Below are 60948 nucleotides of genomic sequence, written 5' to 3'. Positions count from 1 at the left end.
CGCGCTCAGAAATTTGAGTCTGTTTAGGCGGGACTCGACGAGGATAAAGAAAGAGCGGAAGAGAGGAGAGAGAGGAGAGGGAGGAGAGGGAGGAGAGGGAGGAGAGAGAGAAGAGAGAGGAGAGAGAGGAGAAGAGAGGAGAAGAGAGGAGAAGAGAGGTGAAGAGAGAGGAGAGAGAGGAGAGGGAGGAGAGGGAGGAGAGAGAGGAGGGAGGAAGAGGAGAGAGAGGAGAAGAGAGAGGAGAGAGAGGAGAGAGAGGAGAAGAGAGAGGAGAGAGAGGAGAGAGAGGAGAAGAGAGAGGAGAGAGAGGAGAGAGAGGAGAAGAGAGACGAGAGAGGAGAGGAGAGAGGAGAAGATAGAGGAGAGAGAGGAGAAGAGAGAGGAGAGAGGAGAAGAGAGAGGAGAGAGAGGAGAGATAGGAGAAGATAGAGGAGAGAGAGGAGAGAGGAGAAGAGAGAGGATAGAGAGGAGAAGAGAGAGGAGAGAGAGAGGAGAAGAAAGGGAGGAGAGGGAGGAGAGGGAGGAGAGGGAGGAGAGAGAGGTGAGAGGAGAAAGAGGAGAGAGAGGAGAGAGAGGAGAGAGGAGAAAGAGCAGAGAGAGAGGAGAGAGGAGAGAGAGGAGAAAGAGCAGAGAGAGGAGAAAGAGGAGAGTGAGGAGAAAGAGTAGAGAGAGGAGAAAGAGTAGAGAGAGGAGAAGAGAGAGGAGAGAGCAGAAGAAAGAAGAGAGAAAGGAGAGAGGAGAGAGTAGAAGAGAGGGAGAGGCAGAGAGAGAAAGAGAGGGAGATAGAAAAGAAAGACAGAAGAGAGAGAAGAGAGGGGAGAGACCAGAAGTAAGAGAGAAGAGAGAAAGGAGAGGAGAGAGCAGAAGTAAGAGAGAAGAGAGAAAGAGAGGGAGATAGAAAAGAAAGACAGAAGAGAGGGGAGAGACCAGAAGTAAGAGAGAAGAGAGAAAGGAGAGAGGAGAGAGCAGAAGTAAGAGAGAAGAGAGAAAGAGAGGGAGATAGAAAAGAAAGACAAAAGAGAGAGAAGAGCGGGGAGAGAGAGGAGAGAGAGAGGAGAGCAGAAGAAAGACTGAAAGAGCAGAGAGAGGAGAGAGAGAAGAGAGCAGAAGAAAGACTGAAAGAGCAGAGAGAGGAGAGAGAAAAGAGAGCAGAAGAAAGACTGAAAGAGCAGAGAGAGGAGAGAGAGAAGAGAGCAGAAGAAAGAGAGAAGAGAGAGGAGAGAGCAGAAGAGAGCAGAAGAAAGAGAGAAGAGAGAGGAGAGAGAGAAGAGAGCAGAAGAAAGAGAGAAGAGAGAGGAGAGAGAGAAGAGAGCAGAAGAAAGAGAGAAGAGAGAGGAGAGAGAGAAGAGAGCAGAAGAAAGGGAGAAGAGACAAGAGAGAGAAAGAGAGGCGCACACATATATATATAGAGAGAGAAGCATGGGGAGAGAGAGAGTGTGTCGCCGTACTTGGTTTGGACTGGAGATGGGAGGAGGCGAGGCGGGTTTCGCGGCGCGGTTGCTGGAGAAGGTGGGAGTGGATAAACCCTGGCTGGCCCCGAAGACCTGGGAGTCCATTCCCTCCCACGGCGGCAAGCCCCCGCCTCTCGCCCGCGCTTCTCCATCCCCCGAATTCATGGCTCCCATCTCCGATCCCTTGATCGTCTCGGTGAGTGTTTCCTTGCGCCGATGCAAATCTAGCACGAGTTTTTTTTCTTCTTTTTTCTGCCGATTGGAAGCATCGTTTCTGTCATTTTGAATAATTTTCTGTCAGTGATCGTTTCTTTCATTTTGAAAAATCTTCTGTGAATGATCGCTTCTATCGTTGGATGCAAATCCTGCATGAGTTTGAAAAATCTTCTGTGAATGATCGTCTCTGTCATTTGAAAAATCTTCTGTGAATGATCGTTTCTATCATTTTGAAAAATCTTGTATGAATTATCGCTCCTATCGTTGGATGCAAATTGAGCATGAGTTTGAAAAATCTTCTGTGAATGATCGTTTCGGTCATTTGAAAAATCTTCTGTGAATGATCGTTTCTATCATTTTGAAAAATCTTCTGTGAGTTATCGCTCCTATCGTTGGATGCAAATTGAGCATGAGTTTGAAAAATCTTCTGTGAATGATCGTTTCGGTCATTTGAAAAATCTTCTGTGAATGATCGTTTCTATCATTTTGAAAAATCATCTGTGAATTATCGCTTCTATCGTTGGATGCAAATCCAGCATGAGTTTGAAAAATCTTCTGTGAATGATCGTTTCTGTCATTTGAAAAATCCTCTGTGAGTGATCGTTTCTATCATTTTGAAAAATCTTCTGTGAATTATCGCTCCTATCGTTGGATGCAAATTGAGCATGAGTTTGAAAAATCTTCTGTGAATGATCGTTTCGGTCATTTGAAAAATCTTCTGTGAGTGATCGTTTCTATCATTTTGAAAAATCTTCTGTGAATTATCGCTCCTATCGTTGGATGCAAATTGAGCATGAGTTTGAAAAATCTTCTGTGAATGATCGTTTCGGTCATTTGAAAAATCTTCTGTGAGTGATCGTTTCTATCATTTTGAAAAATCTTCTGTGAATTATCGCTCCTATCGTTGGATGCAAATTGAGCATGAGTTTGAAAAATCTTCTGTGAATGATCGTTTCGGTCATTTGAAAAATCTTCTGTGAATGATCGTTTCTATCATTTTGAAAAATCTTCTGTGAGTTATCGCTCCTATCGTTGGATGCAAATTGAGCATGAGTTTGAAAAATCTTCTGTGAATGATCGTTTCTGTCATTTGAAAAATCTTCTGTGAATGATCGTTTCTATCATTTTGAAAAATCTTCTGTGAGTTATCGCTCGTATCGTTGGATGCAAATTGAGCATGAGTTTGAAAAATCTTCTGTGAATGATCGTTTCGGTCATTTGAAAAATCTTCTGTGAATGATCGTTTCTATCATTTTGAAAAATCATCTGTGAATTATCGCTTCTATCGTTGGATGCAAATCCAGCATGAGTTTGAAAAATCTTCTGTGAATGATCGTTTCGGTCATTTGAAAAATCTTCTGTGAGTGATCGTTTCTATCATTTTGAAAAATCATCTGTGAATTATCGCTTCTATCGTTGGATGCAAATCCAGCATGAGTTTGAAAAATCTTCTGTGAATGATCGTTTCTGTCATTTGAAAAATCTTCTGTGAGTGATCGTTTCTATCATTTTGAAAAATCTTCTGTGAATTATCGCTCCTATCGTTGGATGCAAATTGAGCATGAGTTTGAAAAATCTTCTGTGAATGATCGTTTCGGTCATTTGAAAAATCTTCTGTGAATGATCGTTTCTATCATTTTGAAAAATCTTCTGTGAGTTATCGCTCCTATCGTTGGATGCAAATTGAGCATGAGTTTGAAAAATCTTCTGTGAATGATCGTTTCTGTCATTTGAAAAATCTTCTGTGAGTGATCGTTTCTATCATTTTGAAAAATCTTCTGTGAGTTATCGCTCCTATCGTTGGATGCAAATTGAGCATGAGTTTGAAAAATCTTCTGTGAATGATCGTTTCGGTCATTTGAAAAATCTTCTGTGACTGATCGTTTCTATCATTTTGAAAAATCTTCTGTGAGTTATCGCTCCTATCGTTGGATGCAAATTGAGCATGAGTTTGAAAAATCTTCTGTGAATGATCGTTTCGGTCATTTGAAAAATCTTCTGTGACTGATCGTTTCTATCATTTTGAAAAATCATCTGTGAATTATCGCTCCTATCGTTGGATGCAAATTGAGCATGAGTTTGAAAAATCTTCTGTGAATGATCGTTTCGGTCATTTGAAAAATCTTCTGTGAATGATCGTTTCTATCATTTTGAAAAATCTTCTGTGAGTTATCGCTCCTATCGTTGGATGCAAATTGAGCATGAGTTTGAAAAATCTTCTGTGAATGATCGTTTCGGTCATTTGAAAAATCTTCTGTGAATGATCGTTTCTATCATTTTGAAAAATCATCTGTGAATTATCGCTTCTATCGTTGGATGCAAATCCAGCATGAGTTTGAAAAATCTTCTGTGAATGATCGTTTCGGTCATTTGAAAAATCTTCTGTGAGTGATCGTTTCTATCATTTTGAAAAATCTTCTGTGAATTATCGCTCCTATCGTTGGATGCAAATTGAGCATGAGTTTGAAAAATCTTCTGTGAATGATCGTTTCGGTCATTTGAAAAATCTTCTGTGAATGATCGTTTCTATCATTTTGAAAAATCATCTGTGAGTTATCGCTTCTATCGTTGGATGCAAATCCAGCATGAGTTTGAAAAATCTTCTGTGAATGATCGTTTCTGTCATTTGAAAAATCTTCTGTGAGTGATCGTTTCTATCATTTTGAAAAATCATCTGTGAATTATCGCTTCTATCGTTGGATGCAAATCCAGCATGAGTTTGAAAAATCTTCTGTGAATGATCGTTTCTGTCATTTGAAAAATCTTCTGTGAGTGATCGTTTCTATCATTTTGAAAAATCTTCTGTGAATTATCGCTCCTATCGTTGGATGCAAATCGAGCATGAGTTTCTTTTTTCTGCCGATTTGAAGCATTGTTTCTGTCATTTTGAAAGAGCTTATGTCAATGATAGTGTTACTTGGTTTGGTTTTTTTTGTTGTCACTTTCCAGGAGACGGCGCTTGTGAGACTAGTTCTAAATGCCCTACAAGGAGTAAAATCGGCCATTGATGAGTTACAGAAAGCTTCATCCGTATTTTCTCAAAGTCTAGCTGATAGGAACATTCACAGGAACCCCAAATTCTGGCATCGATCGTCCAGCATGTCTTCCCTTGGAAGTTTACTGGAATCTATTGCACATTCTGGTCTCGTCTTCTTTCTCCTCCGCAAATTTGTAAATTACTTCCTCGGCATGGAATCAAGAGAACGTCATCCTGAGAAAGATCAAGATGGAAAAATAGACTGGAAAAGATCATCAACAAAGCATTTTCGGGATTCTGAGAAGGATGAATGTTCAGATTACCCTCCCTTTACTCTTGTTAACCAGGCATTTGCGGTTGCATTGAGGAAAATTTTGGAGGGGTATATTTGTGCATTGAACACGGTATTTGCCTCAATAGAAGTCCGGCGCTCATCGAAGATTGATTCTCAAAATTCAGGAGGCTTTCCTAATAATATTTCGGAAATCACTCTCTTGGAGGTTTATTTGCATACAAGAGAACTCAGAACACGTATCGAAGTTCTTGGACACTTATGTGGTATTTTAAAAGATAATCTCGAATTCTCTAAGCTTTCAGCCGAGGAATTTTCTTCTGTTATGGACTCAGTCTACAGTTCCTTCCCAAGAGGTGCAGATCTGTTAACATATTTGTACGTTCAAACCCGAGTAAGCTTGATCCAACTGTAATCCAAAGAATCTTATTTCACTATAAAATTTGCCATTTTTTAGTCCCGAGCATCTTACTGAGTTATTGAGTTCAGTCGTTTCTTGTTATATGTCTTGTGCATCATTGACTTTTGTAGTGGTGGTTTGAGGCATCAAAGAAATTGTCCTTAGTTTGTGGTCTTTTTGTCTTGGCTACCACTTCATGGAATTTAAAGATGTAGACTAATTTCCTGTACCAAAAGAAATCTTCAGAGGATGTACCTCTGTGGAATAGTTGAGGGAAGTAGGTAGTGGGGTATAAAGATCATTTTTTTGAAAGAAAGGTAGGGGAGATCACACAAAGTCAGTGACCCCCCCCCCCCCCCGATGAGATAAAAATGTACTATTGATAAGTAGATGAAGGACCTAAAAGGCCAGTTCCCCGGGCTTTTATACCATGCAGCGGTAAAACCCACAGCTGTTTGTACCACAACATCCGTTGATGCTTCCCGTTTGTCAAAAATGACTTTGTTGCTGTGCGGCCATAGTGCCCATAGCAATGCAAAAGGTCAAACTCGTCTCTCTCGCCCCCTGAGTGCTTCAGTCTTTATAGAGTCCCAAAAGCCTCCTTTGATGAGACATTCATCCCCGTGATTGGCTCACAGGTCTAGACCACTCTGGCAAAGGAGCAGTCAAAAAAGAGGTCAGAGCAATCCTCATCACCGTTTGCGCACATAGCACAGTGCGGTGAAGCTTCTGGGAGCCATCTCTTCTGGACGACCTTCTCCACTAGCCTTCGCTAGAGGAGCAACCAATAGAAAAATTTCACCGTAAATGGGGAACTTTTGTCGCCATATGATGCGACACAGGTGGAGGATCCTCGGTTCACCTTAAATGGGGAAATTTCACCTTAAATGTTTGCAGCTGAGTTTCGCATGAGCATCTTAGACATAGAAGGATGCGCCTATCCACTTCCACCCACTCTATGTCCCTCCAACGGGGGTAGGTGTATTAGGGTTTGTTGCATCTGTTATGATCCCCTCGAGTGCATCAGATCCAGAATAGTAGATGTAGAATATCGTGCAAGAATTCGTAGAAACTAGCTTGGACGAGTAAAATATTGTCAGAATACAAAGTAAGACAAACTGATGTGAGGGTAGATAGTTCCCCATGCTGGAGCATCAGGATCGGTATTCTCCCCGCTTGCTGAAAAGGATGGAGGTCGGATTGGCTCCACCACGATCAAGAGAATCTCCCTCTGTGTTGCTGATTTAAGAAAAGTTGGGTCCCCATCTATCGCGATTTCCCCCTTATTTATAGCTTGTGTTTCCCGTTTTAATGCGTTTGAACGACCACTTTTCAGTCCTGCCCTTGGCTCGGCCTCACTCCTGCGCCTGTTACTTTGGTAAGTTTGTGGTAGATCCTTAACAGCATCCTCGTATAATTTTCCACTCTTTGGTCAGACAGGGTGTCGCCCAAGCATGGGGTCCATGTGCCATACCAGCACTCTCTAATTGTGGCATGGGGGGTCCTTGCAAGAGCAAACAGTGTGAGAATTCTGTCTTAAATGTGCCTTGGGGGGACCATGCATCTAGCCAAAATCAGAATGATGTGGCATCCCCAGCTTGACTTCGAAGAAATCTCAGACTTGAAGAAACACCTGCATAAGCCCTTGCTAGAATGCGCATACTACTCGAGCTGGATTTCTATGAACTTGCCGGTCCAAGGTCGAGCCATAATATATTTTAAAACCCATGTAGCCATAGCAGTATCGTGTCCCATAAGTCTATACACCCGCTTGGCCAATAAGGTTAGGTTGAGATTTTGCAATTTCAGTACTCCCGGGCCCCCCAAGCAATGTCAATGAACCCCTGTCGATGAGAGACAGATATTTTATGGGGAGCGTACCACTAGTGTCCCCAATGCTTTGGAACAAAAACCTTTCTCTTGCGACATTACAAGGCCAACGAAGGTTGATTTGGTGCGATTAATTTGTAGTTCGGAACAGTCCGCAAAAAGTTCTAGCAAGATAGATAAGTTTTTAGCCTCCTCCTCAACCCCCTTTCTGAAACTGTTATCGTCCGCATATTGCAGAAGAGGAATACCTGCCGGGAAATTAGGGGTCTGAAAACCTTTCAGCAGGTTGTTGGAGCAAGCCTCCATTGTGCTTATGGCAAGGGCATCCAAGGCCAAGACAGAGAGTAACGGGGCTAGAGGGCATCCTTGTCTAACCCCAGGCTGCAGAATTCCAGCCTCCTTCGGAATGTCTGTTCACCAGCACCGCGTAAGAGTAGGATGTAATACAATTTTTTGTCCACCCCACCCATTTGGCCGGAAAACCTTGACTCTGCAAATAAGCCTTTTAGAAGTCCCGATCAAGGCAGTCGTATGCCTTTGCAAAATCCACGTTCCTATCTTTTCAATGTTTTCCACGCGGTCAAGATTTCTGATGCGACGACTGCACCATGAATCAATTGCTGTCTGGGAATAAAGGCAGATTGAAAAGGACCTACCAAGTCACCTATAACTCTCTGAGCTGGTTGGCCAAGACCTTGGCTATGATAAGATATATGGAGGTTGATAGTGCGATAGGCTGAAATCTCCCACTCTAGTGGCTCCTCAACATTTTGGGAGAAGTACCAATTAAGCACGGTTATTTTTTTCCAACCCAAAATTTCCTTATTGAAATTTCGCCACCTAGGCATCACCCCTGTCGTGATTGTCTTCCCAAAGATACTGTAAAAGAAGACAGGGAGGCCATCGGGCCTAGATGCTCCTTCACCATTTAGTCGCTTGATCGCGGCTAGGACTTCTGTCTCTGAGAAAGGACACACCGTTTCTCTCCATTGTTCCTCACTTAGTCTAGTTGCTCCTCTTCTGCTCCACCTCCATTGGTGTCTAGCCCCTCCTCATGAGAAGCACCTTAAGTCATCTGTCAGTGCTCTGCCAACAGTTTTGGCACCCACGTACTCTTGGTTTCCTGTATGTACCCTCAGTATCTGATTTGTTCGCCTCCTATTTGCTATGAGATAAAAGAATCTTGTGTTTGCATCTCTCTCCTTTTGCTATAGTTGTCTTGACCTTTGCTACCAATCGATCTCCACTTTCTTCTCCTCCTATGCTATTGTCCCTCTATTTTTATGGCACTCTCTTGCTTCTTTTTTGTGATAAACATTTGATATCTTCTAGATCATCCAAAACCCTGTTTTTGGCTAAATCTTCGACTCGTCTTCTATGTCGCTTTTCTCTTTTATGTTTTCTCAGTTCCAAGAGGTAGTTGCGTAGGCCTCCAATTTTGTTGGACAAGTTTTCTGTGGCTGAACCCTGTTGTAGACCTTCTATTCACCATCTTGCTATCTCCTCCTTGAAGCCAGGATCTGTCCATTTTAAAATATGTGGATCGCAAGGTTCTCTCTTGTGAATGCCAAATTATCGGAGTGTGGTATGTGCAATCCCCTGGCCCCATTTGACTACCAACTCACCCCCTGCTATTCAGTCATCCATCTCAATGTTTGTCTCCTACATGGGCTTGTTGCCTTTTCGATTCCATGTCTTGAATCTGCCTCCTCTTTATGCCCCATCTCTGCTCCCGTCATACTCCTCTCATTCTGCTCCTTCATGTTTTCCTCATCAGTGGGCTGCTCCACTTGGATTCCCCACTGCTCCAATAATTGACCTGCCTTGCCTGATTCTGCAAAACGAAGACAACCTCCTTTCCCCACTACCAGCCACACCTTCGCAACTGTCTCATTGCGTACAGACCATCGTTTTCTTCTATTTGCCAATGTTAGTGAGAGACTAGCTACTATGGGCTAATGGGCCCTATTCTATAAGCCCATTAGCCCATCTATCCTTCTCTCTCTTAGGGTATACATACCCACCTATGTACTCAGTTATGTGCATGTTATTATCTTCCTCTTTCCTTCCACAACATGGTATCAGAGCTCCAGAGCTCCTCACCTAGGGTTTGACATCGCCCGGACATCGCCGCTGCCGCTCTTGCAGCAGCAGCCGCTGCCGCCGCGCGCACGCGCAGCAGCCCGCAGCCGCCGCGTGCACGCGCAGCAGCCCGCCGCCGCCGCGCGCACGCGCCGCAGCCCGCAGCCGCCAGACGCCGCACGCCCGCGCCGCAGCCGCCAGCTGCCGCGCGCCCGAGCCGCAGCCGCCCGCCGCCGCGCGCACGCGCCGCAGCCCTAGCCGCAGCGCGCGCGCCGCAGCCGCCGCCGCGCGCCACGCGCCGCAGCCCTACCCGCAGCGCGCCTACGCCGCAGCCGCCCGCCGCCGCGCGCACGTGCCGCAGCTCCAGCCGCAGCGCGCCCACGCCGCAGCCGCCAGCCGCCGCGCGACGCCGCCGCAGCCCTAGCCGCAGCCCGCCCGCGCCACAGCCCTAGCCGCAGCGCGCCGCGCCGCAGCCGCCAGCGCTGCAGACGCACGCCGCAGCGCGCCACGCAGCAGCCGCCAGCCGCTGCGCGCACGCGCGCCGCAGCCGCCAGCCGCAGCCAGCCGCCGCTGCATGCCGCCACCGAAACCAACATGCCGCTCACTGAGACTGACTTCGCCGAGAGGCCCTTGTCCTACAAGGTGGCCCATCCGCTCCCATCCGCTCCCATCCGCCTCTCCTACAAGGTGGCCCCGATGCTCTCGCCTCTCCTTCTTGGAAAGCGGCGATGGATGAGGAGATGCAGTCTCTCCTCAAGAACCACACGTGGGACGTCGTTCCACTTCCCCCTGGCAAGAGGGCTGTGGACTGCAAGTGGATCCACGCCAAGAAGCATCATGCGGACGGGACTCTCGAACGCCTCAAGTCTCGGCTTGTGGCTCGGGGGTTCACTCAGTCCTATGGCGTAGACTACTTCGAGACGTTCTCACCAGTGGCGAAGATGGAGACTGTCCGTCTTCTTTTGGCTCTTGCGGCCCATTTCCACTTGACCATCCGCCAGTTCGACGTCAAGAATGCCTTCTTGCATGGCGATCTGACGGAAGAGGTGTACATGCAGCAGCCGCCGGGCTATTCTCTCGGCCTCCCGGTCACGCAGCCGCCTGCGGAAGTCTCTCTATGGACTCAAGCAGTCTCCGCGCATGTGGTTTGGGCGGTTCTCCTCCGTTCTGAAGACCGAAGGGTACACTCAGAGTAATGGAGATGCCTCCCTCTTCTTCCGTCACAGCCCGACCGGGATCTCCATTCTTGCCGTGTACGTCGACAACATCCTCATCACAGGGTCTGATGCTGCTGAAGCTGTCCGCCTGAGCGCCGCCTTGGCTAAGGAGTTTGAGATCAAGGCCCTCGGCCTTCTTCGCTACTTCCTTGGTCTCGAGGTGGCCTACTCTCCTCGTGGGATCTTCGTCTCACAGCAGAAATACACCGTCGACTTACTAGCACTGACTGGGATGACCGATTGTGCGCCGATGAGCACTCCCATTGATCCCAACGTCAAGTTGGGCAAAGGGGAGGATTCACCACTGACGAATTCCCACCGGTATCAGCAACTGGTGGGGAAACTCCTCTACTTGACGCACAATCGGCCTGACATCGCCTTCGCCGTCAACTTGCTCAGTCAGTTTATGCATTCTCCCCGAGAGGTTCACCGTCAGGCCGCCCACCGGGTTCTTGCGTACCTGAAGGGCTGCCCCGGCAAGGGCCTGCTCTTCCCTCGCAGTACTGACCGGACCGTCAAAGTATACACTGATGCTGACTTCGCCGGTTCCGTTGTGGATCATCGGTCTACCACGGGCTACTGCACGTTTGTTTTTGGCAGTCTTGTCAGCTGGAAAAGCAGCAAGCAGGACAAAGTGTCCCGTTCTAGTGCCGAAGCCGAGTACCGCGCACTCGCCGATGTGGCCTCCGAGGGCCAGTGGATCTATGGCATCCTTCACGATCTCCGCGTGGAGTACGCCGGCCCGATTCACTTCTACTGCGACAACAAATCGACGATCGCGTTGGCCAAGAACCCTGGACAACAAGGACGTATCAAGCACATGGAGCGCAACCGCTACTTCTTCAAGGAGCGAGTCGACGAAGGGATCTTTGACCTTGATTTTGTTGCCTCCGCCAACCAGGCAGCGGACGTCCTCACTAAGGGCCTCTCCCGCCCACTTCTTCAACGTGCCGTCTCCAAGCTCGGCATGGAAGATATCCATACTTCTCTTGCGGGGGGGTGTTAGTGAGAGACTAGCTACTATGGGCTAATGGGCCCTATTCTATAAGCCCATTAGCCCATCTATCCTTCTCTCTCTTAGGGTATACATACCCACCTATGTACTCAGTTATGTGCATGTTATTATCTTCCTCTTTCCTTCCACAACAGCCAAAGATATCCCCCTTCATAATCGGCCACCCTATGTGCAATCTTCTCTGTGCTCCGAGCTTGGTTCCTCCTACCATACTTGCTCCCTCATGCTCAGTGCTCCCGGGATGATCCTCTCATCGTGTAAATCTATATTCTTTTGTCTAATCTTCGGCTGGGCGTTTGTCCCACTATCCTTCCGTGGTGTGTTATCTGCTAGTGGGGTTTGTGTTGTCGAAGAAGCCTGAGATGCGATGGTCTTCTGGAGGTCCTCTCTATTAGTGGTCATCGTCCCATTGGATTCTTTGTTTACTTTCTCTTTCATCAATGGAGTCTCCAATAGTTGTCGGATGTCATTAAACTTCACTAATACTTCAGCATGCCCATGCTGTGTCTGGGTTGATAAGATTGTGTTTCTTGGGCATCGCCTTGCCTCTGGCCCTCGCACCTCTGGTGGCGGTGCTGATGGGGGTGGAACACTGACACCTTCACCCTGCATGTACCTTCTGGCAGTCGCCGCATAAGCCAAGGTGGAGGTGAGAGACCCCTATCCATGTCAACTTCTAGTATTGCGACACTCGGGTCTCCATAGTCCTAACCCATTGATAGAATATCACGTAGTCGATCAAAGGGTCTAACCAGGGCTGCTAGTACAGTATGAACCTGATACCCCATTGGCATCCCATGAAGCTCCAAGATGATCTTCTCAGACTCATTGTAGAGAGTCCATCGCAGGGAAGCACTCAACGCCATCTTATCAATCCATTCCCAAAGGCTGGTTTCATCCGCACACCGACACATATGCCGCCATAGACACCTCTTGTAAGAAGAGATCTCTGATGTCCAATCTCCAAAGTTCTGCCTCTCCGAAGTGCGGGAATTTCCTCCAGAGCGCACTCTTGTCCTCTCCATAATCCCTGGGTCGTTTCACCCCTTCGCCAAGTAGACATTCTTGGAAAGACTGTTTGTGTGCATTTGCCCTCCCCTCTAGCTCAGTCTCGTCCTGCGGGGTCCTTACGTCTCTCCCTTGCGCTTTGACTCTTGGAATCTCCTTCCATGAAGCAGCGCGACCCGTCATCAGGCATGAGGACTGTCGGTGTGGAAGTCCTTATCAGTTCCTACATGTCAGTGGATCTTGGGCGTAGTGACCTCTCGAGAGGCAGCAAAAACAGCGTAATTCACACTCTTTGTTTTTGTTTTTGCCTTCTTGAGTTGCTTGGTCAGTCCTTAGTCCTCAGTTCAACCTGGGAAGGGCCAAAAGGAAACTTCTCATGTAGCCAAGAACTGGAGCTCCTGCTTCGGACATGATTCAACGGCTGCCTCTCAGACTCTCAGTTGGTTGGTGTTGCATAGTAATTCATCTCCGCGACTTCTCTTTGTCTACTCCGTCTGGATTTGACTTGGGAGGCCCCCGTTTGTCTGCCCGTTGCAATAAGGGCTTGGTGATCTTGGTTTGGCCATGGGTCGAGGAAGGAAGTCGATTCTGTAGTATATTCATTACATGTCCGAGTTGTTCCTCGCCTCCCACCAGTCCCCGGGAATTGAGTCCTCTCAATTTGGTGAACTTTACGGAGGCACAATAGAGTAACCGAAATGACCTCCCTAAAACCCCCTCTAAATCAGTACCCCGTTGGCGTCTTCACATTGTGAATGACACTATTCATTGATTTCGTCCTCCCCCTAAGCACCACCTGATTAGGGTGCAGCCAGATTGCCCATAGCACTGCGGGAAGCCTTCCTCATTCTTGCTTGCTCCTGTACCTGCCCTCCGTGACGGAGAGCCAAAAGGCTGTGTCAGAAGAGATATCCACCCCTGTGATCTGCTGCGATGTCCATACACCCTGGGTGAACAATCTTCGTCTCTCTTTGCACACATATGGCATTCTGCTGAGGCTGTCAGAACCAGTCTTTTCTCAAAGAATAGTGTCATCAGATGCCGTCTGCTCAGCAGCCAACTGAGGATGTGCACCTTGCAAGGGACTTTCTGCTTCCACAACGAGGCGTATGAAATGCCTCACCACCCCCAACCATCTCGTGACTCGCTTGAAGGGCTGAGTTGTATGAGTGTCTGTTTCATGCCCAACAGTTCTTCAAACCTTGGCTCCAACAAGGCTGCTGCCAATATTGGATTCCATGCTCCATCCCAGCATTTTCTGACTGCGGTCTGCAGTTTACATGTGAGGGCAAAAAGCCTTGGAAACTCCTCCATTAGGATATCTTTATTTGACCAATTATCTGTCCCGGGAGACCAGAGACATCTTCTGTGAGCCTTGGATCCTGCTCCTCCCCTAAAAAACCTTCTCATTGAGCCCTCCAAATGTTTCCTACACCCATGGGCATCTTAAGGATGACGAGGGAAAAATGGATTGCTGAAAGAACCAAGCTGAGTAATTCCAAACAGCCCCCCTTTTTTAATATTCTATTCTGCCCCCTCTCTAATCTCATTTCCAACTTCTCCATCATCAGCTGCCACGCTGCCATCAAGATTAGACTCCCCATCAGTGGTAGACCTAAATAGCGCATAGGAACTTATCGTATGGGTGCTCCTAATGCACTAGCGCAATGTTTTTCCTCCACTGAAGAAAGCCCGAATCTCACAAATGATGATTAGACTCGATTGAGCTGTAGATCTAAGAAGTCTGCAATTAGGTCTAATAATGTCGAGATGTTACGAGCTTCCTCAGATTCTACTATGAAAGTCATATTGTCATATGCATACCAGAGTAAAGAGATACCCTTTGGGTAGCGCGTGGTCTGAAATTCTCTTAGGAGGCCTTGTTCACATGCTTTAAGTGTACATGGCCATAGTGTGCACTGCAAGGACAAATAGCAGTGGTGCTAACAGACAACCCTGCCTGACTTCCCATTGCGAATGGATCCATACCCCCTCTGGACGCCCATTCACCAGGAATGAAAAAGAATGGAACGTGACACAATGCCTCACCTGTGCCACCCATTCATCCGGAAAGCCACATTTGCGCATAACAGATCATTGAAACTTCCATTTGAGGGAATCCTATGTCTTTGCGAAGTTAACTTTCCACTTGAAGCCCTTTGTCCCTTTTCTCTTCCTTGCTTTGAGAATTTCCCCTCCATCTACTGCTAGGTCCACTACTGCCGGGAATGAATGCCGATTGGAAGATCCAACTAGATCTCCAATAAACACCGATTGTAAATCTGTTACTGAGTGACTGATATAGTTCTGCCCAGAACTTATCATAAAATGAAGAGAAACCATCACCAAGCTACACTTGCGACCATCCTAGCACGTGAGGATTCAAATTAGTTACAAGTTGGGAAGACAAGCCTAAAAATAAAGAAATGTGGGTGGGAGAAGGGGGATGGCTTTCTTGATTTCCACACCAGAACGTTGTTTCTTGGGGAAGCAGGGAGATTCTCCGTTACTCACGGGGGAGGGAAGTTGATGAGACCACACCGTTAGGCTAGTCCATGCTCATACCTCATCTCATCTTCACTTCTAGTTTCCATATTGTCAATGGACATCTTGTTGAACAGTATTGCTATATTTGGAAGGTTCTGGGAGCTCCAAAATTGAATAATTTCTGCGGATCTTGGGTCTACATCAATCATAATAGCGACTGAGGTCTGGAGAAGTGGGAGAGAACTTGCGACTGGAAAAGGAGGGATCTACCTTGGATTTCTTTGGTCATTCTATTTTTTATGTCCTTGATACATTGCACGTGATTTACAGTTTGGTTAATATCTTTTCTGTCCTTGGTATTTATTCATCTGAGTCTGGTATTTTCTTCCAAGAAAAAGTTCACGCACTAAATTTACATGATAAGACCAAATTAAGAGCAACTTTGGACACTTAGAAGAGGGGTGATATCCTCTACGAGGTCTGTTTTTCATCGTTCTGTCTTTAGGTACTTCCATGTAAATCTTATTCGTATTGTGACAGTGTTACTCATTTACTGATTGCAGTCTTGGCTAATATGGTACAATTTGACGTGAATTATCGTTTTCCCTACTTCTTTGTTTCATGAAGTGGATGCATGGATTTGTTTCATATTATCGTTTTGTTTACTACCGAAAATATCATTTTACACTCGATTATATGTTTAATGTCGATTGTCCTATTTATCCAGGATGCTGAATCAGTACACCTTCCTCTTCTAAAGTTCTTATTTCTAAGAACATATGAACCCTACTCTGTATTCATTCGAACCTGGATTTTCAAAGGAACAACTGAAGATCCCTATAAGGAATTTTTTGTAGAATCTTCTGGCAAGTCAACCTCATGTGATTCATACAGTGATTTTGTTAAGGTACTTTTGTCTCACATTCATTTATAATAAAATTTTGTCTTGACCCTTATCAATGTTTGCGTTATATTGCTACTATTCCCTTTTTTGATTTTTCATTTAAATTTGGTGATCCTTGATACAATCCTCTACCCCCAAAGGGTATCTTAGGAACTTAGCCCACTAGGGGCATTTTAGTACTTTGATGTTTAGGGTAGATTGCTTACGTTCCTTATAAATAGGTGTAGCCCTCCATTGAGGAGGGCAGTCAAGAATGAAGGTAAGTTTGGCCTCTTGGCTCAGTATCTCGATCCTCCTCGTCTCGGTCCCGTCCCCTTGACCGTCCAGCGATCCCCTACCCCCGTGATCGTCTCACCGGATCTTCAGCCGGCTCCCCTCCGATCCGATCCCTACCCCTACCGTTCGGTTCCCTTCTAGTCTCCGGCGATCCCCGTCCCCGCGATCATCAACCCTTCACCGCGTCATCAGGCGGCTCGTCCCCGGCCGATCCCTACCCCCTCTGCTTGGCCTGCCCTCTACCTTTCCCGTTTCGACTCTCCTACCCGGGGAACGTCTATCTCGCATCGCCCTCCAACCTTCTCCCAATACGAACCTAGATCAAGGTTCGTATCAATCCTCAATTAGCATCAAAACAGTTCCACGTGAAAGCGTCTCATGGATTTCCATTGAGATATTTTCACTCTTATTTAGATCGCTGTATTCCACAGCTTGCCTTCATTTCTTTAATTGTTTATGGTACAGATAGTTCAATCTTCTCACAGTTAGGAAATATTTTACCTTTTCAAAATCTAGAAATTCTCGCTTCTGCAGAAAAAAGAGTTTCTGAGCCATCAAATTTAATGCTCGCTGTTCAAAAGGACAGCAGGCCCATTTTTTTATCTATATGAATGCCAGATGCTTTGCATGCAAATTACTTTTTGTTCTTCTGGGTTGATTACCGCTTGCAAATTAGATTCCTGCTATTCTTTCAAAGAAAAAAATAGTTCTTTTGCCACGGATTGGTGCATGTGCCTAGTATGAAACTAGATCTTGTACTTCCTGGTGTGATGTTTTCATGATAAACATATGAAGCATATGCCCTCCACCTCACAGCACAACCAGGTCTGGTCCCCACCTTTATTTTGTGCTGCCCTGTCTTGATGGGATTCCACCGTCATTCAGCCCTGCTCTTTGTCCGCAGCCTCTGTGCAACATGAATTTGGTCCAAAATTTTATGTAAGTGGGTCTGGTGTTAATTGTTAGACTGCGGGGTTAAGACGCCACTTTGGACATTATTAGTATGCCACTGCAGGGTTGTGCACTCTCTCCCTATATGATGAAAAATAATATTATTTGTATGCCTATTTGATGCAGATAAAGTGAATAAAAATATGAACGAATTTTAGGGTTTATTTCTAGTTCCCATGGCAACGGGCTTCTCCCATTTACCTCCTTTTGCTCTTCTCCGATCATCCAAAAATTGACTTAAATCCTTCTAGATTTTTGTCTGTTATAAGATTGCGAAAAATACGATTTCCTATTGAAGAATGCATCTGATGAAGCGGATAAAAAGTTTTCAAATCTTAAGTTACTGGTGAATTGAACTGTTGGGTCCTCAGTTGAATGAATCTGCACACCATTGTTGAATTCGTCTTCACCATCTGTACGAATGTTATGTTCATTCATCTAGTGTGTATCTATTCTGCCATGTCATTTTGAATTCATTGCTACTTCATTTGGCTGGTCGCTGGTTAGCTACCCAATTATTTCCTACTTTATCTGTGTAAAGGTGAACATATAGCTATGATAGAAAAATCTGAATTTAGGTGAGCTACTTCAGTTGTGAGAAAGTTCTACAATTTTTCTAGCCAACTTGTAAACTAGCTATGATAGAAAAATCTGAATTTAGGTGAGCTACTTCAGTGCTGAGAAAGTTCTAAAATTTTTCTAGCGAACTTGTAAACTAGGAAATTCAACTATTCTGCACCATTTTGTGGACTTAAAATATTTTCCTTTTGATTGCTACAAGAGAAGTGTATGTTTGGGATTACGTTTAATTCCTTTGTGACTTTTTAGAACAGCGAATCTGCAAAAATTGCATTGAATTCTGAGCTTCTATGCTAACTATGGCATACACAAAATGATTTCAGCTAGTGTATCATTCTTACAGGACTCATTTTTTTTCAGGAACGTCATCATACAATGATTCCTTACTTTCTGAAGCCTGTCTTAACTCCTCTTCTTCGAGCCGGTCAACAACTTCTTGTCCTCATGAAACTGCAAGAGTTGCGCAATTTCTCTGTTACCAGAAATCTTCTCTACAGGGAATTGGCGAGTCTGGAAGATGTTCTTCCTTGTTGGTCTGATTCTTCCTACGATTCTTCTGCATCTTTCTTTGAATTAACTTTTAACAAAAAAGATGCTGAAGCGATGATGCAGAAGAGGGAAATCATGTACGAGGTCTTGCAGGAAAAACTTAAGATTTACTTTGAGAATCTGGATGTCGGTCTTCAGTCAACTACCACGATGGTAAATATTCCAAAATTTTATTCATTCTGAACTTTTTTTCTTGTACTATAAATATCAAATTTTATTCATTCTCAACTAACTTATGTTCTTTGGAACAAGTATATTTGTTTTAAACTCTGTCCTTCGAGGTAGATCTTTTGTTCTGTTTTAATGTTGACAATATTCTGATGACCTTGTGTAAAATCTTGGTTCGTTGGGAAAAAAATGATTATGTTTTACTCTTGTTTCTCGGTTATCTGATATTTACTGTCGATGCATGATAAAATAGTGTGGCCTCCCTGCCCAAGCCTCCCCTGGAGTCCCAACAGGCCTCGTCAGAAGCCGTATCCACCCTCGTGAACTTCTGTGATCTCCATATCATCTGAGCGAAGAGACAATTAAAAAAAAAGATGGGAGCTGTCTTCCTTGCCCTGTGTTCACATAGAGCATGCTGTCGAGGTGTCTGGGAGCATTTGCTTCCTGAAGACTCGTGTCATTATGCACAGCCTTATTAGCAGCCATGCAAATATCCGCACCTTTAGTGGAAGCTTCCACGTCCAAAGAAGTCTGCAGTTATGGGTTAAGTGGCATTTCCTCTGTTCTGAACTCTCAGATATGGCTTTCATTGCCGCCTTATTAGCATCCTGAACTAACCCAGCGGCCTCGTGTTCTGCTCAAAGGCCACAGGTGCATGACCAACTGCTGAATGCCCAACCAATCTCCCACCCTTTGATCCGTAAGAATACCCTTCAAAACCAGATTCTATGCGTCATCCCAGCAAGCCCTAAGCAATGCCAGAAGGATCTGTGCAAGAGAGAATAGGCAAGGAAACTCCTTCCTTGAAATACCTCTAGCTGACCAGTCATCTGTCCAATAACGGAAAAGTGAACCATCCCCCGGATGAAGGGAAAAATCTGTCTTTGCCCTGGGGGCGCGCTCGCAGTTGACCCTGCCTAGCACACCTTGTGCCTGTGGGACTTAGGCGAAGGATGCTCACCAATGCCTCCTTTGTATCTGACACCCTATGTGCAGCATCTGGAGGTTGTGGTACCAAACATGAAGTCTCCCTACCCCGCATTGGCACCAACCCTGGTCAGTCAATGCTTCACACAAAGTCCAGCATTGACACTGTACAAGTCGTCACTTAGGACCAGGATGGGCGTTGCTGCCCAAAGATTGCATTCAGGGGGCTTGTGGTGTGCACACACGGCAGCTGTTAGTTGTGGTGAGTCCTTCCTTACTTGAGCGAACTGGGCACACATGCAGACCTGCCGCGCATGCAGTGCAATGTTGGTCGCCACCGCCGCCAGGAGCACGCGTAGCGTTACTGCTCTTGCAGACTGGTAGCTAGACCCTTGTCCATGTGGGGCGGCGCTGGGAGCATGCTTAGATGGCGCCTCGCCCTCGTGCACAATGCCACCAAGGTGTGTGCCTGCGGGCATGCTAGATCTCTGCACGTTGGCCACGCTGCTGGTGTACATGTTGGGCTGAGGCTACACTACAGAAACCCAAGCAGATTTAGGGCCTCACACCGCTGGTTTGCTTGCACTATTTGGGCCAGCCAGGTATTATCAAGGGTGAAGGTGACATCTGAAGAGACTTTCTAGGATTCAATTCAGAACTGCAGAGGCAGAGGAAATGAAGGTGGTTGAGCGTTGGCGGTGTAGTGGTCCATCTGGTTGCATCAAAATGAGGTGTTGTTCAGATGAAGAATGGCTTCTACAGATGGAGCCATACACAAAGTGTAGGAATTGAAGGCGACATGGCTCCAGGGGCGACAGGCAGAGGGAGGAAGGTTTGAATATGATCAGATTGATGGTTAAGGTGCTGTAAGGTCCTGATAGGGGGTTGGGGTTTATCACTTCATCGGGTGTTCAACCCTTTTATGTTTCTAAAATAAACCACTGGTGTGCAAATCACCTCCCTGGGCTGTTCCAAAAGAATCTCCTCATTGAAGTTTCCAGATGCTTTCTGATACCCTTGGGTAGCTTGAAGATCAATAGGTAAAATATCAGAATTGACGAGATCTCTGACCTCAACAATACCAGATGGCCTCCCTTCGACAATTCTTGGCTCTGCCATTACTCCAGCCTCTGGTCCACATTCTTGATCGCTGGCTGCCAATTTGCTTTTGTGAGCCTTGTCTCGCCAATGGCCATCCCATGAACCTCATGGATAATGTCCCAATGGGTATTCCCAAAGCCCTGGAGCATTTTACCTCCCCCTGGGAGAGCTGGAAACCCATAAATACTGATTTGGCTCGTTTGACCAGTAAACCCAAACAATCTGCAGAAAGGTTCACGAGCGTGGAGAGGTTTTTGCGCTCTTCCTCAATGCCTTCCATACAGGGTATGATGTTGTCTGCATACTGGAGTAAGAGAATACCCATTGGCTAGCTCGTTGCATGAAATCCCTGCAGCAAGCCATTTGAACACACGCTGGTTGTACATATAACGGACACATCCACTGTAGGACGAACAGTAATAGTGTCAATGGACATCCTTGCCTGACACCCATTTGTGGATGGATCCAATCTCTCTCTGGACATCCATTCACTGATGCTGGATAAAAGTGGGAAGTAATACATCACCACACAAAAAAATCTCAGCCTAGTGAGTCATAGGCTTTTGCAAAAGTCACCTTCCACATGAAGCCTTTATTCCCTTTGCTTCCATACTAGTATTTCGCCCGCCACCAATGCACCATCAACCAGCTGCCTGTTTGGGATAAATGCTGAGTGAAAAGGTCTATGGCATCTCTAACCACCTCTCTTAATCTATTTTCCAAAACTTTCACCATTATGAGATAGGTGGAGTTTGACAGTGATATACGCCGGAAGTCACCAATTTGAACAGCCCATTGACATTTTGGTTGCTGAGCATAGTTCCCACGTGGAAATTCCTCCAATGTGTCCATAATCTGTCTCCACCAGTTCCCAGAAGTCACTGTAGAAAAAACTCCGGGAATCTGTCAGGACCCAAGGTTCCTTCTCCATTTATCTCCTGGATGGCTGCCTTCACTTCTTCCATTGAGAAGGGCCTCACCAAGGTGACTCGCTGCTCCGACATCACACTGGTGGCCCCTCTACCGTTCCATTTCCATTGGTCCTGGGCCCTCGCCTGTGAAAGGCCCAAAAGTGCTTCTCTAGCGCTCCACATGTGTTGCTGGACACTGTCCCTCTTGTGCCTGTCACATAATTTGGGAGTGGTCTAACACCGGCCTGGAAATATGTTGCTGGACACTGTCCCTCTTGTGCCTGTCACATAATTTGGGAGTGGTCTAACACCGGCCTGGAAATTGAGCGCATATTAGCCATGGGGAAATGCTCCAACATTTTTACTTGGCCATGGCGAACCTGTCTAGGAGAGATGGTGTTGGGGCCTTTTGTGCATCTCATGTATGCACAATCTGTAGGCCCCATTCTCTGTAGCCTTGCGTCTAAAATGGATGACCAAAAGTCTGCCAATCCCAGGTCTCTCCCATCCGCTCCAATAGGTCATTGCAGTTATCCCCCTTATCTCTTGATTGTGATCTGTTGCTCTCCCAACTGGCCCCAGTTCAATTATCCTTTGTCTGCCGCCTCTCTCAGCCTTCACCCATGACTTTCTTCTTGCCTCATCTCCCAGACCTCAATTTACCCCTTCTGTAAATCACACTTTTGTAGTGTCTTACATTGCCCTTTATGAGTTGCCAAGACCTCTGTGATACCTGGCCTTCCCCTGGTCCAATGCCTCCATCGTAGCTACTTGGCAGCAGTTGTGACGATGATGCTGTTTCTGTATCATCATGGACTTCCTTCTGTGTCTGCTTTGCCCTTTCCTCTCAGGTTGACTCTAGATAGCATACTTTTACTGCCCCTGTTTGGTTTCTCTGTTCTGTTACTGCTGGTAATGTTGGTGATGGCTGCATACTTGTCACCTGGGGTTCTGGGCTTGTGTTGTCACCCTCTCCCTTGGATCTTGACTCTGATTGACATTGATCCTTTGCTGTTCCTTTGCTGGGTCCCACTTCCAATGACTTCCCCCCTTATTTCATTGACACTTTTGCTGGACACCTCCCCACTTGATCCCTCTCCAAATGCCACCTACTGACAGGGATAGGTTTTGACTTAAACACTAGTGGAAATGTAGTTCTCCCTCTATCCCTCCCCACCTGTCATCCCATGTTGATTGTCACCTCCTGGAATCCATTCCATGCGCTGGAAAGTCTTGTCTGCGGTGGTGGGGGGGAAGCCGTATGGTCAATCTGACCTTGTACGTACCCTCGTGGAGTTGACTACAAGCTAGGTCTGATAGCTGGAGTCCCCAGGTTAAAAGCTACACCTATTGGGCCGATAGTGAGGTCCATTAGTCTAAAAAACGAAAATAACAAAAAATAGAAAGAAAACGTGGGAAAAGGAAATAACAAAGTAAGTAGGGCAGTCCGGCTGACAATTTGTCGTCTCTGCATATGCATGATGCTATACCTTGAAATATTTGCTTCTATAGTATCTTCCTTCCCAGTTTGTTAGATTCCGTTGTCATTATCTCAAATCTCTCCTACATTTTTCTTGAAATGTAGGTTGTAGTGTGAGAAAGTTTAATTAGATTCTCTTCAAAAATATTCTCTAGCTGGTCAGTCAAGCAGGGTGAGTCATGGCCGTCCTATCTTGAACAGTCAATGGGGTCAAAATCTGTGGTATAAACTTTGGATTTATTGTGTTCAGGAGAGAACTCGTGGTGCTGATTGCTAAATCTATTTTACACTATAGATAATTATCCAATAGAAATTGTAAGACTCAATTCCTAGGTTCAAGGAGAAAAAGTAAAGACTCGATTCCTCTCCTGAAGTCTCCAGAGTGCCCTGCTTTCACTCAGTTATATGACGTTATATTTGCATTAGGTGGGAACAAGTTTAAATATGGGTCACTTGTTGGGTTACGTGGATACCCACTTCTGTGAGTTAATTCCCCATGTGTGAATAATTCACTTAAGCCGTTTTGAAAGAAGGAAGGACAATGAGTCATTTATAATAAGTGGCCTAATCACACAGATACAAGAATTCAAAGTTAAAAGGAACGAGTGGGTCTCCTACATATGATTCCCCTCCAACGCTCAACACTGACGGTTGATCTATTTAAGGGACAAGAAAAGTAATTCATCATTCTTATCCAAACTAATATTCTGTAACGTGGTGATTGGAGCTGGAACCTGGAACGAGTGAAGCGATGATTGAAACTGTGGAACAGGAGACCTAGTTGGCGTTAGAATTTTGAGGTGATGCTCATCGTATAAGGCAGTACCGTTGCGGCTGGTTGATTAAAGTCAGTAATCCATGATACTAAAAAATATACTTTCTTCTTCAAAAGAAACAATCATTCTCTGAGAATATGTCAGGTATTAGGGAAAAGGTGCTTGCTTTGACCTTCTTTTTCCTTTTCCTCCTTTCTATGCTGATTTAAGTCTCACAGTTCATCTAGATTGGAGGTGATAATCGCGATGCAAGGTGGAAGCAACTTTCGTGTTTTTTTTCCTTTTTGATTTTAGTTTTCGCCTACTTCAGTGTTTGACGTCCTTCTCTGAAAAACTGTTCTGAAGCCTTTTGCTGACATTCGGATAATTTCTATCACAGGTAACGCCTTATGATGATATTCTTCTTTTCTCTGACGATGGGGATCAATCGAATGGGTATCAAGTCCCAAATCTTCATGCTGAAAATTTACCATTTTCATTTTCGTCATCTGATGGGGTTTCTTCAAGGTGGGTATTGTTCTTCTTTAGATTATTTTCCACTTAGGGGAGGGTAATACTCTTAATCCTTAACTATAGATTGCCATTGATTAACCTATTAAACTCCCCTGATGTTTGGTGATCGGCTTACTTATCTTTTTCCCAGCCTGTTTATTTCGTTATATTTTTCTGTGACGGCAAATATCTTTAATTTTTCTTTCCTCTTCCTGTGAGCAAAATTGTCTCAACTGACCTGCCTGTAAATTTCAGGGATGCAGCTTCCAGCGATTCTGATTCTTCCAGCACATCAGTGGATTCTCCGTTTGAATTGACTCATGAAAAATTATCCGAGGATGTAGATATCAGTTCTGAATCTAGCACAGAATTCAAGTTTACGTTTCTATCATGCTTTTCTGTTGAATCAACCACCCTCCCGTCAATAGTTTCTCGGGCAGATGAGCATATAGAACAGACATATCAACCTTTAAGTCCGTCTGACTCTAGTACGGCAGAGTTTGCTTTTGATACGTACAGTGGATCAGATTATTACGTTACAAGTATTCATGGGAGAGTAAACCCTGGAAAACCTTCTTGCAAACGATCTATCACTTCATCAAAATTTGAGAATCCACTGATCATGAGTTCATGGGTACCTCAAAGGATGAAACTCTTGGGCCCAGATGAGACAGAAACTTCGACGTTGAATAATTTTATTTTAGGACAGTCAGATAAAATAAATACTTTGTATGCAAGTGGGATGAAACTCTTGGGCCCAAATGAGACAGAAACTTCGATGTTGAATAATTTTATTTTAGGACAGTCAGATAAAATAAATACTTTGTATGATAGTGGGATGTCTTCAGCCAGATATTTCTCTAGTCTGCCATGGATAGAGGACCACGCCAATAATCTCAGTAGAAATCCTGTTTTGGCTCGCCTTCCCTGGCTTCATGGTTTGAGGAGCAAAAAAACTTCCTCGCTTCCATATTTTGACTTTTCTTCTCCTGAAGAAGTTGACAAGGCCTTTTCAAGAAGAATAGCTCATCTTTTCTGGGAAAGAGAATCTGAACCGTTGCAAGATCATCATCATCATCTTTCAGTAAACCAGGATTCTGACCGTATGGATCAGCATCAGGAGAATAAGGAAACTGGGGTTGATTCCTCTTCTCTAATCAGTGCACTATCTTGTTCCAGCCATCTTGTGGGTCATCATTCTAAAGATGTTAATGGTGGAGCTGGATGGGAGTGGTCTTTGAGGCAGTCGTGTGTTGGTGTTAGTTATGATTCTGATATCTGCAGTTGTTGTCCAGCCGGCACCTCAGATTTGCCGCTTGATGTGGTGATTGACAGATGCATTGTGATGGGTGTTCTTCATCAGTATCCTTGTCAGACTGTTTATGTTTCGAGTTAAAGGCAACTTTTTTACTCTGTGGTCTCTTAGGGATAAAAAACCAGATATTCTCTGGATCTTTGGAACAAAAGAGAAAATCACGTGTTACTGTTTATAATACCATACGTAGATTTCGGAAGTTTATTAATTTCCGTTAAATATAAAAGTGCATATTTTGATTGGCGTATTAATAACTTGTGCGGACCTTATTACGTTTTTAGTGGCTGCAGATGTGGAGTCTTTGTTCGCAAGTTGCTTGGATTGTATATTATCCTTCATGTGCAATTTCTATTATCTTATAAGAATTAGTATAGAACTTATTTACCCTAAAAGTCTAGGGTTTGTCCTATTTTGAGCCTCCTGGAGAAGGATGCTATGTGCTTAGAATATTACTTAAGATTAACTGTATTTCCTGTAAATTATTATTTCAATAATATATCATAAAATAATTTTTCCTCAAATGGATTGTCAAGAGAGCGTTGTGAGTTGCGTTACCATGTTCCTGTTGGTCATTGCTATGAAAATTTACATTTTTTCTAATTTTCTCCGTAACAAATCTAGATATGCTTACATCAGCAACTTGACTATCAAGTTGCTTGAGGAGGGATTTCACCTTCATGAGCATTTGTCTGCACTCCGGCGTTACTACTTCATGGAAATCTCCGATTGGGCAGATTCCTTTATAGTTTCCATGTGGAATCACGTAAGTAAGATTTATTTTATTCTTATTTTTGGTTTACTGCAGATAGACAAAATGACTCCCCATCCTCAAAATTTCTCTTATTATTATTCATGGTTCACAGCATATAGCACATCACTGCCACTTCTAAAAAGAAATACAATTATTATTGTTGACTTATTACATAAATGCATGTTACTGCCACTACTACTTTTTTCATGTTCGTTTTCCAGAACTGGTCTGATTCAAATCCGGGCGACTTGACTGCTGAGCTTCAGAGAGTTCTCATGGCAGCTTTACAGAGATCCGCATGTGAAAGTGATCCTTTTCATGAAAGATTGTACATACACCAGAGAGATCGAAGCGTGTCATCCTTATCTTTTTCTGCCATCGGTAATTCTTTTTCTTTATTTTGAAAGACATAGGAAATTTTATTTTTGAAAGACATAGGAAATTGCTCTGTCTTCACGTTCTTCCTATTCATGTGAAAGTGATCCTTTACATGAATGATTTTACATACAACAGAGAGACAAAAGGGTGTCATCCTCATCTTTTTCTGCCATTGGCATTTATTTTCTTATTTGGGGAGATATAGGAAATTGCACAGTCTTTGAGTTGTACCTTTGATTTCTAGCACTAGTTCTGGATATGTATATTATCTATACAAAAATGATACAGGTCAAGTAAAAGTAGTAAAGATGAGACAAATTATTCTAAGAGGGTTTTCGTAGTCTGCTCTATTCTTCCATTAGACAACACAGGAAAAAGAGAAGTTCTTTTTGTTATGTGTTTAATTTGTGAATACTAAAATGCTTGTTTTCTCCTGTGTGTCAAAGATAAATGACTATTTTGTGATTTCCAAATATGTGAGAAATTTGAAATTATTAAGAATTAGAGAACAAACAAAAAAGGGGTGGATGATTATCGATCAATACTCTGGTCTTACAAATTGCAGGGACCTTTAATTTGATTGGTCTCGGCTACAGAGTAGATTGGCCAATCAGCATAATTGTGACTAATGATGCGCTGGAGGTCTACTCTAAAATCTTCAGTTTCCTGTTGGAAGTTCGGCTTAGTGGTTTTTCCTTGTCTTCTATGTGGCGTTCATTGAAGGTACATGGTTCTCTTCTTTCACCCCTTTTTTTGGTTTGGTTTTTTTGTCCTTGAAGATATCATCGTACTTGGATACTGTGTTGTATTAACAATCAAATAAAAAACCTGAAAGGGAATTTACTGAAACTCCCCGAATGGCTGGAAAGAACTTTGATATGATGGGGATTGTATCAGATAATTTGATAATGTGTTGTGAAGTGGGAGATTACAAATGTGATATTATCAATAATGTATTCTACAGAAGAGCGATGACAATTTTTTTTCCCCTTCCCATACTGCTCATACTATTATTCTTAAAACTGCTGCTGCTGGCCTCTAAGATTACATTGGGCTCATCTCTGACTGAAACTAAAACACTTATTTGCTTCCAGGCTTTCCGTGGAAGCACAATCTCAGAATCAATTATTTCAGTTTTTGAATGAGTACAAATAGAATCAGGAGCTCATACTGTCAACTAAAAAGTATTTTTGTCATCTCTGACGATCAGTTTTATAGGAATAGTGTAATGTCAGGTTCTGCCTATTTAATACAGACCAAACATTAATGAAATTGAACGATTCTACTGATTTTCTTGGATTTATGTCGGGTTTTTAGATGGACAATCTTTCCTCTACCAAACCCTTGTCGGCAGGAGGAGAGTTCAAGAGATCTAAGATGGAAAACAGAAAAGGAAACTTCTAGATTGAGTCTAGATGATTTCCCTTGTACCCCTTAAATAGTAGGATACACGTGGAGTTAGACTTAACGATGACCTATAGAAGGAAACGGCAATACATGACATATCAAATAAAGGAAATTATTAGCTGACAATTCATTTCCTTGCTCCCAGGGTCGCGAGGTCCTCCCATAGCCCTGTCTCCTCTATCCTCAGTTTACCAACATTTGACATATACCTCAACTGTCTAATGTTAGGAAACCGAGATCAGGTTCTGAATCTGAAAATGGCAAGGGGAAGTGGAAGCACCATAAGATGTGGAAATAGAATGGGTGGTCATGTCTATTCTCACAGGTGGCCTTTGAACCTAAAAAGACCCCCCTATACCATCTTATATGTAGAGGGTGGAACAACAGAGGAACTCAGGAAGGAGTCAGTGGGAGAGTTAGGTGATCTCTCAGTCAAATACCTGTGTTATCCTTTCCGGAAAGTGTTGGCTTGTTCTATTTTGGCTCTTCTATCTTCCTCAAACTCCGCCCCTATCGTATGCATTCGCTCTCTCACCAGAAGAATGAGAAGCTGTCTCCCTGCTTCATCAGCCCATATGAAGTCCTGGAATGCTCTTTGGACTGGTAGCCGATCGACTGAACCTTCTGGTGACCAACCAAGTCCATCCCATGTTTCATGTCCTGGCTCAAGCAAGCTTTGACAACCCGTGTTTCCCTTTCCTGTCGATCCCTTCCAGGCATACTTCATTTATTTTACCTGCACCTTTCCATTTCACCAAAGTTTTTACATATTACGATGTTATGATTTTCATTTTTGCCAAAAATCTGAATAAAAGTACTCGTAAGGTTATCCGTTAGTAACAAGAGAAGGTTATGCTTGCATTCAATTTCAATTTGCCAATATAATAAGAGAAAAAGAAAAAGATTCATCAAGATTTAATTACTGAATGACTAAAAGATGCCATCTTTTTTTAATTGACTATTTCTACATTTGTCCCGTATTAACTTATGCCGTAATCTTTAGTCTATTCTTCAATTTCGTTTGAGTAATTTATCTTCAAAATTTTCAAAATTCAAAACCCTTAGCAACATAGAAGAATGAATATGTTGTTACCGTTGTTCAATTTTACCTCTTCAGTCTGTAGACGGTTCAAATACATCTGGACGGTATTTTCGAAGTCAAGAAGCTGGACGTGTTTATATCCTTATGGGGATCAGGTATTATTTTCTCTGAGTAAAGTGTAACAAGGGGTTTCAACAGAGACCACTTTGCGTGGTTAGGTTAAATCTGGTTTGAAACCTGTTGTCTGTTTGATTAATTTGTAGAAAAATAGAAATCTAATACAATTTCTTGGATAAGTTGATCTGTCATTCATTTCAATTAAAGTGCATCAGAAACCTTGTGGAAGTGTTCTTTTGATTTTTGAGGCTATATTCTATTTTAACTACAAATTATTTTGGTTTCTTTAGTCTTAACAAAGCAATGACGTTGTCTATTTTTTTTTCAAAGCGGATTAGGTCTTAAAATGGATCAGGGAAAATATAACCTTGATGTTTAAGTTTTTCAGTTATTTGGACAATGTCTTTCTAATATGTGGTTACATATTTTATGCCCTTGCGATAACAATGATTCGCTTGCACCTTTCACTACAAAATCCTGTTTATTTGACAGTATAACTGGGCCTCGGCCTAGTCTCCTTTTTTCTGTCATTTCGTTCTTCTCTCTCTTATTTAATCGTCTCCTGTATTAGGTGGTTTTTTTGTTCAAGTGAGCATCAATGATTGTTTCTTACTCTTCGATGCTTGTTATTGAAGAAGCATGGCAATGCTTTTGAATTTGATATATGTATCATACAAAATCTCTCAGAAAGAAGCATTTTATTCAGTTTCGATAATGATGAAATAGTTCTTATTCACCAAAAGTGGATTTTCCTTGAGGGGTTCGTAGAGTTCTTATTCTTGAATTCATCGTCATCCGGCGTTTGCCAATTGTCAACGGATGATGATGACAATTCATCTTCATTCTCCTATCGCCTTTTCTAGTTTTACTCTTTTAGACGACTAAGGGCATTGATGAGTCGTCATCATCCTCATTAGTTGTCCATGGCTAGAATGATGATGATGATTTCATCTTTGTCATTCTGGCGACAGACGAAGATGATGACAACTCACCCTCCTCGTTGTTCCTTGTACATGACAAACTCTTCGTCATCTGCAGACCTATTCCTCCGTCGGCTGGGGAAAAAACTAAGATTGATAATTTGTCACTAATATATGATAAATCATTTTTTTACCTTCGTGGTGAGTCAGCTTTGGGTCGAACCTTTTTAAATTTTTGTACTGTTTCATCAACTTTCAGGCAACAGATCAGCCACTTTGTATCATCTCTGCAGCAGTACCTGCAATCCCAGCTTTCTGATATCTCATGTTCTGGATTTTTGTCCTCCGTCAAGCACAAGGTTGAATTTCTTACAATATCTTGAATGTTGACTTCTCCACTATCTTGAAGCTTAGAATCGTGGGGATAAATCTTTGTTGTTGTCTCTTCTGATAACCTAGCCTAAAAACAAGAAATATCAAAATTTTAAAGATCTATAACCTACACTTAATGGTGCTGCTGTCTTTGCCTTCTTTTTATACTTTAGAAAATAGAAATGCCATCCCAAAGTATTTATTTTTCTTACACATTTTCATTGCCATCTCGATCCGGTGCTTATGTTTGGCAGGTAAACGATATGATGGATATGGAATCAGTGCACATGTCGCGCCTCACTGATGCACAAAACATGTAAGTCGGATACTCTTGCAAAAGTTGAAAATTTTGAACGATAATGTTTAAAATATATCATTATTGAAAATTTTCTTGTTGAGCCTCGGAGTTTTTACACTTTAATTCTTTCCAATTTGGAAAGACTCTATATACGTCTATCTATGTTCCCTCTTTTTTTTCATATCAGTTCAAACTCTGATGGAGCAATCATTGTTCTGCTTTTTATCTGATTGAACAGATGCTTCTTGTCTGATGGGGCTGGAGAAATTTCTAAGATTTTAAAAAACATCCTTCAGTGTGGCTTGGACCTCTGCGGTTGCTTCAACCCCAGTCCTCTGGAGGTCAACTTGCCCAAGGTGATCCTTCTTCACCTTCTATTAATACTTGAAAATATCTCTTTAATTTGATCAACCCGTTGATCAAACTAAAACCCTAAACAAACAGGCCCTGGCTGTGGAGTATGCTTTCGAAGAAAACCTGAGAGAGTTATACCTGCTCTTTTTGCACTCTCCAAAGCACAGTGGGTTTAACCTCTGCCGTTTCTGGTCTTATCTTGATTACAATGGCTACTACTCCAGTCAGATCTCCCAGGGAAGGGCCTGTTGAGTTATCCATCCAGGTATGCTCAATCTTAGGCAAAAAATGTGCATATCAGAGGTAGAATATTCTAGTTCTTCCTATTTGGCCTGAAACCGATCGATCTAGCCATGAACAGGTTGTCTATAATGTAAATGACATAATTAGGTTGTATCCCAAACCATCAACCCTCATTTTGATCCAGATGGTCCTTTCGGATTTGATCGAATTCTTGAGTCATTCTTCATCATTTGGAAATAGTTTGGTCTCCCGTCTCTTATCTGTTCCTCAATTCGGCAACTTTAGACTGACCAAATATCATTTATGTTGTTGATTGTCAATTTCATTTGGATTTAAATGAAAATTTTGCCATAAGCAACTTCTTGAAATGAAAAGTTGAAATTTTGCCATTGGCCAAAGTAGAAGTCCGTCCTTGGATTTACTTCAAGAAGCCAATTAGAGGTGTAGATAACTGAGAAAGCTGTCTCATCACAAAATGTTACCTTTCTTTGACAATTATTGTTCCTCAACTTTACAAAGACATGGTAATTATCCAATGTATGTGCTACATGGTACTTAATGTCCAAAGAGACTTTTGAGCTGGTAGGTCACTCTAGGAATTGGCGTCTGGACCAAAAACTATTATGAAGTGGCCGTCGCTTAGGGCACAATGCTTGATTAAAAAAATACGCCAAATCAATTAAAGGAGAAAAGCTAGTCCTAAAAGTTGATATGTTCCCTGATCGAGGACATGGTCAAACGTCACCTGTAACGAGATTTCAACTACATACGAGATTCAATTCAAGGAAGCAGCATAGAGCGGAGATATATATATATATATATATATCTCCGGGTTGGAGAGAGAACAGGAATTGTGAGGGCGGTGATAGATAGTCGACGAATGTTTGCTACTTGACGTCGGGCCTGCAAACACGGAGAGGGAGGATGACAACTGGAATGATGAAGAAAGATGAGTTCTCTTGTGAGATTTACCATTTAATTTCCTGCCTTAACCTCCATAGAGGTAAGGCTTAAGCAGATGTCAATGTGAGCTGGGCCTGTAAATCCAGGTCGGGCCGTGGTCGGGCTTTCTTTCATACATAGACGCACTGTCAGATCATATCAGTATCTTATTATTTCTTTTAAAAATTGATATCTTTTTAGAGTTTTCTTGAGCCAATAACGCCAAACTCTTCAAAATGGATGTAAAGGTTTCTCAGTGGAAATTAAAGAAGTCTGTCTTCCCAGCTACAATGACTTAAAGATCCAGAAGAGAGGAATGGTATGTATAAAAAAGCCCAAAAAACATGTTTTGAGAGACTAATTTCCTGCATAGTTTTAATGGGATTGACACTTAGGAGACATACTAACTGCATGTGTCAGCCCTCTTCTCCATTGATGCAAACATACGTTTGAGCTCGCCAACCTACCAGCTAGATTGGGCACAATCAACCTTAAAAGTAAAAAGTATTTTATTATTCCCTATGTACATACATTTTATAGTTGGTATTCTATTTTTCCCACATATTGAAGACTTTGGTATAAATATTGATTTCATCTTATTTTGGAAAAATCATGTAATAACTGGATTGAAGTACTTTACAGATGCATTCATATAACACGTTTTTCAATCATTAAAGTTGATGTTAGCTTACCAATAATTCAACAAATGACCATAATGCCACAACTCGAAAAACCGTGTCAGTATATCTGTGTTGTATGGCAAAGTTTGATTCCTCCATAATGGAATATGTTTCTTAGTCAAAATTCACTGTGTGAAGTATGTAATGACATTTGGATGTTGACTTTCCTTCGACAAGGTTTTGACCAGAAATTAATTTGGCTCTCACAAACTGAATAACATCATAACATTCAGGGCTATAAATATTCAAATATCTTCAACATCTAGTCCATCTATATCTTTTCATTTAAGAATTTGTACATGAGCAAGTAGAAGAAATATATCATTTGATAAAATGATTTCTCCCATTGTAGTACGCAATGAATCCATATACTGATCTTTATGGTGGTTCTTTGGTAAAGTGTTTGCCCAAGGACAATATAATGGACAATCCCAAACCTCTATTAATAATTAAGGATTCAATCCATCTCATCTACCTCAGTTCCACTAGATATATTACCTTTGTATCATTTAATTAAACTACGGTAAATTTATAAGTAAATAGGTAAAATCAAATGCTCAATTTAAACATGTTTTAATACCAATGTGGCGAGATATAGAGTGTGTGATTGGCTTGTTGCCCACATGTATTTCCATCAATAGTAATGTAGAGCACAATTTGAGCCTTCATACCTCTACATTTGGTTTGCATTATACGGAACAACGATGTCAAATATCATCTCGAAAAAGGAAATGAACTTTCTTTTAACATATAAAGTGTTCTTAATTAAATAGATAATTTTCACAAAGTTAAAAAAATGAACTATGCATATTAAAACCTATTTTTCTTTTACATCCTCTTCAAAATGAGATCATAATGCGGAGATGAATATATATTAATTATGTTCATAAGTATTTTTATTTAAAGGATAAGCAAGAAGCACATAGAATTCTCTGGATATAAAAATTTATCATAATCTTACTCTTATGATGAATATGGTTGATCCTATAGCCATTTGTGTGGAGACATTAATAAAAAACAGTGAATGTTGTTAAGGGTAAAGCTCACTAATCTGATCCTTTTGAATCCCTAAATGGAATCATTACTAATTATCAATCAAGTTAACGCACTTCAAAATTATGCAAGTGTTCGACCCTTAAACTTGAGACACTAAAGATGTCTTGTGGATGTACAATTGTGCTTTGACTATGACCTTCGAGTTCTTATTCATGGATATCCAAATTGCTTAAGCTGGTAAGACATTAAGATTTCACAAGAAGACTGTGGTCAATATGGTATTGTCCATTCGAGAAGAATCAAGAAAGACAATACGATTACATCATTGGCCAAGGCAATGAAATATCAGAGTAGAGTTCTAGGAAGACCAATTAGGGTTTTCAGGTTGACCATACCCTTAATTATCTTAGGAGAATAAAGTAGATTATGGATTGTAGGTATGTAGTAACTAATGAGAGACAGGTTCTATAAGAAAGTTGATATACTCCTTGGTATCTTCTAGAGCACATGGTGTAGGTTGATACCCCACAGTGTTCTATAAATGCCACATATTGATTAGGTTAAATCAATACTTGATCAATAATATTTATTTTTATATAGAGAATTAATAAGGATTTCCACTCAAGGTTATGTGGGCTATTGAAATCATCAACTGGATTGATGGATGGCTCACAAAGTCATATGCAAATGGTCTCTCGGACATTTGAAGATATGCTGAAAGTTTAGGGTTCTTTATAAAAAATCTGATTAGGTATAAAGGCCTGTTATTATTCTGTTTTATATTCCACAATGCAAATCATATTTAGGTCATATCAATTACGATCTCATTAACAAACACCAGCATCACTAAATCCTGGAAAGGAGGAAGGGAATTGCAATTGTAAAGAAATATCAATGGGAGTCTTCATAACTAAAAAGAAATAAAGATACATTTTTTTCCTTTTTATGGAGTGTAAATTCTTTCCGATCATTTGATGACATCATTAAATTTATGTTGGCCATATTTTTTACATAATTTCCCTAAAATCTGCCGAAAGAAAAGGAGATTAAGGGGTTTTTCTTAGCTCAGAATTGGCCCATTCAGACATACATGGTAGAAGGATGATTGGTTTCAAAACAGATTGGATTTAATGAAATGAAGGCTGAATTTGACGATTACTTGAACTCATTTTATAAATGTATGCCATTTATACCACAATTAGCCTATTTGCTTAGAAATTTGACTTGTTTTGTCACTTTCTCGATATAATGCCTCTCATGATAACTTGTGCATTGCTTGTGGTGGTTTTATGTGGTTTTATTGTCAAACCATGCTTGGTCTCATGAAATCCACACAACAGGTGATATTGATTTTGCTTGAGGTTTTATTAGCTTAGGTCTTGGGTGACAATTGGAAGAAGGCATAATGGGCCAATAGCTGGATCTGATTGGCTAAAGGCAACAGAATATAAATGGAGCTAGTAGGGTATCTAAGGATTGTGGCCCTATTAGGTAGAGGGATGTAAATGAAGCTAGCAGGGAACCCAAGGAATAATTCTCTAGTTTTTTTCAGCCATGTGATTGGTTGAAGAAGACAATAACTTAGGACCTAATAAGTGATGAATCATAACCCTTCTTGTGGATCACTTTAAAAGTAGATCTGCTATCCAAGGGAAAATGAGGGCTTTTGTCCAGAATGGACTGCCACTCTACAAGTTGGGGGATCACTCCCCAATTAGGGGCATCAGACCTGAAAAAGAGCCAACAGCTGGAAAAAAGTAGTTAATGGTAGGGAAAAGAAACATGACACATAGAAGTACATTTTAACAACCATTAATATTTTTCCCCTCATTCAGAGTAAACAAATAATATGCATCAACAATGTAACTTTTGTTCCAGAATCATCTTTTATCTAGAGTGTTTTTTGCTCTTTTATTGTGATGTTTGAACCTTGAGTGAAGTTGCGTTGAATGGGAATCTGAGGAGCCAGCTTGAATAAGGATCTCAGTAAACTGACATTTTCAAAGGGCTTTAGTTTTATGCAAGTTAACTAACAGCCCACTAATTCAAATATCATTATCAGAAAAACCATGATTTTCCTCAAAAGTTTTAGTTAGAACTAGGGTTTGAGAGTTAGTATTGGATGGGATTACTTTTAAGTTCCCCTCTCAAATGATAAATTCTCCTTCATAGTATTTGGATCCAATATAAATGCACCAAAATTTTGATAATCACATCTCTATTCATCCTCCTAGTTTTTTAGTCAAACCTATCAAACTCTACTAAAATGTGTTCAGTCCTAGCTCACTAGCTGTACTTAGGGAATTTCACTCACTTGAATTGAGCATAATTTTCATATTAGTCAGATAAACATTGAAGTAATATTAAATATAATTTTCACTCCCCTAGTAATTTATCTAACATTGAGAGGCCAATCATGGAATAATATCAATTAATTTTTTTCGTAGGAACTTCCAGATTTAATTGAAATTGTACATAATTGTATTTGGCCTTTCATTCCTTTAAAGAGTGCCATGGTCTTATGCCAGCTAATGTTCCGCGCCAATGATGACGACTACATGTCATCTCCATCATTTGTCTTTGATGAGATGACGGTGGCCAGACAAATACGTTAGCAATCGTCCCTTCACTAATCGCACTCACATGACACGAGACAGGAAGGTGATGACCATGATGATGTTGAAAATGATGACAGTGTTAATGATGAATTTGATGGTGACGATGACAATGATGATGAAGATGAGGATGAGGATGACGGTGTAAATGACATTGATGGTGATGATGATTCTGAAAGTGATATTGATAGTTGTGATGAATATTATGATGAGGATGTCACTGACAATTATAAAGACAATGATGATGATGGTAGTGTCAGGGATGAGGACAACAGTGACAATATCAATGGCCACGATTGTGAAAATCACATGGATTGTGCCGATGGTGACAATGATGGTTACAGTGATGGTGGCAATGATGGTGACAATGACCATGAAGATGACCATGGATTTTTGTCTTTTCTCCTGAAGGTACATGTGGTGTCTCAGAACATGTGATCGCAAAAGACAAGGCAATGGCGCCAATCATTCATAGCTGAAAATTAGACATCTCAACTGCCTACTAAAAACAAAGAAGCATCAGGACCGATCATGAGGTGAGAGAAAAAATGGACAGCTAGTATTGCTCCAATGTCAAAGCTTGATATCTCACAATCTAGAGGTCTGATTCTGTTGAAATTTTCAGGGGTGCTTCATTTTCACATTCTCTTTCCATCCATACCCGTCGTTGGCAAAATCATCCTTGAACTTGCTTCCAAATCATGTGGGCTGATTGAAAGATAGTGAGTTTCTGAGATCCGCCAAGTCTGTTCTTGGTGTCCTAGGTGTGTTGGAAGAAGCAACATAGAAGAAGGGGAGCTTACCTGAATTTTCAAATTGTCGTGATCCTGGTGGAACGTAAGAATCTACGGTAAGTCTCTTCACCTTATGTTGTTCTTTCTTGACATCCTCGTTAGCTTAGATTGATTTCATTATCATGTCTCATCACCACATCGCTTCTCACCATGTCTTAACACCTTGAAGTCATTGTCTCATTGTTAACTTACTCATCATTCACCGTATACAACTTGTCTCTGCTTCACTCCCCTCATTGTTTGCATTATCAACAATTCATCCTTGCACTCACTCGATCTTCTCAAATCTTAATCATCACTATCTAGTGACTACTATCCTCATCTTAATATGGCTATCACTCATTGCATTTTCTCATCACACAAATTCACGTTTAATATGTATCTCATCTTGCCAGAATAACCACTAGATTAAGAATATTAAATCCTTTATAACCATTCCCTGTGGAGATGCTCCATGCTCATCACTAGCTAAAATTACTGAGTACAGGTTTATATTTTTAGTTAAATAATCTCAAATATACCAACAAAGAAGTAAAACCCTATATTTAGATTATCATTATTCAGATATACATTTGAAAAATATGTAGCATAATTTTCATCCTCCTAGTAGTTTATCTAGTCTCAAGAGGCCCATCATGGAATAATATCAATTAATTTTTTTGGAGGAACTTCTAGATTTAACTGGAATTGTACAAAATTTTATTTAGCCTTTCATTCTTTTTAAAGAGGTGACATGCTTTTATGCCAGCTACTGTTCCCTACCAATGATGACAAGTAGACGTCGCCTCCATCTTTTGTCTTCGATAAGATGACGATGACCAGACAAATACATAAGCACGCTTGCTTCATTGTCCCTTCACTAATCACAATCACATGACAAGAGACATGAGGGTGATGACCATGATGATAATGAGGACGGTGGTGACAATGACAATGACGATGATGTTGATGGTGACGATGACAGTGATGATGAGGATGAGGACGTAGGTGTAATGACGATCATGGTGATGATGGTGCCGATAGTGATATTGATAGTGGTGATGAAGAAGATGATGATGATGATGATCATGATGAAGGTGACAATTATGAAGACGATGGCGACGATGGTGATGATGATGGGGATGATGATAATAGTGACGATGACAACGGCCATGATTGTGACGGTCACACTGATCGTGTCAATGGTGACACAGTGATGACAATAAAAGTGACTAGGGTTTGACGGTCCAAGTATGTTCTGGATTTTTAACAAAGACCTAAACCTCACCTAAAGTTTGGCCCGATTCCAATCCATTCTTGTTCTGTCCTGGTCTGGTCTGTATCAGTTCCAATCTAGGCAGGTTGACTAATCAATGTCAAAGCCAACCTTCCTTCTTTCCCCCCTCTCTCTCAATCTCCCTCTCTTGGTCTTTCTCCCTCTACACCTCTGTTTCTTCATGGAGAACTATTAGGGTGAAAAGTTCAATTGAGGAAGAGGTTTTGATGGGTTCTTGTAGCCCGATTTCAAAGAACTCCTCTTCATTAAGTGAGTGCCCAGAAACGGTCAAAGACACCACAGCTATACTGAGCTAATATATTTATAATTTTTTTAATAAATATTTAATAATTTACATTAGATTCTGCTCTGGTTAATCAGTAGACCTAACCCTGCTCAACCAACCGGTCCACTCTCAAATGGAGGAATCACGGTCCCGGTTCGGTCCGGTCTGACCGATCCTCGGTCTTAAATGTCCAACCCTAACGACGGCCATGACGATCAGAACAACGACAAATGACAATGGTGATCATGAATTTAATTACCTCAACAAGCAAAATGCCAGTGCACCATCAAGAGGGGCATATTAATAATTTCATTTTATGGTGGGGTCAGGATAGAACTTTCTTTAAATAAAAAGGGGGGCGTGTAGTTTCCTAGTGGTTGCGGCAGCGCGAGGCCAGCTGTTGCCGGAGAAGCGACGTCGGAAGCCATCGCAGTTCAAGGAATATGCAGGCAAGTTCAATTGTAGCGATGGATTTGATGAGTTTTGATGTTGAATTTGATGAATTTGATGAATTTAATGATTCGATTGTTGCTTAATTTTGCTTTCTCCGGTGGCATGGTTATTGTTCTTGCAGTCGCGGACGGTGCAAGTAGGCAACGTCTCGGATCTGGCTGGTGAGAGGGAGGTGGCCGAGTTCTTCTCCTTTTCCGGCGAAATCGAGAGAGTGGAGATTGTTCGGAGGTAAAATTTTCTGTCTTGAGCCGTTATTACCTCTTTTTTGTTGCCTAGGTCGTCTCTTCTCATCATCCTCTCTTGCTATCTTCAGAGCTTACGTTGTGAAACTCATATTAGATAAGGTAAACTAGAATTGAAAACACTTTTATTGTGATTGTTCTCTATTGAATCGGCTGAAAAATAATATATTATTTTGATCAAAGCAAGAAATTCAAAATCTTTATCTGTGATATATATATATTAATTCCATTAACCCTCGTTTATTCGAACCTTGTGGTAGAAATTATTTCCAACATTTGTCGTTTTTATATATTTTTTTTGAAATTTGAAGGGAGCCAGGGAAGTTGAGGACCGCATTCGTCACATTTAAAGACCCCAGGGCTCTTGAAATCGCGCTGCTTCTTTCGGTAATTATGTTACCTTAATATGCCCGGAAACTGATTTACCATATTAAATTCATCTTTAGCTTTTAAGTCAAGGAATTATCATTTATTTTTTTCATGGTGTAAGAAGGTCTCTGCATTTGACACTTGAATTTTTCTTGACCAAGGAAATTTTGATCCTCGGTCAAACTATAATATTTTCTGTCTCTGCGGTATCAAGACATTAAAAAATTCTTCATACCATGGTACAGGCTGGAGAGTTAATGTTTACCGGTCAACAAGGTCGACGCTTAAGCTAATTAAAATAAAAATAAAAATAATAATTAATGGTCTTTCAAAGCATGTTCAAGACTTTTTCTTGAATTGCGTTGTTAACCGGGTCAGTAAATAACGAGGCAAATCAAAATGGTCTCTCCAAGCACGCCCAACTTGTTTTCTTTAAGAAAAAAAATAGAGAAATAAGGCGTCTCTTGGTATATGAACTTTAGTTTTTCCCACTTTTTGCAGGGTGCGACAATAGTTGACCACATAGTCACCATCACTCCCGCTGAAAACTACACTTCTAATCCCGTGGTACCACTGATGCAATCATTGATTTCTTCTCTGTTCATTCCTCCCAAAACTGCTATAAATCTGAAAATCTTCTTCCAAGTTTTTCATTTCGTTGACTCCTCTCATGTTTATGCAGAGTGCATTATCAGCCGAACCGGCAGCCCTGTCTAATCCCCAGCCTGGAAGCACAGTTAGTCCAATTGAGGAGGTTTGCTTCTCTCATCTCTCCACTCAATAACGAGTTGTCAGATCGCTGTCTGATGTCTGAATAACAAATTTAGTCATTGTCTTCATCACTAGCTGGGATATGGATGAAGATATGGTAATCATTGTCGTCAGTGTAGGTCTGCACGAATGACGATGATGAGGTCAGACTCGTCCTAGTCATCATCTTCTAAAAGAGACAAGAAAGAGAGTCATTTTCAAGGAAACAACTATCTTGTATCAAAGAAATCTCCATTCGCTGCCATCCTCATCATCCTCGTCTTTCGTTGATCCAGGATGATGATGATTACTCATCATCGTTATCCATGCCTAAGGCCGAACGACAAGAATGACATGACGAATGATAAGGAGGGCGATGACGTGTCAATATCCTCTCATCAAACCTTAGTCTGATGTTGACCGATGAGTGAATAGCCTGATCTAGTCATCTAGATTTCAAGTGCTGTAAGTAAATTTTAAAATAGATGGCTGTTGTTTTCCTTGTTGCAGGCCAAGAGTGGGGCCCTTGGAGGAAATGCATACGTAAGTAAGGCCCAGGACGTGGTCTTCTCAGTGTTGGCCAAAGGGACAGCAATCAAACAGGATGCGGTCAACAAGGCCAAGTCTTTTGACGAAAAGCATCGGTTAACGGCCAACGCGTCTGCCAAGGTCATGTCCTTTGACCGGCGAGTGGGCCTAACAGATAAGATCCACGTGGGCTTTTCAGTAGTCAACGAGAAAGCCAAGTCTGTTGACCAGAAGCTGCAAGTCTCGGACAAGACCATGGCCATCTTGACTGTTGCAGAGCAGAAGTTGATTGACACTGGGACTGCAGTGAAAACTCACAGGTATGTTCTTCTTATTATTATTATTATTTTTCAAAAAATTATTATACACATTTTTAGGACTCGCACTAGGTTTCTAGCTCTCATACCATTGTTAAGATTATTTATCAGAACAAGGGTGAACTTTAGGAAGAGGACTAGGTGAAAGAGGAAGGACTAAATTAATAACACAATATGATATAATGGATATTTTAGACATTTATAAATGGATTTTTATAAATGGTTCATTCTGCCTCCGTCCACATCTATGTCATGGTGTGGGGTTTGCATGTCTCTCTCGCTCTCTCTCTACCTCATCTCCTAATCATCAGCGGTTCAATTCCCCTTGTGCTAGCCTCTTTATCGTTGGATCTTCAACCAATAAGCATCAAAAAGTTTGAATTGGTTGATTTCGTCACTATCTCCCTAAATCTCATAGCCAGGAGTTGTATCTCTCTCTCTCTCTCTCTCTCTCTCTGCATCTATACCTTCTGGCATCTCTCTCTCCACCCCCTCAACCATCTGCAATCCCCCGCCCCTTGTGATTCACCTCTCAATAAGTGGATCTTAATCCGACTTCCCCTAATTACATCCCTCCCTTCTCTTGATCTTTAATCTCCCCATTCCACTCCTGATTGCAATGTCCGGATTCTAATCGCAACAATCATGATCTAGATCCAGCTGAAACCCTTTTTTTTATGTGTGATTGAAGGTATGTGGCGACCGGGACGGCCTGGTTTAATGGGGCATTCAGTAGAGTGGCCAGAGCAGGGCACATGGCAGGAATGAGGACAAAAGAGAAGTTTCAGACTGCGGTGTCGAATTTTTCGGCCAAGGTGAGCGTCTCTTCAAGTGCTTTATATTTATATATATTTTAAAAAAATTCTGGATGGTTTAAATTGATCTTAGTTTGTTGGTGTTTGGTTTTCTGGGAATGCAGGATCCTCCCATTGCTGCTTAAAATTACAGGATTCGTGATGATGTATGGTGATGATGGACGTTATGTAGTTTGATGAAGCCATAGTTCTGTGGGAATTTTTGGAATTATGCTTAGTCATTAATGCAGGTGAGGGAGAGCGGAAATGTGCTCTCTCTCTCTCTCTCTCTCTCTCTCTCTCTCTCTCTCTCTCTCTCTCTCTCTCTCTCTCTCGCTCTCGCTCTCTCTCTCTCGCTTTCGCTTTCGCTCTCGCTCTCGCTCTCTCTCTCTCTCTCTCTCTCTCTCTCTCTCGCTTTCGCTTTCACTCTCGCTCTCGCTCTCGCTCTCGCTCTCGCTCTCGCTCTCGCTCTCGCTCTCGTGCTCTCTCTCTCTCGCTCTCTCTCTCTCTCTCTCTCTCTCTCTCTCTCTCTCTCTCTCTCTCTCTCGTTATCTGACCACATTCATGTATTTATAATGATATATAATACACCTATGTATTTTTCTCGAATCTAGATTTATATTGGATCATGTTCCATTATTGCTAACTAGTCTTTATTTAAAAGTTCTGTTGGTCCATCTGGCAGCTGACTGCATGCCAAGCGTGCCGACTCATTTCACATCTCTCCCTCCCCCCTCTCTCTCTCCCTCCCCCCCTCTCGCTCTCTCATTATCTGACTACATTCATCAAAATTTTAAATGTCAAACCTATGTTTTCAAGTGCCATTTTAGCAGGGTAGCAATCATTTTATTGCTTTCCTCATAGGATAACTACTTTTGATAGAATCATGAAAACTAGTATTGATTCTACGTCACGAACTAATTTTCCTGAATAAGGGGATTTATTATGGAGATATTTCCAATTTTAGCAACCCTTATTGGCTAACACAATGAAAAAATATAAAATTGCAAAATTTATTGTCTTCAAACAACTATATTTATGTTTAATCAGATTTGGGAAGCTCTAAAAGAATAATATGAGATGATATTCCTGAATTATTATAAGCACTTTCTAAAATTGTGATGAATGACACGAGGCGCTTATTTGACCACACACTGCATATTTTATGGAGGTCAAACAGCTTGATAGATGGATTCATGTATATTTATGATTTGATTTTAGGGCGGAACTATATTTCATTCACCTCACTCCATGAGAATGTTTCTAAGCTATTTGAATTCTTATTTTTTATTTCTCACACCATTCAAGTTTATCATAACTTCATTTTATTAATTATGTAGTAAATATTACTCGTGTCCAAAGGTTTTCAAGAATCAGTAGCTTATGAATTATGACATCAAATAGATTTGGCATATGTTCATTCAGATCTTCCTCTGGAAATGGGCTGTTTCACACAATAGCACGTTAAAACATGGTCAATGTATAGTCAACGCTCGGGCAAGCTCTAGTCACCCAATGAAAGATATGATTGTCCAAGTAATCATCCATGGAAAAATATTTAACTTGAAGAAAAAAATCCTACGTTTTCACACTTTCTTTATGTTTATGAAGAAATGCCAAGTTTCAAAAATATTTCGTTTAGTTAATCACTAAAATTGAGATCTCGGTTATGGTGGTGATTGTGACTGTTTAATTTTCTATTAAATTATTTCTTCATTGTATCAGAGAATTTTCCCCATCTTTAATATCCATTTTTATTGTCCGATTGATTATTGGTGTAGCATTGATTAAACAATGTAATGAAATAAAAATATTATTAAAGAGCCTGAAGATTTCCCAAGGCAGGCTGTGATGACATACACTATTACTTGGTTAGCATGATGATATTTACATGAATATTTGTATTGCATTGATTTTATGTTATCATAATGATTAAACATAATTTTAGAATGATTTTTAGAATTTTAAAAAATATTAAGTATCTTCAAGGATTTTTGATGTCATACTCAGGAAGGAAATAATTTTTGGAGACAGAATAAAAGTTTTCCCAAATTTTCTGACTCTAAATTCAAGAAGATGCTATTTTTAAACATTGGAAAATATTTTTTAATATTTTTATAACTCTTATTTAATTTAATATGAATTAATAAAGGATCACAAATTGTGATGCCATAATGATCAAGCATGAGAAAAAAAATTAGATTCTTTTAACAGAAATGATAGATTTTTTAAACAGAAATGATGTTTCCCAATAAAATAAAGGATTTAAATCACAATAAATGTGGTGTGAAGACTGACAAAGTCAAAATTAAATTTGTGTTACTTTATTATTTATTTTTCTTTTTTACAGGTGAACAATAGTGGTGCGAGCTTATGTACCATGTGATAACACTCTGATAACATATGGGGCACACATGTTTATGTAGTGCCCATATGTCTAAGGATGATTGGTCCAGATGGAGCACCTCCAACATGGTGCGGAAAAATACATTACTGCATCAGACGCTGGGTATTTAACAAAGTTGTCTTTTTGTAAGTGGGGACATGTATCAATGCCCCAGCCATCCATAAAAAAATGATGAGATACAATCATTTCCTCTTAATAAACCAAAAATAGGGGTCAATTTTACCAAATTTAATCCCTTGTCGTTGTCAATTTTGGCTTATACAATAAAATTTATAAAAACCCTTAAGATGTGTAGTGATAAGTACGAGTGTCGTCCAAGGGAAGCTAGTAAGGAATCCAATTGATGTTCTTCTTGAATAATTTGAAACTAATTGGGGTTAATTTAATCTTCAACAGAGATCAAATTACCCTAATTAGAGGAGAAATTTAGAAAGGGAGGTAGAAGAGATGAGAGGAGTAGAAGAAATAAGGGGCTCTAATTTGAATTAATTGATCCAATTGAAAGGATCAAAGATTTCAATTAGAGAGATTAAGAAGAAGATTTAGATTTGTTTTGGTTGATTCTGTAGATTTGATAATTCAGGAACAACTACTCTATTGAATAATGGAATGGGAAATCCAATCTCCTAGAAAGTTAACCCTTTTTATGTTTTTTTTTATAGTTTTCTTGAAATGCACTTGAATAGCCAGGTAAATCTCTCAATTCCTCCTATCAATCCTATTCAGGGCTTGTACATGCCGCTCAAGCCAAGCAATTTAGAAGTTCAGTGACGTGTCACTAATCATGCTTGCAAAACTACATTTAATAAAGGGTTGTGAAGTCATTTTAAATGAAATAAACATGCATTTTATGTTAAATTCCACTTTTATGAAAATATTCGTTCATTATGTAAAATGTTCCATTTTAATAGGTTTTTGTGTTTATAAGCATAGTAAGGAATTTGATGGTTAAATAAAAGAATAAAAATTATAAAATAAAAAAAGAATATTAATAACATAAATATAAAAAAGAAAAAGAATGGGCCGCAGCCAAGCCAGGGCACAACCTTAGCCAAGTGCACTGCATGCACTGCCCGCAGCCGCAGCCGCCGGGCAGCACGCGCATCACAAGCCCGCGCATTATTTCTTTTCTGTTTTCTTCTATTTCAGGGCGACAACTCATCCCGAAGCACCGACGTGGACAAATCCGATGCATCCAACTGGATTCTCATGGCTGACGTGGCTCGCAGATGGAGCGGGGGTCTACCGAACTTAAAGGGGTCCACGGCTACGATTTAATCGTAGCCGTTGGACCCCTAATGACTCAGATCTAACGGCCAGGGGATCTCCGTATTTTCTTCACCGTCGACCGCCGTCTTCGTGGCCGGCGACGTCACTCTGGCGACGTCACTCCGACGGCGAGAAGGCGGATTTCAGCCGCTCGGTCACCAGAGATGTCGCTAGAATGGTCCCATACCGGTCAGGAAGGTCATCCGACCATTCCTGACCTATAAAGTGGTTGTGAATCACCGGAAAACGGGATCTTTCGTGCCGAGTTGAAATCTATAAAAATCGCGTCCTTTTTGCACGACGGAGCGCCCATTTTCCCCTTCTCTCATTCTGGTTCTCTCGGTCGTTGGTGGTGACAGCTCCATGACCTGAAGGGAGTGCTGAAGGCGGAAGAAACTCAAAGGAAGATCAACTTTCTTACCTGAAGGAAGACGCGGGCGGAACAGAGGTTTGAAGCCGTTGGCGACCTCCGTCCTCCGCCAAATCCAGTAAGAACGATATTTTTACGTTGGCTTAGATCAATAGATCAATTCTTACTTAGAAATATTGAGGAATTAACCTCAATCTAATTCTCGAAATCGAATCGAATCAATTTCGAGCAAAACAAAAACAAGAAAATCAAATTCCATAAAAATATTCCAAAATCACTAATCTACTTCCTCTTTTCATGTATAAAGTCTGAGATCAATATAAAATCTGTAGGGAGGACTTTGTTTATAAACATCATTAATAAATTCCTCCCTATCCTTTCTTGACCATTCTACTCATTAGTCTAATTCTATCTCTAAGTGCCAATCCCTGTGGAGACGACCTTGCTCATCGCTATACGATTTTGAGTAAGTTGACACATACAAAATTTTATTTGATTGAAGCAAAAATAACAACGACAATTTACACCCCATTTTCGCCTTCATCATCAGACAGGAACTAAGAAGAATGATTAAGAGATTCAACTAACAACATCCAAAATACACCAAAAAATTCAAATACAATGAAGGAAAAAGTACCGAACAACTTGATCAAAGCTGGTGCTCCTCTCTGTCTTGCAGCTATGATAGAGAACCATCAAGAATGACCCCCTCTTCTCAAAATTTGGCTTTTATACTTAGGTTAAATGTTAAAAATTACCATTTTACCCCTCATTAGTAATTAATTTTTGTCCATCAATGTAGGCCTGATCTGAATGATCCAACATACAGATAGAAAGAGGGGATCAAGACAAGAAAATCCATAAAAAATCATCTCAATCGGACTTCGGGATCAAAAGTTAATAATAAATGAAATTAAACTAATTTTAGCCATTGGATTTAAATTCATTTATTTATTAATTTATTTTTTTAATATGCCATGATGTGTCGTCTTCTCATTGGAGGACACATTTTGATCTCTAAGCGCCACGTACCCCTTGGCAAAAAAAGAAAACAAAGAGAAAAGTCAGAAAAATAAGGTTGCTACGCATTGCCATGCACATAAGATGTGTTCTTCTCACTACATTAACCATTTCCAGATCGCCATGTCACCAGCCGTGCACACGCGTTGTACGTGCAGCTCGGCAGTGAACTTACCTCCCGTAGCGCCCTATCATCAAGCGCCGTCAGATTCGCATCCGACGGTTGAGATGAGGCCACGTCGACTCCCGAAAAATCAATTAGACATTTTGCATAAAATTCCTTTTTTAAAATATGAAATTGCCATCTGACGCTGCCCAAAAGTAATATTGTATATGCCCCTTGCGTATCTCTCTCCTCTGATTTCTCATAAAAACCATTAAAAAATACTAAGTAATTGCAATAAAACCCTGTAACTATTTAAATAATACCTTTACGCCTGCATACACAACCGAGAGCTATTTTTTAGGGCATAATTGCAACTGAAATTTACAAATAGCCCCTCAAAGTTTGGAAATAACTTTAATACTCATTTTTGCCTTATAAATATATCATTTTCTTAATAAAAATGCATTTCTTCCTCAAATAAATCAAAGAAAAATCCAATAACATCCTAAAAAAATCCTAGAAAATTCAGTAATTCATCCCCATACTAATATATCGAAATTAAATATTAAACCTGCCATTTTCATTTAAAAATAATTATTTCAAGCTCAAATAAATCCCTTAAAATTCATAAAATTAACAGAAATTTAGGGAAAAATCAGAAATCACTTGAAAACATTATTTTCATGTAAATATATGACAACAAACCCTTTTAATCTCATTAAATGCGTAAAATTGTGCTAAATTGCTTGAAATAAAGACCAAAATTAGGGTGTTATCATCTCTGATAAAGGAATCTAGATAAATATCAAGGAAGACCTCTTTGACGTGGTGTGTCAGCGGTGGCGGCAGCGAGGCAAGAGAAATATTTGGATTAAATCAATGGTTGAAATTGTCTAACTTCAGGGCTTCATATGCGATGATCTAGAAGGGCGCTTGAGCTGAAATTTTGAGGGTGGCTTCTTCTTTCTTCTTTCTATCCATCATATAACTAAAGGAATTTAGGAAGTGATAAAATAAGAAAAAATAACAGAACCTGATTCAAATAGTTATGTTCCTTCTATTCTATTTCTTGATGTCTGGAAAATTAAAAGTGAAATCTAATTATAATGATGAGCCTCTTTTGGATATTTTTAAGCAGATCATCGTTGAATTTGTTTGATTGAAGCTTCCTAGTTGAAACATATAAGAATTCAGTTATCTTAAAATAGTAATTTTATTTTGGAAATCTTCCTGAAAATTTAGGAACCTCGGCGCACCTTTAATTAAGTGTGAAATGTGGGGAATGTTTTCTCTAAGGCACTACTAGATTCAGGAGCAAGTGTTAATTTATTTCCTAGGCCTTTATGTTATAAATTTAATGTTGGGAATTTAAAATCAGTCGTTTTTGAAATTTCAGTTAGCAGATGGCTCTCTTAATCAACACTATGTATTTTCATTCATTAATAAAGTTTTAATTAAATACTGTAAAATTAAAATCAATTAAAAATTTTTATTTATGAATCCAATATTATAAAATTCCATAAAAATATCAAGAAATCCAAAAAATAGAATATTATTTGAAAAAAAATGATTAATCATTTTAATCATTATAACACGGATATATGAGTATTTTGGTGCCTACAAGCATATAAATTAGGGCGTATAAATGATTGATGAGATTCATGTAATAATTAGGGTGTTAGCACACTCCTATCAACGTTGATAGACTTTAAATTTTTTTTCAAAAATCCTCATCAATTATAATGAGCTTCGTTGATGAAAGTGATTTTATTTTGTTGACATTGTCAAGGAACATAAGTATCAAATGCTTTCTTGCTACATTGTCAATAAGGTTGTCGATGCCATCATTGTTGTCATTATTTTCCTCATTTTTTATAATGAATTATGTCAATGATGATAGTTGTCATTTAGAAGAGTGGTTGTGGTTTTGAATTACACATTGTTCATTCTTGACTCATTGCTGCAGATACTAACGCCTAGCCATTTGCAGTTATTGTCATAAAGGATGTTGTTTTCACCAAAAATTGTTCTCCTTGTCTAGTCAGACAACTTTTTTGGATCAATAAAATATGATGTTACCTTCAAATTATTGAGCTTTATTATTTAGTCAACGTTAATTAAATAAGTTAAGAATATAATTTAAACATAGAACTCCATAAACATTATGTGAAATTATTTAATGACTTAAAATAGTACTCAATGAATGACTTAGGTAATATTATTTAATTTTTCATATTTCTTCCTATATTGAAATTAATTTCTTACTTTATATAATAATTAACAAGAACACGGTGCCTTCCTCACTGGTTTTAAGTGCTTCCTTTTGATGGAGGTCTTAGATTCAAGAACACCACATACAAAAATGTATTCTTTTATTTATAAGCAATCAATAACAATTCATATAACTAGTTCAAATATTCTTTCTGATTGATTGAAGATTATACAATACGAACTGATCTGATTATTAGATTTGCAATCTGATTACTGACCAATGATCGCTTCATAGTCAAAGCCTTATTGGATTGGGTACCCCTCGATCACATTAGTAGACAGAAGGTGGAGATGATGCAATAGAAGGGATGGGCACACAGTGAACACTTTCCAAAAAAACACTCATTGACATGTTTTTTCATCATTTTTTGAAAATTTGTAAGTTTAATAATATATGTTATCATACATTCTATAAATATATCCATTATTCATGCATAAACATGTTCTTTATTATTTATATTTTTTAGAAAACTGGACGAAAAATATTGTACTTGAACATTAATCATAATGTTATAACATTAAATTTCATGAGCTAATATAAAGTTCATATTATTTTCATGTGTCGGTGTAAGGGGCCTATAACAAAGGACCATGATCAGTGTGGTCGCAGAATAATACACATAATCCAGGCCATCCAATTTTGATTGGACATCCGTATATTTTGTTTATTTAAGAAACCATGCCCTTATTTCATTTGTTTGGTGAGAGACTCCGTGTCCTGCATATCATGTAAAAAAGTTCAAATTTCCAGAGTGAACATTAATGTATGTTGAAAGCTCAGATCCAGATGCTTCGTTGAAGACTAAATTTGTTCAAATTTATCAAGAGAGACCAAGAAATTGCTGTTTGAGTCAGATGCTCTATTGCTTGGAGATCTCCATATAAAGGCAAACATATGGGACCAACTGGTTGTCCCAGAAGAGAACCAAGTTAACTAGTGACCAGGTATGTGTCACGTTTTATTCATTATTTCTTAACAATTTTATTAAAAATTCTTATACTTATACATGACAAAACATATTTACAGATAAATGATGATATGTATGTGGATGACACCGAGGCTTCCCACTGTCGAAAACCATCACCTGTCCTAAAGTACTATACCAGAAATGGTGGCAGTAATTATACATGAAATATTTTCAACAACATTTACAAACTAGTGACAAGGGTTAAGAATAAGAGCCCATCAAAGTGATAGAAGGAATTGAAAGTGTGTCATATAAAGGAATACATAGAGATAAATCCTTCTAGCTGTGTGAAATTTTTCTGAAATTATTTTAAAATAAATTAACATATTGAAATAGAACCCAAGTGGAATAAAACTCACCTTTGTTGGGCCTCATTGTGAGTGTGGATCTGCTTTTCTTGCTTATTGCAATAAAAATTGAAGAAAATTTTAGCATTTTATGCACACCAGTGATGATGTGTATATTCCAAGTGGGAACTCTCCATAACATGCAACAGCTGAAACATTTATAGAAGAAAAATATAACCTTTTTAACATTTTCTGTTAAAAAGTTTCATGCACAATGAACTCTTGGACCACCTAAAACCATGCTGGTATACTTAGGATCACTATGCATGGGATTGATGATGCATTGATGATTCATGAACAAGTCATAGCATATGCATATCTATATCTGTACATGACTTTTGAATGCTAGGATAATAAGGCAGTTGAGGAATACAAAGAGGATGATGCCAAAGGGGAAGAAATTGAAGTGGATGATGACAAAGAGTAAATATTTTATAATAATTATTTTTAGTATTATCATTTAAGTAATTTAATGTCTTTTACCCTTTTCACGATTTAATCATGATGTGTTTCTATGCTTGTTCTAGGTTGGAGGAGCAAGTCGACACTTAAGTGTTGCCCTGTTGAATATGTTGCAAGGACAAAGTGGAGCGGAGGCAAGCTGGGCACTTTTTGTTTTCCAAGACGGTCATAATATATTATTTTGCAAGATATTAGTCCTTTTACGTGAAATCCATGCCAATTTTTTTGAATTTTTCTTTGACTTTGATGTGAACTAGTCAACCATAAATGGACCAGGATCAGACCAATTTATATGTAAGCTTTAGGTCTTTGCTATAAACTGAGATTAAGACCAGGACTGATGCAACACGTCCAGAAGGGATCGGCGGCTCGCGTTGCAACACAGGGTGAGGATCGAACAACACAAATTAATTGATGATGGAATGATGCAAACTCATGAAAATAATGAGAAGCGCAATCCACAACCAAGTAAGACGAGGCCCTAGTAGTGATCCGTACGTGCCACGTACGATCTGACTCCTAATGACCCGATAGATCACGAAGAACACCGCTGGTGCGGGTATCCCTGATCGGACTGTCTAATCCCGGTGATAGGAGTGAGATGGATTGGGTGAGGTGGAACACTCCCCAATCCCGCGGAACAGGTAGGTAAAGTTGATTAATCCTCGGCGGTGGAGCACACGAGAAAATATTGGAAGAAGTAACAATACTCAAAGGGGTGTAGTTAAGTGACCTGCGGGGCCGAAGCCCGGTAGATCGCGGTGGACCGAAACCGTGTGGTTGGCGGGAAATAGACTGTGGCGACGGCGAGCTGGTATCGGACTGAAACGTGAGGCTGAACGGAGACGAGGCCGGCGGTGACCCGTGACGAGCGGCCGCGACGGGGCGGCGAGAGACGTACGGCGCAGCGGCAGCGACAGCGACGGCCCGGAGGTGGAGACGACGGCGAGCGGCACGGCAACGCAGAGATGGAGGCGGCAAGCGGCGCAGGAACGGCGTGCAGCACGGCGGCAGCGACGGTATTGTGCGGCGCAGGAGCGGCGCAGGCGGCGGCGCAACAACGGCGGTGGCGAGCAGCACGACCGCGGAGGCGGCGCGTGGCTGGGCGGCGGCGGCGGCGGCGGCGGCGGCGGAAACTCGTCGGCGCAACCTAGACCGGGGAAATGCAGGAAGGACAGAAATGCCCTTTTCGTGACGAGTAATTACCGGAAGTTGCCGTTTCTTATATCCGGGTTGACTCAGTCTGGTTGACCGAGTCGTGACTCGGTCTCGACGCGGACCGGACCAGGTCGAGTCGGGCACCGAGTTGAGTCTCTCGTGACTGGGCGTCCCTCCTCCCCGGCGAAGAAGACCGGCGGGGGCGCCCTGGCTGCCCTGGCGTCTTCCGGGCTGTGGTTGGCGCTCAGACGGCCCGTCGGCGGCGGTCCAGTGGTGGGCGGTGTCCCGGCGGCGTCGTAGGGTAAGCTGGGGTGAGGGTGGCCGAGCCCTATGACGAGGGGCGTTGGTTCGTCAGGCGGTGAGTGCCGTGTGGTCGTCGGCTGAAGACGGCGTCGGTCTGGGTGGGCACAGGAGTGCGCGCCGCTGGCGGATTGGCAGCAGGCGCCTGGGCGGCGCTTGATGGGTGGCGGCAATTGGCGCTGGAACCGGCGGTCGCAGCGATGGTGGAAGCGACGTCTCTCCCTTGAGAGGCTGAAGGAGAATGGCGGTGGCGTCGAGGCGGTGGCACAATCCGGCGTCGGCGGTTCGGTCGGCAGAACGACGGCGACGGCTAGTGGCAGCGGCGAGGCGGCGACGGCTCCTTCTCCTCTTCACTCTAGAAACCCAGCTCTCCTCCTGGAGGAGTCTTGTCTCCTTGCGACCTGCTAACGAAACTCAAGGCATCCTTTCCCAAGAACAAGCATCAAACAACAAAATTCATTCTCGTACTCCTCCAGGACATCCCTTCTCCTTTTATAGGGGGAGAGTGAAAAACCCTAGGGCTCGGCTCGTAATTAGGGAGAAAACCCCTAATCGAGCCGTAAAAAAAACGTGGTTCGAAATACGACGGAGGGGACAAAACAAGGAAGCCCTCCCAGAAACACGATAAGGAAAATCCAAGAAAATGCAAAGGAAATGGGACGAAAAAACTTCCTCCTCAAGCTGTATACTTGAACTCTGGATCCTTCGCGTTGGCTCGAGCTACGCGATGTGGCTGCTCGTGTGTCGCAGCGGGCCGATCTTGTACTTCAGCTTGCGGATGGTCCCCCATCAAGGACCGTCTAGCCCTGACTAAGTGGGATGGATGGACAGAGAGAGAGAGAAAAAAAGACTTAGAGAAAAAGAGGTACAGGTAGAGTGATCGAGTGAGAGGGAGTGGGAGAGATAGGGATGAGAGTGATTTGGTGAGAAGGAGAGAGAGATACGCATACATTTATACAGAGAATGAGGGAGAGAGTGATACACACATACATTTGTACAGAGAATGAGAGAGAGAGATAATAGTAGGTGTAGTATAAAAAGGGTAGCAAGTGAGTAACAGGGAGAGAGAAGGAATGAGATGGATAGAGAGAGAGAGAGAGAGTGAATGAGATGGAGAGAGAGGGAAAGAGAGGGAGGGACGTAGAGAGAGAGATAATGATATAGAAAGAGATGGAGATATATGGACATAGGGGGAGAGGGTTGTGAAGGGCCAGAGCAGAGAAAGAAAGAGAGGATGAATGAGATAAAGAAGTAGCTAGAGATATAGATAGATATAGAGATAGGGGAGAGTGGTGAAGGGATAGCGAGGAGAGAGAAAGAGAGAGAGGGAAAGTGAGGTGAAAAAACAGTAAGAGGTAGAAAGATATAGAGATGGAGAGAGGGGGAGACCAAGGGGGAGAGGACAGAGAAAGATAATGCATCTTCTAGTATTCTTGTACATCTGATTCATTAAACCAGTGAGAAGATAGTTGTCCGCTGGTATTGCAAATAATGAAAGGAAGACCTTTTCTGCTATAGAGCGAACATGGTTGTATTGATCCTTCATGTTCCTTGGAAAAATCACCAAATATTTTTTAGGGAGTGGAAAGGGTGAGTAAGCTAAAAAAATAAAAAGATGTGGAAATATATATATATATATATATATTTCAGAGTGAGTGAGTGAGAGATAGCAAGGATGGGAGGTAGAGAAAGAATGGGAGAGATTAATAGAAAATTGGGGGGAGAGAAGGAAAGAGTATAAATCACTTTCTGAATACAGTTAAAACTTGCTCATGAAAATAAAAATCAATTGCGTTGATTCAAAATTTATCTCAGTTGAAAATCATTATTATTTAAAAAGCTTTTGAGAAGATGCTTTAAGTAAAACTCTCTTCTTAACATAATTTCAATTTGAGAGCCTTTAAGTTTCCCAATCCATATAGTCTTACATTTTCTATTCCTGGTTCTCTCTTCTTAAAATTCTTTAAACTTTCATGGAATTTAAAGAAATGAAGTCCAAATTTCCTAAAAAATGACCAACCCCAAAAACCCACACTAATGATCAGAGTTACCAAACCTTCTTAATGATTCATAGATACCCATCAAACTATAGAATTCCCTCAAAAAATTTACCATAAACTTGAAGAAATAAAAAAAATCCATTCATCTACAAAACCTCCATTTCCAAAACTTGCCCAGTTGAATGAAAAACTCGACTCGTTCTTCCCAACTCGTCCAGTGCACCGAGTCAACTCGGTTCATCTTCCTCATATAAGCTAAGACGACGTCTCTCCAGTTCCTCCACAACAGATGGATAGATAACTTTCTCTCTCTATATCTCTCTTTCTCTCTCTATCTCTCTCTCTCTATCTCTCCCTTCAATGGGGGCTGCCCGGCTTCCTTCTCTGACAATCCTCCGGTCGCCATCGCCGGTGAAGCCATGGGCTTGCTTCTCCTCGTCGAAATCGACCCCCTTTCTTCCTCAATCTCTTCGATCAAGGCCGGCCAGAAGGGGAAGAACCTGCCTTTCTAGAAGCAGCAGTAGCGGAATCTCCACTCAGAGCCTAACCAAGGATGATAAGCTTCATGGAGATCCCCCAAAACCCAATCTTGATGGGTCTGTGACCCCTCGTTCTGTGGATTTCAACGCCTGGTACCTCGACGTCATCGCCCATGCCGAGCTCGCTGATTATGGGCCTGTTCGTGGCACCATGGTCATTCGGCCTTATGGTTATGCTATTTGGGAGAACATCCAGGTCTGCTCTTCAGTGTTTTCATCTTTCCTGTTGCGTTTTGATTGTTGGAGTTCTTCTTGATTGCACTGTTTTTGGGAATTTCTGACGTCGTCTGGTCGCAAATTTAGGATTACTTGAACGTGAAGTTTAAGGAGACGGGCCACAGCAACATGTATTTTCCCCAGGCAAATGCTCTTCCGTATGGTTATTGTATGATTGTTTCTGCGATGATTTTTTGCTATCTTGGCATGTGTGAGAATTTTTTTGACGAATTTTGGTGGAATTTACCCCGATACGGTTGGCCCCTTTAAATTTGGCTCCTCTCTGTGATGAACTGATGTACCCATGAACTGATGTAGAACCTTCTTTGTTTGTGCCTCCCCAAATAGTCGTCCAGAATTAATTTTATAATCATTCCTTTCTAGTTAATTGTGTCTATCTGCTGTCTAGATAAATCGCTGTAGTGCTGCTCCTTCCAGTCATAGCATCACCTTCTGAATTCTTTCCCTTTCTACTACTTTGCTCGACCTGAAGTACCTCTTCATTGTTGTTGCCAACCTTTTAGCATCACTTCCCTGAATTATTTTTTTTTGATTCAAATTATTTAGAATCTCTATCTTCAATTAAGGATCTATTTTTTCTCCAGCATTTTTTTTAGTGCACTGGCAGTAGTTTCCAAGCCATAATATTCTATGAAAGTTTTTGTGATTCTTGTAATGTCCACGTATGCAGTTCATACCATTCTCATTTATCGAGAAGGAAGCAAGCCACGTTGAAGGCTTCAGCCCTGAACTGGCTCTCGTTACGATTGGAGGAGGCAAAGAACTCGAAGAAAAACTTGTGGTACGGAATATTCCTTTTAAATCATATTTCTTTTCCTACCCCTGATTTATCCGACAATTTTCAATTGTTTAAATCAGAATATTCTGTACTATGAGTACCTTTTATTCTTTTTATGTGAGGCTGTGACAGGTCAGACCAACCAGTGAGACAATTGTGAACCACATGTTTACCCAGTGGATTCATAGTTACCGGGACCTTCCTCTGATGATCAATCAGGTCTGATTTTTTTTTTTTGGCTCTCTAAAGTTTCTAAAAGTTGCATATGGACGTTATATTGTGACTTTCTAATGCTCTCCTTCAGTGGGCGAATGTCACGAGATGGGAAATGCGTACAAAGCCTTTTATTAGAACTCTGGAGTTTTTATGGCAGGAAGGCCACACAGCTCACGCAACCCCAGAAGAGGCAGAAGAAGAGGTCTTTCTTTTCAATGTTTTGTTTTATTTTCTTGTGGAAGTAACTGTTTTATCAAAATTTGCCCTTAGGCTTCCCACTCCTGTTGAGGGATAGGGGAACCCTCAGTCTTAACTGAGTTTCACTTTTCTCGTCATTCTCTATCCTTTTCCTACTTACGTTCCTCTTGTGTCAGCTAACAACTCGTACTTCCCGTCAGGGTTTAACACGTTGAAGCTGGAGGTTGACTTTGGCGTTGACATGACATGTCATAGGAATAAAAAAATGCATCAAAATGAGATGACATGACGTTGATATGCGGACAATCAATATAACAAGAATTCAAGTGAGTTTGATGGCTGATGTTGACTTTGCATTAATGGTTGTTGATACCTGGTCAACATCAACGTCAAATGTCAACTATTAATGATTAAATCATCGACGTCGATGTCATCTTCAACGCGGGTTGACATCAACATCAACCAGGGTTGATGACGTTGATGGCTAGCTGATGGTTGATACTTTTTGAACCCACTCGCCATGGATATATAGGAGTTTTTAACTTTTTTGTCATGATTTCAGCTCTTCTTTAAGATTGCATCGAGGACACTTTTTTATTTACCTGTTGATATTCCAGCTTTGTGCTCTGATACATCACTTTTTACAGGCCCTACAGATGATCGACATCTACACAAAGTTTGCCAATGAGGTTGCAGCAATACCTGTTGTCATGGGCCGAAAGTCCAAAGTCGAGACGTTTGCTGGGGCCTCTAGAACATATACTATTGAAGCCATGATGGGTGACCGAAAAGCGTTGCAAGCAGGAACCAGTCACAACCTTGGGCAGAATTTTTCTCGTGCCTTTGGAACGCAGGTTTGTGTTAATCCAAAATTTTGATTTTTTTTCAATTTTTATTTTTTCCTGAGTTTAAACTATTTTGAAATGTTTAAAAGGTTTTAAAAAGTTACTTTTATTGTTAGAGCATGTGATGCTCTATTTTGTTATAATTTCCCTTGAAATTACGTTTTCTTCTAGTGGTAAAGGCTGATTGTTGTTCTATAATTCATTTCTGATGATAATAGACCAAACTAAGGGAATGACAAAAAGAACTTGAGAGAGTATTTCAAGCTACGCAGTGGTCTCAGCTTTGCCAAATCAAATCTGTAGCCGTAAAATAAAATGACGTCAAACTCAGGCATTTAAGAGAAGTGTTAATGCATCCATCTCCTTTTCTTTTTTCCGAATTTCTTGAATTTCCCTTTTTTCTATGCTTTATTATTTTTCTCTGTCATGTTGAATATCATGTTTTTGCGCTAATATTAAGACGCTTGTTCTTCTTTTCCATTTCTTTCTCTTCTCTCTTTCCTCTCTCCCTCCCCCCGGATGGATTCAACTAGATGAATACTAATAGATTTTAAAAGTGCACCTCAGTCGTAATTTCCTGGCTATTTTTTCTGTCTTTTAAAGATTCGATTGGTTCCAAAGTCAAGGTCCAGGTGCATTGGTGTCGGCTAATTGGAAGATCAAGATAGAAAAGATAGTCTCAGAAGAGGAGCACCGAGCATTTTTCATGGATTCATGTTATTTATGGATACATATTATTTATATACTCGTATTATGTTATGAATATTTAATTCAAAAAAAAATTACGTTATGAATATTCATGATTCATGTTTGCGCAATTGAGATTAAACTAAAGATAACAAAGTATATTTGAACTTTAGGTCTCATTTTCCGTGCTCTTCAGTTTGAATGGCAAACAAAGCTTTCCTCTTAGAGCCTTATCTTTCTGATGAATTTCTCGTAAGCTCCATGCACTGACTTTCTTTTGCTTCTGGCAGTTTACAGACGAGAATGGTCAGAGACAACATGTATGGCAGACTTCATGGGCCATCAGCACTCGTTTCATTGGTGGTATAATAATGACTCATGGAGACGATGCTGGTTTGATGCTTCCCCCCAAAATTGCTCCTGTACAGGTATTTCAGAACTAGTTACTAATCCCATGACTCATGTTTCTACCGTTTTAACAGCCAAAAAAATCAAATAAACAAAGCAGTAATTCCAAAACACTGCACCTACAACTTTAAAAAATTTAGAAAGTTCCTTCTGGTTTTGATATTTTACACGTGTGACCTGGAGAGTACTGCTTTGAGTTTTGATATTTTTACTTGATCCAGTTCATCAAGAATGCCCTACAACTTTAAAAATTTAGAAAGTTCCTTCTGGTTGATTCTCATTACAGATAACTATTTCATGAGACAAAAGTTTCTACCCTCCATCTACCAAAAAAATATAGAACTGAGACAACTTCAGAAGCCTGCGCTGCAGTGTTCCTATAAAATGGTTGACTTTGAACTCTAAATTTTGAATTTGTCAATTTTACTTGATCCAGTCCAGTTCATGAAGAATGCCCTAGAATTATTTAAATTTAGCAAGTTCCTTATGGGTTATTTTTCTTCCAGTACCGTATGGAGTTTTTATTTTATTTTGATATTTTACTGAACAAAATTTATCAGGTCGTGATTGTGCCAATTTGGAAGACTGCCGATGAGAAGGCCGCAGTCCTCGAATCTGTATCTTCCATAGAGACTACGCTAAAGACAGCTGGTATTAGAGTCAAAGTGGATGATTCGGAGCAGAGGACACCTGGATGGAAATTCAATTTCTGGGAGATGAAGGTATTGAACTCTCTCTCTCTAGTTTTTTTTTTTAATATCTGTTTTTTTTGAAAGAGATTAAACTTATGAAAGACTCAAACTTTCGCGGCAGTTTACCATTTGTGAAGAAAAGTACGTTTTGCCTCTTTTTGTGATGGACCGTTCAAAACTGAAAAAAATCAACTGTTACATGCTCCTCTTTCATGGAATCCCATCAAGGGAAAAATACTTTTGTTTGCATTTTCGGCCGCGTGCTTTACTTGGCAAAAAAAAACTGTTCTTTTTTTTAAATTGGCCTACCTTGTTGATATTTACACAGACCCGCATCCTTTTTTTATGTAAAGGTCCCTAAGTCTATTCTCATTTCGTTGACCCACTGAGTTGACGAACGTTGATAAACGATATTCTTTATTTTTCTAGGTCAGTTTTCTTTGATTCCTCAATGTATTTGATGAAAAATTGTCCTCCAGCATAAAAGTGCTCACATCAACTTGACTCTCGTTTAAAATCGAGTCTTCTTTGTTTTCATGTCGAGGCAAAGTTTTTTATTGTGAGTTTGGCCTACGGACCATCTCCAAAATTTTCATTCGTTAATATTTTGAAGATAAAGTTATACGGAGAAATTTTTTCTTGGAATGATTGAACCTCCTAATAAGATATTTTGCTTTTGAAATACTCTTAATACGAAATTTTAACTTCATTAAGATTATCCAAACAGAACGAATCAGATGTCTTAATATGGATTCCATTTTAGTTTCGAAAATAGAAGTAAAATCACTATTTGAAAGTTAAAAATAGAATCATTTCAATTTATTTCCCCTAAAAGATTTTCTTTTAGACGTCGACTCACTTAAACTTTTTAATTGATGAATAATTCATGCTCTTTCCAGGGAGTCCCTCTGAGAATGGAAGTAGGACCACGTGACGTGGCCAAGAGAACGGTGGTGACATCAAGGAGGGACGCCCCCGGCAAGCAGGGGAAAGAATTCGGGATATCCATGGAATCTGCTGAGCTGGTCAACCATGTCAGACAGAGGTTAGATGATATCCAGGCAGTTCTTCTGGAGAGGGCCACTGCTTTCCGTGACAGGTATTTCGAACACAACTACTGACTTTTGTCATCCGTGCGCATTGACTTTTAAACTCACCTGGTCTATCGGTGACTCATACTTCCTGCGAAGTGAGGAAAAACTTAATTTTCAGAAAACCCAGAAAAATTTATGCTCTCAGAAATTGGGTTGACTTTCGTTAGGAAACTTCTGGGAGATGAACTGTATTCTCATACTGTGTTGGCTTTTCCACCATACTCCAAAAAACTGCACAGAAAAAAAATCTATGTTCTCCAATTGCGTTG

The 60948-nt window shown here is 41.0% G+C and overlaps 3 protein-coding genes across 4 annotated transcripts in view; all 3 read left to right on the top strand.

Annotated features, from left to right (window-relative positions):
* Positions 1-664: 664 nt before the first annotated feature.
* Positions 665-31543, top strand: LOC144702716 (Spc97 / Spc98 family of spindle pole body (SBP) component). Its single transcript, XM_078574729.1, has 14 exons — positions 665-1647; positions 4617-5330; positions 15703-15882; positions 18046-18387; positions 23977-24104; positions 24345-25451; positions 26026-26167; positions 26377-26536; positions 27099-27256; positions 29058-29137; positions 30279-30378; positions 30646-30707; positions 30928-31045; positions 31134-31543. Exons 1-14 carry the CDS (start codon positions 1420-1422, stop codon positions 31293-31295), a joined length of 3681 nt encoding a protein of 1226 aa, XP_078430855.1. The 5' UTR covers positions 665-1419; the 3' UTR covers positions 31296-31543.
* Positions 31544-39219: 7676 nt separating this feature from the next.
* On the top strand, positions 39220-42545 carry LOC144702715 (RNA binding (RRM/RBD/RNP motifs) family protein). Of its 2 annotated transcripts, none has more exons than XM_078574728.1 (8): positions 39220-39303; positions 39429-39535; positions 39861-39936; positions 40420-40482; positions 40601-40672; positions 41179-41516; positions 42205-42328; positions 42433-42545. In XM_078574728.1, exons 1-8 carry the CDS (start codon positions 39298-39300, stop codon positions 42451-42453), a joined length of 807 nt encoding a protein of 268 aa, XP_078430854.1. In that variant the 5' UTR covers positions 39220-39297; the 3' UTR covers positions 42454-42545. The 2 variants fall into 2 exon arrangements, with proteins under 2 accessions (XP_078430854.1, XP_078430853.1); XM_078574727.1 differs by having other exon boundaries at positions 40420-40485.
* Positions 42546-55269: 12724 nt separating this feature from the next.
* Positions 55270-60948, top strand: part of OVA6 (Class II aaRS and biotin synthetases superfamily protein) — a 6284-nt gene continuing 605 nt past the window's right edge. The window contains exons 1-9 of the mRNA XM_078574726.1: positions 55270-55720; positions 55828-55884; positions 56432-56542; positions 56672-56758; positions 56844-56957; positions 57601-57807; positions 58776-58913; positions 59454-59615; positions 60485-60684. Coding sequence (XP_078430852.1) covers positions 55346-55720; positions 55828-55884; positions 56432-56542; positions 56672-56758; positions 56844-56957; positions 57601-57807; positions 58776-58913; positions 59454-59615; positions 60485-60684 — 1451 coding nt within the window. The 5' untranslated portion in view covers positions 55270-55345. The remainder of the gene's footprint in view (positions 55721-55827; positions 55885-56431; positions 56543-56671; positions 56759-56843; positions 56958-57600; positions 57808-58775; positions 58914-59453; positions 59616-60484; positions 60685-60948) is intronic.

This window comes from Wolffia australiana, chromosome 4 (genome assembly GCF_029677425.1).
Source record: "Wolffia australiana isolate 7733 chromosome 4, ASM2967742v1".
Classification (NCBI taxonomy): Eukaryota; Viridiplantae; Streptophyta; class Magnoliopsida; order Alismatales; family Araceae; genus Wolffia; species Wolffia australiana.
Note: the sequence above shows the minus strand (reverse complement) of the source record. Positions and strands in the feature narration are given on the sequence as shown.

Bases quoted from the DNA above. Each gene is read 5' to 3' on its own strand.
- LOC144702716 (XM_078574729.1), top strand. From the start codon at position 1,420: ATGGGGAGAGAGAGAGTGTGTCGCCGTACTTGGTTTGGACTGGAGATG. The intron at 26,168-26,376 runs GTAAGTAAGATT...TTCGTTTTCCAG, and splicing joins TAGTTTCCATGTGGAATCAC to AACTGGTCTGATTCAAATCC. The intron at 26,537-27,098 runs GTAATTCTTTTT...TACAAATTGCAG, and splicing joins CTTATCTTTTTCTGCCATCG to GGACCTTTAATTTGATTGGT.
- LOC144702715 (XM_078574727.1), top strand. The intron at 39,937-40,419 runs GTAATTATGTTA...CACTTTTTGCAG, and splicing joins AAATCGCGCTGCTTCTTTCG to GGTGCGACAATAGTTGACCA. The intron at 40,486-40,600 runs GTACCACTGATG...ATGTTTATGCAG, and splicing joins ACTACACTTCTAATCCCGTG to AGTGCATTATCAGCCGAACC.